We start from the raw sequence: 70,680 nt of genomic DNA, 5'->3' as shown, positions 1-70,680 counted from the left end.
AAAGAAGACGAAAACAATGAAGAATCGGACGTAAGAGTTGAGGTAAAATCCGACGAAGAAATATATCGCAATCTCCAACGCCAACAAATTCCTGTTGGATTCTGTCGGAGAGATCGAAATAATGGACGTGCTGAAGCGCGCCTTGCTCAAGTTCAAGCACGGCGTGTGCGTGCTGATAGATGACTTTTACATGCAGACGAAACCATAAAATTCCGGCAATTTCCGAACAGGAGTTCCAGTATCCATTAGAGCGCCGATTTCAACGGGCTGCAGTGCGACATGGTCAAATTCTCCTGCAAGCTGATCAACGACGTGAGCATGCCGAGAGAAGACGTGCGCAAGCATAAGAAAGACAGCGGGATGAGAGCCCATTACGGCAAGCTGATAGTCCAGTGGAGCATGCTAAGAGTTGTGGCCAGCAAAGGGGAGAGTCTAGTTCAGGAAGCGGAGAGTCTAGATGAGTTAACTAAGATTCTAGGCTATTAAGCCGAAATGGAAGCTCTAATGGTCTTTTATTATGTTGGGCTGGCGAGGACCATGGTCTTAGGCCTGGTGTCTCGTGGTTCAATAACTGCATTCCCAGCCCAACAAGCGGAGTGTCTAGCCCAGCAAGCGGAGAGTCCAGGCAACCAAGCCTGCTGGAAGCTCTACTTAGGCAAGAAATGCAACGAGAAGGAAATTACGATGGAACACGCAATCGATCTACACCGTCATTACCTACAATCCAATTAAATTTAAACATACCCTTTTTAACTCAGTTCTGTTGGAGTGTCCCATCTTTACAATGTAATAATTTATCAGAAGACATATTTATTACCGCCACAGAAAAATCTCCAGACGTTTGAGACTCACAAAAGTCACCTAACGAAATTGAAACTTGTTAACTAATAATGTAACTTCTTTATAACACGTGTAACTTTCTTGTATACTCATCCATCGCTGCGATAAAGATATTCGAATAAAACAAGATTGCTTAAAACAAAAAGGTAATAAGTCTTATGTTGAGAGTAAAGAACTTTTGATAAAAAGCTCGAGGTTTCTTGAGTATTTACTGACAAGAACGAATCAACATTGTTTTTTATTCAACGAATTCAGCGCACGTTCTTGATGAAGAAAACTTCCACCACCAGACTTGCCCACATTGTGGCTGGCTTCTTCCTGAACTCGAAAAAAAGCAGTCTCGTCCACTGATTCCCTGATACTCGTCGCTTACTGAATAAAAATACACACTACATTTATTCTAGTCATTGGCTTAATTGTTGACAATCAGAAATAGTTACAGTCTTATATGATGAAGTGTCGATTGCAGTTTGCACAAATTGCTATCATCACTGACCACAGTTTTCTTGTCCTTGTCCTTGTCCTTGTGCTAGTGGACCATATTGAAACTGACCTTAGCCCCCAAAATGGCCTCATTGGTTTCATCAGTAAGATAGCCAGGGAAACATTTGGAAAGGTAGTAAACCACAGGAAGTTTCATTTGCGTGTGTTAATAAATAAACTAGTGGGTGCAACAAAAATAAATTGAGAACTAAAACTAACCTGAGCCAACAAGAACAAACTTCCTAAACGATGTCAGGAGAGGAAGCCAGTGAAATATTAACAGAGTAGACTGTCCATTTTAAACGCCTTTGATGTAGGGTCTTCTATTAGAAACTGAACTGAGCTACGGCACATTTCTTTATCGAGAAATAGACGGCGAAGTTTTCACTTGTGTTTTTAACGATGGGGCTGCTGTCACGTCAAAGCGACGACTCAACACTTCCAGACACTTTTACTAAATAACAAAAGTTAAGGACAAGCAGTAGACTTGTTTTATAATTGATGTTTTCTTTGATTGAAAAATAAGAATAAGGTGTAACAATTTATGTTTTGTTTTATTTAAAAACCAGAAAAAGTAATCAGCAAACACAATTCTTAATTGTTTTGATTATTGTGAGATGTACGCAGGTCAACACTCATTGCTTTATTGGAGTAGTCAAGCATTTTATCATGATATCTTATTCCTCTTTCGCTGGCTGAGATGATATTTTTGAATTGATTGATCAACATTTTTTATATGGATATTGTATTCCAAAACGCTTCGACCATCTTTTCCATTTGTTCAATCGCGTTATTTAGATCGTACATTATTCGCTGTAAAAGTTGCTTTGCTTTAGTTGTGCGCAAATCAATTAGCTGGTGATGCATTTTTGCTACAAGAAATCTTGGCTTTTCTTCTTGCCTAACTAGAACGGCTGCCTTCGGCGATTCTTTGTTTATTCGCATCAGTTGCCACACATTGTACGTCGTGATTCTTGCAGATTTTTGGCCATCCACGTACTCTGAAATCATATCCATCTAATTTATATGTTTTTCATTAATACTTAAACTGTTGTACAAGTATAAACAAATAAATATTTTCTTACCTCTTCTTCAAATGGTGTTGGAATTTCCAGTCGGGAGTCGTTGCTTGAATCCATGCTGATGCTGTTATCTTCACTTGCGGTATCTTCATCACTTTCATTGCATTGGTTGATGACCAATTCTGCTTGTGGAATAAGATTTAAATCCAGCTCAGGCATTACGTTTTGAACGGGACCGGCTATTTCAGAAAATGGTTCCTCAATATTCAAGTGATCTCTTTCGATGTGAAGTGCTATAATAATTTGATCGAGATTATCAGAATGGTTCAGTACATTTTGGCCAGTTTAAACTCCATTGAGTTGCTCTACAATTATATTCATTCTGTTTAAATTAGAATCTTTCTCTTCGTAAATATTCAACGGAGACATTTTCAAATCAGTTTCCAAAAAGATGCGTACGCTTGATTGATAATCATGAATTATAGAGACGCACGCTGCTTATGCATTGGCTGACAGATCAAAATGTACAGTCCTATTTAAACGTTGACAATCCAAAGGTGAAGAATTTTTTTTTCCAAACGGTGTTATTTCATTATCGTTTTCTTCTTAAACGTTCTCTGTGGACTATCGTTGGTCATTGCTTTTGTTTTCTAGAATCATTATAGAATTTTTTTTTTTAGATCTACGGCTTGATTCGGTTCAATAACCCTTTCAAAGTTATGCGTATTTTAAATTAGTCTAAGTTCTCTAGTCGGGTTAGGGTTGGAATTTTCGGAGGTGGATTTCATTTTTTAACCCGAAAAAAAGCATCTAAGGAATAGGTTGGAAATAAAGTTTGCTGTTTGTAACCTAATGGATTTTTTATGTATAGAAAATGTTGGCTTCAGAAAAAAAATTTTGTTTCTTGCTAAAAGTCTCCCGTGACGTAAACGTCCAGATGCCTTCTTGTGTTGATCAGCTGGTGAAAGCAGGACTTTGGGGAAGGGAAGTTATTTTTTAAGAAGATGACAAACCAACAGTTAATTCGAAAATATTGAGGTAAAATGTTTTATTTCAAATTTCTAAAACAAATTATAGCTAAATGTGTTATAATTTAGTGTGATCCCAGAAATTGCGGTGGGGTTTAAAATTATGAAATAAAAAAAAAACGGGAAAACCTTTCACTTAATAGGAACTGGCCTATTGGTAGATGGGAGACAGTTGAAAGCGTTGCGTGCTCAGAATATTTTTTTCTCGCCTTTGAAGAAAAATATTGCAATAGTGGAGAAAGATCTCGAAAGCGAAGAAACGGATGGACAAGAAATGGATGAGTTGTATTTGGAATCCTGTGCTAAGTGTGGTGAGATCAGCATGAATATTGAGGTGATTGAAGAGCATACAAGGAAATTTGTAGGAAAACATTCTAATATCGAGACAGAAAAGGTTAATCATCAAGAACAATCGCCTGCTGTGTTGAACGCAAATGGTCTCAAGAAAATGCTTACACATAGATCCAAATTTTTCACTGCCATCGATGAAATGACCTTTGCAAATAGGAAGGAATTTGGTGAGACATTGACGATGCGATTCGTTTGTCGAAACTTCCTTTCTTTATGTAAGTTTTTTTGCTAATTTTCTCTTTGTGTGTTTTAGTAATTTGAAAATGTTATTTTCAGATTCAAAGTGAAAAGACCTCTCATCGTTTCTTTCAGTAGAGAAGTTGGGGTGGACGGTGGTGGTCTTAGAAAAGACTTCCTTTCGATGATCCTGGGTTATGGTGTTCGTGTCTTTGAAAAAATCGGTACGGAAGTTCGATTAGATACAGCAGATGTAGACGACATACATTTAATGCTTGGTGTTTTTCTAGGCAAGTTCTTAAAATTTTTATGCGTTAATATTTAACACATTTTTATTTTATAATTCAAGAGGGTATTTTCTCGAAGTACATCATTAGAGCATAGAACGTCTGCGGAGGCAATTCAAATCGTCATCATCCGTTTATTCGTGGCTTACAGATCCTCGAATTGGATAATGTCATATGAAAAATAATTTAGGTAAAAATTTCATGGTAATTTACTTAAGAAATCTTACAGCTATTTCTGAATCCTGATGTTTTGGCAGTTTTCATCTGTATTCCCGTAACCGTTGCAGTGATCGTTGAATCCTTGGATATGTCCAATATTTTATCTGCAAAAAAAACAGTAGCTAGCATTTTTCTTACTGAAATATGAAGGAAATAGTCCCATTTAATCTCCAATCGTAAAACTTAAAGGTAGGAGCGAAATATGTGGAAGTGAATACCTTTAACCGTTGTTGAGTTTTTTACGTTTTGTTCGCGGAGGATTTTTTTTTTTTTGTAGGCGTCTGATTTTATGCGCGACTTCATTTCCTAATGAGACATAAATCGCACATTCTTGGTATATTTGGTTTTATGGCTACGTCTGCTTGCTTGCAATGTGATTTCCCTCATCCTCCCGCATAATGGTCACTAGGAACCCTTTCCTCTTGGGCCTCTGTCTATTAGGCCATCACAACTATGTAACAAACCAATGTTGATTATTTAGTTAAATATGAAGATAAGTCGAAATAAAACATTGAATTACTTACAAATTTGATCTCCACGTTGCAGCATTGTTGTACCCATGTTTACTTGCCTGCAAAACTGATCGTAAATTTAGGACTTTTAAACCTTGACATAGCTTTGCTCTATTGAACTCATCAAGTAGTTCCTGTAGCTGATGAAGGAATATGATACTTTTCACTCTTTTAAGCTTTTTTTCGATTTTTTATTTTTCGAATTTTGATTTGATTTTGATTTGAAATTCCTTCTTTTAAGATATGATCAAATCCTAAATTATTGTCAAATCCAATACACTGACAATAACTTTAACGGGACCTTTTCTGTGAGTTATATGAATATCTTCACATTCAATATTTTCCACCTTTTCTAATAGGTCTATGCAGGTGCTCCCTTAGCCATCGCGTAAAAGTCAGGTATGAATTGAAGTTCAATTCTACTTATTTCTACTTTTTACGAAGATCAATCAGGTGTATGATTGTTTAACAATGCAAGAAAACATTACAGCTTACACAGTTCATTAACGGGAATTCACTTTAAATGTCAATCGTACAAGATTTCAGAAGAATAAAAAAAAATTTTAAACGAAATAGAATACATTTCTGCCCAAATTCATATAACATCTACTTTGCATGTACTAGGTACGTTGTACATCTACTCCTATTTACCTGTTAATGCCTACGTTAGATGAAGTTTACGGAAGAAATGCATTCTTTTTACGACGATTTAGCTGATTACATTCAAATCATTTTTAAGTATACTAAAGTTATCTTTGCACGTCAATTAACGTCGGATGTGAATGAAAAATGCCTACAAAGAAGACAGTTTTGGTGACATATAAATCTTTTATTTACCGAACATAGTAACAAAATGGATATGGTGAAAGGTGCTACAATTAAATAAAATGCATTGTAGCAAAACGAAAATTTGAAAATTCAAAATTATTCAGCTGCTCTTACAAAGATTGCACTCGCTGTGAAACGGACAGCAAAGGGAAAAGGAAAAAAATTTGGCGGGTGGGAGGCTCGGTGGAAAAAACTGGGGGGAGGGTAAAAGCGGGTTGTATGTGGGTTGAATTCTATTGAAAACCCCCTCCCCACTGTCCACATGCAATCACCTATCATGGTTAAGAAATGCTTTCGGCAAAACTTTGTCGCCAAAAATTAATTTCAAATCGCCCATATAATTTTCCGTCTATAATTACTATCCATTCGACTCGCATCACGAGTCGAATTCACTGAACGGAAAAATTCTTTACAGGTACTATTATAACCGGACGCTCTATGGACGTCCTATGGATTATGTGTGGAAGTAGGGTTCATCTATCAACATAATTATGGGTTCCACAATTGGTTCTAATGGAAGAGCAATTGGTTTTATCTGTGGACGGACGACAGGCAAGTCCAAAATAACCAAGTTAAAATGTTCTGATCCGCCTTCATTTTTGGCGTCTGGCATTACGTATATTATACCCGAAATTTGCTATTGGAGGGAGAAGGGTGGTTTAGAAACGAGAATAAAAATTTTAGATGTGTTTAATATGTATATTGTGGCTATGTTGCACAATCGGTTAGATTTGGTGAAATTGATAGATAAACTCACTTTTAGAATTATCCTTCTGGAAACACCCATTTCAGAGCAACCAGTGGACTTCTCTTTCCGGGGGATTTTTCTACCCACATACGAAGGGGAATATCATAATTGTAAAATAAAAAAACGGTGGGTGCCTAGAAAGTTTCAAAATCAATTAAAACATTGTTATTACTAAAATAAAAAAAATAACATACTGCTTCACAGCAAGGTAGTTATCTACTGAACTCTTGTTAACATCAAATTTGATTATCGAGCGACAAAATAAAATATCTTTTTAGTCTTGTTCAATTGGCTTAGTTTATGAACCATTTGCTGATCGTACGGAACGATCGTTCTCATGAAATTACTTGGAGGTTCTAAAAATGATAACATCCTCAGTATATCGTTCTTCAATAAATCATTTCTGTAAAATACTAAATTTACCCTCTTTAGGTGTTGGATCATATAGGGTAAATAAATCTCAAAGGGGTTTTTATTCGTTACATCCGCGATGCGTTCACATTTTGAAGTGGTGTAACTGGTGTCTCGAGAGCACGTTGAACAACACGTGCATTAAACTATGATTCTATATCATTTAACTATTAATTCTTTTTCCATTTTTGAAAAAATTAGCAGCACACTGTTGGATGAAAGATGATGTCCTTTAGTGACGGCTGACGAGGGAAGGTTGGCGAACGACGTGGTATTCTGACAAATAGATCAAAGATGTCCAGCAGATGAGACTCTGTCGGAAACTTAAATAATGATAAATTAAAATTAAATATTTTAGTTTTTCCCGAATTAATTCCCGTGAATTCCCAAAAGACGATACCTCCCCCCTTCATCTTGTTTAAAGTTTAAAGGTTGCCGCCGGTGTTACGGGAGTGATTCACCCTTTCTTTTACGCTCAGAGTGAATCATGGAAAAAAGCAAACCTCGAAGAAAATCAGGCATTCTACCGGTAAATAATGCCGATGCACTGCGGGAAACTGCGGGTTTTCTTGCTTGCAATTGAGCAAAGTTTTTAACTTTTAATATAAATTTGTTTTTCAGAAGTGTTAAATGCAGCTGCCAAAGCCTTCCTTGGATTTGCAGCTCGAAGTGTTGGAGCGAAAAATGCAAAATTAAAGTATTTTTAGGTAACACGATCGAAATCGAAAAGGGAAAAAGAAAACGTGACGACGAAGGGGCGGAAGGGCCCATATGTGATAAATGATGGAATGCTTTTATAAGTATAATTTCTTGACAAATTTTTTCTCTTTTTGTTTTGAGTAATTCAAACATTGGTAAAATTGAAACCTTTTTATTTCCTATATTTCTCTAGAGCCGATCGAATTTCTGTAATACCAGTTTCGTCTTGCACGTATTTTACTTGAAATTTCTTCCAAAAACTAGCAGCAATTCATTCTGGTATGATTTAATTTCCACATTCATATGATTTTTCCATGGATAATTCTATATGGAATACCACTTGAGAAAAATTTCAAACTGTTAATGATCTTTTAATTTTGTAACTACATTTCTCTATGGCAATGAAAGTAAATAGTGGTAAGGTTGGTTTTCAACAATTCCTTGCTTCACAAGCCATCTACGTAATTCAAATTTTAAGAATTGTGAAATCCTAATCTTTGAAACGGAATAAAAGAGTTTCTTTTTTCTCTTCCTTTTTTTCTCCATTTTCAATTTGATTTGAACAAATTGTAAAATGTCTGTTTTCAAATTTTTCGTGTGCAAAGGAAATAATTTGTGTATGTGGATTGCCCATCCCTTCTACGTTATGGAGTTTCCCCGGAATTGGCCAATTTTATAAATTAAAAGAAATGAAATGCTGATCCCACCGAACGACACGAAATTGTATTACCAAAGTTCAATTTGAAACTGTCTGGATTTCGGAATTGGTCTTGGCACATATTTGGATAACTGCGTGGCGTAGACCTATCGCTAGTGAATTTTCCATTTAGTGTCAACACATTAATATTTTAAGTTTGCAACATTTTTACAGCGAGTGATGATTTGTAGCATCGGACTTTTTTCAAAGTATAGTGTTGAATGTTAGTCGAATAATCCCCCTCTATTTTCTTCGCCCGAGACTTCTTCTATTTCACTAAACTCGTTTTGCACCATTTCCTGTGTTACTATTACAATCATGCACTATAACAACCAAGGCAGATAGTTAACAGAAGAACAATAAATAATTTTATTTCCAGGGATAGAGGAACGATGAGTTTTCAAAAAAAAATTGTAAATGGGATAAAAAAGAAAAATGCATACAAGAAAACTATTCAAAAAATTTCGGCTCTATTCGGCAAACGATTTTCAATTGGTTTTCAAGCAGACATTAATTATTTTTTGGCTAGATAAAGACCTAGTGGCCATTTTGGTCAACTGGACATTTGGAAGGGATTTTTGGACGACCACTCTTGTAATCGGTCAAGACGATGATGTAATTGGTGCTACTGCTGTGTTTATTTCATCGACGAAAGAGTTATGAGTGTTTTAGATGAAAGTTGAATTGGAGACTTGTTTGAATGGGGATGACAGATGTTCATTGGCGGATGATGAGAAAAAAGCCTAATTTGTTATGCGATTGGTTCCTTCGCATAATTAGCATCAACTCGGCATCAAGTTGCATCCTGAACAAGGTAATCTGTCATATCGTTAAAAGAAAAGCAAGACAAATGACTAAAAGAATTGATTTTGTATTATAAAGTCTTACTGAGGACCAGATATGTTGAAATCAAATGGACTATATTCATCCGGTATTCTGGAAGACGTTCATCGATGTTTTTCCTTTAAATTACTTCTCATCATGATAAGTGCATCATGATGATTTGTAATGGTGATGGCATCTTACTTATCCCTCAAAACTTTAGAAGCAGAAAAAGCTTTGGAAGGATATGTAATCGAGCTCAGTTCTGCTGTGACGACCTGAAACGGCCCAAGAAGTTGTAGGGCACCGGATAAGCATTTCCACTTCCATTCACAAAACATTAAGTCTTACCTATGGAATAGCAGCAAAGCCTCTTCAACTTGTGTTTTGCGATTTAAAAAAAAAGAAACACAATTTTTGCGGGAAGACCGAAACATGAACAAAGAAGAAGATTTATTCAAAGAATATATTACCTAAAAGAATCTATATCATTGCGTATATCGAATTCCATCTGAAATAATACAATTCCGCACCACCGACTGCCCCTTCTTGTACTTCCTCAACATCCACTGCCCCTTTTTGTACTGCAACACCATCCACTGCCCACTTCTTGTACTGCCTCACCATCCACTGCCCTGGTTCAACGTAAATGTTGTTTATATCAGAAATGATTCCAGCTTGGTACAGCTTCCATGACATTTCCAAATACACTTTCTTTCTGGCTTTTTTCTTTATTACTTCATAGCATTTCGCTGTGAAACCTAAAAAAAAAAAAAAAATTATTTCTAAAATTTACAAAAAATTAGAAGAAAACTTATCCAGATCCCAAAAACTTGAGATATGCGCTTAACACGCCATTTTCATCACTCTTAGTTAACTGGAGATATATTTGACTTATCTGACAACTTAAGCTCGAACATTATGTGTGCTGTAACCCTCCGTTTTGCTGTAGGTTCACACGGATGGGTAAGTTTCAATCCTTGGACCCGGTTCGTGGTTTAGCGTAATTGCTTCAATGCTGAGAAGGTAATCGAAATACAAGGTAGCACAATGAGGCTGGCTTGTATGGTTATTACCTCAGCAGTAATGCGAAACAAACTTGTCACCTAATTCTGAAAAATAATTAAGTTCATTTTATATTAAAACATTTTAAGACGCAAATTTTACCCGCAACACGAACAGGTGAATAATAATTTTGTGAAATGGAACATCCGGCTGCAATTTCGTCTTCGCCATACCACAACAAAAGATGTTAAGTTTTGCGGTAGCATGGGAACTTGAACGAAAAAACGTCACGGTGTTGCAGTATTTTTCGATAACGGCAGAGAACTGTACGTCACCGTGAATTGCTGCTTTGACGGTAATACTCAAGGTGTGAGCGAAACAATGTTTCAGCTTTAAAATTTATTTGGTGGCCTTAATAATGTGCGTTAGTTACAACTTCACAAACATACACGCTTTCGCTTCAGTGTAAAGCTCTGGCAAAATTTGTTTTGTAAGAGATCTGCTACTTCTTCACCATAAACGGTGAAAGTTTCATAGAAGAAATGCTCGCAACCAATTATAGGAACCAGTCTTTACTTTAGTTTATTCGCACTACCGTTGACATTTGGGCGGTTATTTCCCAATATGCACCGTGCAAAATATGGAAGTGAAATTCTAGCAACATTTGAACACAAAAACAGATACCTGTAAATACAAACTTGTGTGTCGAAAAATTGAGAAAAATTTTATATCGTCAAACATCCATCTACAATATGATGTTCAACAAGAAATACCAACTGATGCAATAATCGAAATCCGTGTTCAAAGTTTTAACACAAAACGTATCAGGTAGCACTAACTTATCGCTAGAAATCCGTTTAGTCCCTATAGTCGCTTATTGTGTACATGGGAGAAACGTTCAAAACGTTCGGTTGTGGCCGTCTTTATACGACAGGATGAGAAAACATATAAGTAGAATTTTGGTTGATTTCCTAAAAATGGTCTTATTCCATTACTGAAATGACGGCAGACAACACAAACAGTAAATATCCATAGAGACAACACTGAGCATGGATATAAATTTGAATTGTTTGACATTGGTGGCCTAAATGATATACTGGGACATCGAAAACGGGTGATGGAGTGGCGGGAACGAAAGGCGTATGTGAAAAATGAGACCATGGAAGTCTTTAAAAAATTGCGAGCCCGTCCTCGCTGTGTTAAGGTTCCTTTGATGAAGTCAATGATTCTTCTTGAAAAGTCACCTGCTTATTTTCTGGTAATGAGCCACAACCTAGCAATGGAACTGGTAAGTTCAATTTTACTTGACTATCTACAAAAAAGAGGTGAAACAATTTAGAAAAGAATTTGACTTTCCTTAGTGGTTTCAGACTTTAAGTGACTTTATCACCAATACTTTATCCTACCTAAAAGTTATACAATCAGGGTTTATATTTTTAATTACAACATGAGGCATTTCCCCTTTGGAACATGGTTTGTTCCACCTTGTTTCCACCTTGTCCATAGTTTGGAGCAATGGTAAAAAAAGAATTTAAAAAAGGCTGCAAAAAAGTGTGTGACACAAAGAAAAGCTAACCATTCACGGAAAAAAAAAAAATCAAGAAAAAATACAATCAAAGACTATTGCTCTACAAAATACAATTTTTTATCCAACTTTAACTGTGTATGCATCCCGAAATTCCAGTTTTTTGACAATCACAATCAAACTTCCGTCATCGGATTATGTAAAGTAAACTCTACCGCTTTATTAGGGGGTTGATTCGATTGAATCAAGATTGTTTTTCAATTCTTTTTTCAGGGAAATAATTTTCGGATGAAAAAACGATAATACGGAATTAGCGTTAGTCTTTTTGAAGATTCCTTATGGAATCTTCAACATTTTGACTGTTTCGCATTCGACATCGAAATTGATGTCAAACACGATTATGTACCAGGAATACGTTATTATGAACGTTAAATTTCATGGTCCACTGCAGACGAGACAAGTGAGATTTGACGTCAGACGCGCCTCCAGGGAGACGTATCAATGCACACTTTTTCTTGTTCGGTTACTAGATCACATCACGGTAAACCGTTATCAGCATCGGTTGGATTTTGTTGGCAATTTTTGCATGAAATTCGTCTCCGTCGTTGTAGATTGATTCAGGATCTGGATTAGAATATTTTGACAGAGAGTCAGTGCTGCCAAAACCACCAGCACAGAAGCTGTTTTAGTCGACAAAACCAGCTTCTGAAGATCGTTTCTTAGCAAGTGAGAAAATATTAAGTTAAAAAGAAATGAATATTAGAAAACCAAATGTACAAAACTAGTTACATTCATTCCAATAATTCAGGTGAGTCTCGATGAAAGAACTCTGGAAAACGGCTGGAAGGATTTGCTTACATTCGTAATTTAACTTGTGAATAGAAGTAGAAACTACGTCAGGGGTAATAGAGTCTAAGCATGTATAAGGGATCAGGTGGAAATAAATATCATTAGAATCAGTTTTTCATGTTGATTCTTATGGTATTTCAAATTTTTAAATTATTATTTCAAAGCGTAATCTCTCTTCAGAGTTGAGATAGTCTCCTCCCACATTAAAACGGACCCTCAGTCATTTTAATGGGAAATCGATCCATAAATGTCATTAATTTAGCAGACGATTTTGACCTAAACGTAATGTGGGAGGAGCCTATCTCAACTTTGAAGAGAGATTACGCTTCGAAATAATTGTTAGGAAAAGTGATGGGAACCTGTGCTTTACCATACTAAATAAAAGTTCAATGATACACCTTGATTTTTTTTATCAAAATTCTATTGGCGTTGATTTCAGTGATTTAAGGAGTGTTTATGGATTAAGTAAATATTGTGTGCAAGCATATCTCAAATGAAAAATCTCCTTTTTCTAGCCGTTTGAATTTCGCGCTTTTTTCTTGTCCTTTTAAGAACTTTGATTTCCTTGAATGAAAACCTCTTTCAAAAAATCTTTCCAAAAACAAAGATTTGTTTTCATCTGATAAGCCGCTAACCCAGCATTAGAGATTCCGTGCTACTCTAGGCCACAGCCAATTTGAATTTTAATTCATTTGTAACGCGCATTCAAAGAGTCACCAAATGAAGCAGATATGTACAGTTCAGAATAAGGGGTTTCAGAAAAAAGTTCTAGTACGGATATATCCCAGTTCACTAAATAGGAGTGAAAAGTGCTGAGCATAGGGGCATTTCTTACTGCAGTAAAGAGGGAATTATAAAGTGGGGGTAGCTCGAGGGAAAGCCCTTTTGACGTATTTGCAGTGATGTGAACGTCAACGAAATTTTACTGGCGTATTGAAATACGTATAAGTCATATGTAATTACAAATTTATACGTACTACTTAAAAAAGGCAACATAAGCCACTTTTGCATAAATGTCAAACGTCTAACGTTACGTCATCAACACCATGTTATTTATATTTTTTTACATTGATATTATACTCTTAAAGCTTTTTTTAAAGGAATAAAAATTTATAGAAAGTTATCAGATAATCCGTTCCGTCTAACTGTAAGTATGAGGGCAGCCTGACTAAAGAGGCGCTCCACAGGATGGTAGTATTGTGTTTAATAAAAATATTCTTGATTTACGGATACCTATTAAGCATCTCCATGCTAATATCTTAACATAATCTACCCCGTATGGCTTCAGTTTTTTATTACCTATCCTTCATTCTTGACAGTATTTTATCACGTACAAACCCAACATTAAAAAAGACTCTTTGATTCAACTGCTTCTTGAGCTTTGTAAGCAAAGACAAAACAACTTATATGCCTAGAAAACAGCCGTTGTCTCCTTGAAAAATATCTAAAATAGCAGCGGTATTTGATCGGCTTGGACGGTTTGGAGACAAGTAGGTTTTTCCGTCTGATCTGAGATCGTGACTAAGTGAATAAGATAAAAAAAGGTAGAAGAGGTAATGCGGGTCAAAGCCATTTAGGTCTTGGTAGGAGAGGCAGGCAACTTTGAATTCCGTTCGTTCTTATAAAGGTGGCCACATTGTATTTCAGGTGGTGGTGATACGGGATTGTGCTTGCGGATGTTAAAGATGGTGCAAGCAGCCGCGTTTTGTAGCGTTGCAGGTTTTTGTAGGAGATTCTTCAGGAGTCCGAGATAGAGATACTTAGAAATTGTCGAAACGAGAAAGAACAAGAGCATTGAAAACACATTTAACTATTGCAGGGTCGAAAAAGCGAGGTATCTTGTTTATTCTGCTGAGGTGGAAAGGACAGCCTTTATAGAGGTGCTTTGGAGGTATGACTCCATTCTAAGGTACGAGTCGATAACGACTCCCAGAATGTTTTTTTTTACAAGTTTTTTTTCTTCATTTTTTTTTACAAAGTTTTAAAGGTGTTCTGTTAGAAGGACCCTCGTATACCATTCCTATGCCCCATTTTATATCTCCGAAGATGAGTGCAGTTGCTGGCTAACTTGGACCACTGTCAAACCTTACCCGGAGATTGACGAAATCATAATGTTAGAATTAAAAGTGGATCCAACTAGAATTCATAATAACAAAGAAATCAAGACTGGGATTTCAGCCCATATCTAACATAAACTCTGGGCCGAACAGGTCTTCATCACTTATCAAGTAGCCTCAGAAAACCTTTTTGGAAACCATGGTTAAGCAAACACTTAATTCTCAACAACGTAATTTACCACAAACTTTCGTAAACTGGATTAGATAAGAAATACGGGACTTAGGACACGATCTTCAATCAAGAACAAGATCACGTTCTCCCAATCGACAACGTCCTCTAACATCACCAAATTATCCATCCAAAAACATCTTTCCAATCACATGATAAAGAGAAAATAAGTCCTTTCTCAACTCCTGATGCCTCAAAAATCCCCAACAACAAATACAGCAATTCATTCCTCCTTTGCAATGGAAAAATGGAATACCATAGGATAATCAACAAGCCCAAGTTAATTTTCAGCGATTCCCATACTGCAACTTCGTTACAAACGTTCATTTGACTTACAAACAAATTATCTTCAAACTTTCAAACTCGGTATCACCTTCACTTTCAGAAGATGTCACGCATTTTCAAATAAATTAACATCCCCTCTTTTTCTTTAAACCCACACTTTCCTTTACCAGAGAAATTGGCTTTCACACTTCATTAAAAATACTTGGACCCTCAAACACAAATCCTTGGTTCATGATGTTAATCCCTATCCCAACTCTTAACCCTGATAAAGTCCCATCTTCTCTGTTCAATAATGAAATAATTTCTGAATTGGAGAAACGAACACCCCACACTGAATCCATATCTTGAAGGCTGATAAAGGCTTTAACACTGTTATCTGTAATGTTGAAGTAAATGATAGGGAAGCCAAAAGACAGTTATCTGATCAATCAACGTATAGAGAACTCTCTCAAAAGGAATTCACTGAAAAATCAACAAACATAAAGCAAACAAGTTGTAGTATCTCTGAAAATTTATTCTTCCCTTCACCTCATTACCCCCCTTGAAGACGAATCCATCTGCGACCGTCACCCCAACGATTCCATGATCTTTTTTTTTACCAAAAATCCATAAAAACATGGAAGCGGCATTAAGAATTTTCCCGGTAGACCCAACGTGGCCACTTTCACATCCATTACTTACCTTTGGAATAAATATAAAACAGAATTAACAAGCCATCCTCTCAAACTAATCCCTGGCTCTCTTATAGACACTGAGAATTTTTTTCAACAACTGCCATCTATACCCTCACCGCTGCATTCCTTACGACGTAAATAGCATCTATTCCAATATCCCGTGAAAGCTAACATTGAACCTGCACATGCCAAGAAGATCCTTTCCAGCGCTGAATACACGTTCACTAGAAGCGCTGCTTGCACTGATGGCCAGGTATTCCCGTGCTATGAAGGAAAGACGAGGGTAGCAGGTCATGTGTGCTTTACAATATGACAGGTTGTCATAACTTGCATTTGAGGGCTCGCGAGGTCCAGCAAGGAAGTCCTCAAGTTCGTCTTCAAGGCGAGTTCGTTTCTTCACAGAATTTAGGTCAGAAAGGTAATCTTTTAGTTCTGTTTAGTTCTGTTTTCGGTGCCATGAGAAGTCGAAGATAGTCCACTGGTGATATTAAGCATATAGGAGAAGGGTTGTTTCTGTACTTTCCCCAGTATTTCTCCAGACTGAGTTGAAAAAAGTTATTAAAAATTATACTCGGAAATAATTGAAAATGTACAGCACTAAACCTACGCTGGCAGGACAAAGGTTTTAACCATGTCAATATCTGAAGAATCACTATCGCCAGCTTCCCATCTTAAGACTGTACTAAAGTATTCAACCTTCACACACGTAATACTGATCAAAAGGAGGAAATCAAAAGGACGATTTACCCCATTTACTGTAACCAAAGTAGTTTATGGAAGGCGGTAGTAAGCTATAATATGAAAGGGAAATTAGTTTCTTCTGAATGGCAGTCAGTATGAACATCTTTGGCGTCCACAATCTAGGAAAAAACCTGATTTCGAGCACGACAAACCTCTGGTCAAAAGATTTTGCATCGATTACTTGTCTCCCGATCGCGATAGTTCGTTTATCAGGAAGCCAAAAGTCACAAATCATTTTCTTTTTGTCAATTTTCTCTACGTCTAGGTACGAATAAGTGATTGGTTACCATAGGAGTAGGTACAAAACAGTCGCAAAAACGCAGTGTGAACACAGGGATAATTGGATGCTTCCCGATGTCACTTCTTCACAACGGCTCAATGTTGTTGTCTTTGTTAACTTCTAGTTGAAATTCAAAAGGGAATTTAAACTTTGTACAATTTTTTCACTACTATTGGTACTCTGAAATGAAAGAAATATGAAAACTAAATGTATTGTGTCGCTATGGCTCCCCCCATTTAGTGTAGAAATTAAATAATGCTAAAGGCAGCACGCAGTAAATCGGTAAGTCATGTGAACAAAATCATCCCCGAGTATTGATTGGAGGTAAAAACTGACGTAATAGGCGTCAGTGATGTATCGCTGACGTCAAGGACCAAAAACAGAGACAATTCGCTTTAAACTATTTGCGGTGATTTTATGTCCTGGAAGTTGAAGATATTTTTAAACGGATATTGTACAAAATCTTCAAACACATTATTAGCATGACGAACAAGACACAATCTTCACTTCTGCCTCGGCCTGCCTTTTTTCTGTCTACCTAATGCTGTTTAACAGCTTCCTTCTCTCTCATCTGTCATCCATTACCCGCGTGCAGTCGCTCCGTATCTGTCACTGAATTTTCCGATTCTCACTTTTCTTTTCAATTTGATTTTTCTTTCTTGATTGTTGCATTTTCAACTCTTTCATGCATTCTTCATTCATTTGCGATTTAATGTATTATTCATATTATGCAATTACAAATGTGTTATTCATGTTATTCCTCGAATTTCATATGAGAAGCCTCACCACACAATACAAAATCCTTGTTTCTCAACAATTCCGACGTTTAAGATTTTGTTGGAATGGCCTTGGATTGGATGGAGTCTTACGTCACTGGTCGCCTCCAAGCAGTCCTAATAGATGGTTATGTATCTTCCCATGTACTTCTGCGCTATGGTGTTTCCCAGGGTTCTGTACTTGGCCCAATTGTATTCACCCTTTACACCAGTCTACTACATGACCTAATCTGTACATTTGGTATCATTGCCATTTCTTCTCTGACGACACCCAACTCTACAAAATCTTCCGGTTTTCGCGTCGTCTAGTGTGTCACGGTAGTTCCCAGTAAGAAACATGTTGTCTTCTTGCGAGCTGCATTGCAGCCATTCAAGGCTGGACTGTAGAGAACAAGCTGTCCCTGAGTGGCGAAGACTGACTCACTGACTGTGTCTACGGAGAAGACTGCAGTTCCGGCATCAATGATTGACTTGGGTAGGAGGTTATCATCTCATCAACGTCAGTTAGAAATCTTGGGGTCATCTTTCATGCTAACCTCAAGATTTAAGTATAAATAATAAAAAAAACACCCACCTGAACAAGCAATATAAAAATACTAATTCTCTAAGTTCAATCTTGGAGTAACTTCATCGTTAACATGAACTTTAAGATTTCTATCTTCGTTACATCTCTTGATCCACAGTTCCATTGAACCACCTAACGTGTAGTTCTTGATATTTATTACAATGGCTCGTTCCAATCAAATGTGGTAAATGTGCTGTAGATCAGTCAGCGATCGGTGTCAAGCTGTGTAAGAGATGTATCAAATGCTCCTTGTTAAACATCTTCAGGTGATATATTCTTTCCTGTAAACCTCTTAGACGTAATAGTTAACGAAAACTATAAATGAAAATTAAAATTCTATTAATAATGTTTATGTATAGATTCAACGAGGCTTTACTGAGATAGCAAGACTTATAGGTGTAGTAGGGTGTGTCGATATCACTCACATAAAAGGACCTATCTTCATGAAGAGATCTATGTAAATATAAGAGGTCACCACTCTATTAATGTACAAGTGACATAAACAAAAAAAACTTTTTATTTGAACACTATACTGACACAGTCATTGTACAATTTTTAGGGGATTTTGGGACACAGATTACAATTTGTTAAGAGTAAGGGCCTCAAAGCCAGCAGTAGTCACGATCCGAATGTTTTTGCACATAGTGTGAAAGTATATGCTTAAAAAACAACGAATTCGGCCAATCGCTTCTCTTAGCTGATAGTGGGTATATTTGTACTCAGTTTCTTCAAAAGTCCTAAAGCCATATAGTTGTTAAAGTATTGATGTGAATCAGTACGGGGCTATGACAACAATCGTCTATGTGACGTATCGCCTTAATGGCGTAATAATAAATAATGAGACTTACCCGTAGATGATGGTGGACACTTAATATAATTAACAGACACACGAGAGAATTAATGTATGAAATTCTGGAAAGACTGTATTTCAGATCTCGACACGAGGTGAAGATGGATCGAGAAAAAGAATAGAGCAGACGATGGAAATTGACAGGGTAGAGAAGGGACGCTTAACAGCGTTGCAATGTTGGAAGAATTGTATCATGTTGTGCGTCTGCAATTTCCAACAATAGTGTAATATTTCTTTTTATGAATATATACCCTAGGCCTAATATAACTCTAAAAATTGCCTTGTTATGGTTGATGATATTTGAAACTTTTCTGACCTCTTATTTAAAGAACAAGTCTTGAATTTGAAGGATACGAAAATCATCTAGGTTACCAATTTCCAGAAAATAATAAGAAACAATTACAAATTGTAGCAAAGATGAAACACAAGTGTTTAATATTTTTTCTTAGTTGTTATAATGGTTACACGATATGTCTTTAGGATATAAACAGATTTCTTGGCAATTTATTTGGGACAGAAATGATCTCATTTGCTTTTTAAATGCTAATATAAAGAAAACAATATATTTTTGTTATATCCGCCATATAGCAATGGCTCTTACTCCTTTTCGCCAAAGTTCCTCAATTAAGATCATGACATTGAGAGTTAAATACCTTAATGTCTTTGGTTAGCAAATCTCGTTATTTTTATGTAAAAGGTTACGCAAACAACAACTTTAATGTTTTTCTTGTGTTTGCAGGCTGCGTAATGTAGCTAACTGCTGTTTCGTAAAGGCCACACTTCAAGCTCTGTTTTCGTTGACGGACGTTTGCTGCGACCTCTAACATTTTTTCCGCCATCAACAACGACCAACAACCAGTCATCAATAACAAATTCGTAAACAAAACCTCTTCAACGACGTGCACAGTTATGTAACATCTTTTTTATGTTTCCACGAGATCAGGGTTGAATTGAAAAAAAAACAAAAAAACAACAAAAAAAACAACCGGAGAAGCCAAGAAATTGAGTGCGTGAAATATAACGGAGGCAGCCAGAATCTCCTCCCCAAAAACTCCATTAAAGTAACTACTTTGACAGAGCTACCCGACTTCCGCTCTTTCGTGTGCTTCAACTTTAGTGTCTCTTTCCGCTCGACCAAACTTCGACTCATCTTGATTTAAAGACCGCCAGAAAAATCACACGCCGATTTCCTCGAAAAGTTTTCTTCTCCCCATGAGTTAATTCAAGTGGTATCATTTAAGTTAGTGGTAACTGCTGGCGCTTTCAACTTACATGTAGACGTACCTAGAGATAACTTCTCCAAAAGTTTCCTGGAAATCATCCACTCCGTGTGGTTTTCAACAACATGTCGACCAGCCTACATAGTGTTCTGACCCGCTCAAATCCGTCTTGAAAAAAAAACCCGGGAAAAACTGGAAATTTTTTTTTGTTCAATGGGTCGGAAATAATAATAATAATAATGTAATGAATATTTAACGTGCACTTCTACAAATATGAAAAATGAAATTTCCCCTGTCATATTGTCGTAACCCACCAACGAATGTTTTTTGGGCGGGGTAATACAAAGGAAGTATACGTTTTTTGTGTTTTCCAAACGGGTTGAATAAGGGGGGTTTATTTTGTATTGTTATTACACAACCTTCTTGGATCGCCAGAAGCTATGCTTGTCGCGGGAATTATATTAAACAAAGCTGCAAAGGGACCACAGACAATGACAGATAACCCGTGAAAAAAAACCCAAAGATAAAAATTTGATCATCCCCAAGAAGAATTTTTCTATACAAGAACAAGCGCGTTTGGTAAAATAGTGAACACATGAATATTTAACTGCTGAGAAATCGTTTCTCTTTTGCGTTTGTCTTTAAGTGAAAAACATGATTCAATTTTGGAAAGTTTAATAGTAATAATAGTGGTGAAAAATACTTTAAAATTCTCCAACTATTCAATTCTCCTTTCACTTCACAGCAGCGATGAACCAATAAGTCATACTTTTTTAAAAGTGCGGAAACTCAAGTACTGGCATTGGTTTTGGTAGAGGGGGAGACTCGTTAAAGGCTGAACCAATGATCGACCTACGGAGGAAAAAACGCAAAACAAGCACGGAAATTTGTCAATGTTTAACATTTACGATAGTTGTGAAGCGAAAACGACATTTTAAAAAATTAACTTTATTGTTAAGGCCAAGAGGATCATTTTCACTAAAAAATAAAAACGGAAATCGGCTAAGTAACATTTGAATAACGAGACAATAATATGTGAATTTCACTCTTATGGTTTGAGCTTCAGCAAAGTATATAAAGGGTGATTGTGTTAACGTAAAACAAGTTGACTGGTATAATTCAATATTCTGACCAATTCGCTCATTGAGATAACAGGTCAAAATTTTTTAAAACAAAGCTATTTATGGAGCTTTTAAAGTTGTATAGGGGCAATTGTTATTTATTATTCAGGGTATTAGTTGAGAGGAAAAAAATTTGGCAAACGCTAGGGGGGCATTTGTTAAATGAGGCAATCGTCGCCAGGGGCGGCAGTTTTGAAAGTGGGCAATCGTCGATATACCCGCATATATCGTCAGATATCATCGTTGTAATATAGGGATGCGGTCATTGAACACCATTCCCCAGGCCATACTCCACGCCAGCCCACCATGATACCAGATCCCCAACGTCATTAGACCCAAACTATTTTGAGTGGGGTCTACAATAATACTACAACTACAACTACAATACTACCGGCGTCAGAAGCCCCCAACAGAAAAAGAAGTCGGGGGCCTAAGTCGTTCTAGTGGCAGGACACCAGAACACCATAGCAAAATAGCGTGGAACCTATTGACACGATAATTTTTCTTGTCAATAACACAATTTTCCACTTTTGACACGATGTCCACTTGGCGTTGCTATTTGTTACGACTCATACAATTCAAAACAATTTCCAATATACTGTCTTGGCATTTTATTACTATTCGACAGGTTCACAGATGGCGTTTATAACATAAACAATAGCATGAAACACAAGCAAGCAAGCTAGAGTCTGGCAATAATTTAAGCAAACACGGAGTTAAATGCCATTTCATCATACTATTAGATACAGTGATTTAATTCGCTGTTCAACTTACTTTCATTCTCATCCATCTTCTACCCTTAACAGACCGAAGGGAATTCTTCTACTGCTCTTCATCAAAGCCCACTATTTAATTGTCAAGTAAACGTGATGTTGAAACGACTTAATAATCAAAATTTGATTCTTTTAAATGACGCATGCATCTGTATTTTATTATATGTGGATACCTGCACCCGTGTGCGCAAATATGACGTCACCTGGATCTACTTGTGTTTTCGAGTCTCCCTACTTCCCCGGTGACTGGGGGAATAATTAGGCTACAGATGATGAAAAGTATCTGTAAGAGAATCTTGTTGGAATTCAACGTATGGCTGGCAGGCAAATTACAACGCTATGTTACATTAATGTACCGTGTTACATTATGATCGATACAATGATCGAACACGCGACTCGCCTAACGGGACAGGGCTACGTTCTGATAGTCCCAATTCTTTTGGTGATAGCCACAGAGACAGAAGCTATGTGCACAAAGGATCTTTTACGCAACGGATACGGGATAAGGAGAGAGATAGAGACAATTGGTATCCTCGTGAAAGAGAGCGACCAAGAGACTCAGATAGACGAAATAACCACGATAGAGGATCCACAGAGAAAAAGCCTCAACGAGTCGGAGATTGGACAGAACATCAACAAGAGAAAAGGCAATAGAAAAAGATGACAGAAGAAAGAAGAAGAAAAGAAGAGAAAAAAGAAGAACGTGAAAAAACGTGAGAACGTGAGAAAAAGGTTAAAAAACGAAAAAACGTGGAAAAAGGAGAACGTGAAAAAAGGAGAACGAGAACGAAAAAAGAAGAACGAAAGAAGAAGAACGAGAAAAAAGGAATATGTGGCTCATTGTGACCGCCAGCAACAGCAACGGCGCACTCGGCGGCCAGCGGGTAAATAGAAGAAAGATCGCTGCTGCATCCATTTGAAATCCTCCTGGCTCAATTGGCCCATACTCGAGTAGCGTTGGCGAAGAAGCGACCCTGATCTGTCAATCGGATCACGCCAGCACTAAAACATAGGACAATGCCTGAAACAAGGGTGGTCATAAGACACTGCCATTTGAAGAAAAGACGATTTTTTTCTTTCGCAGAATCAACTACCAAGCACCAGAAGGAAATTCCTATCTTGAACAGCGTGGCTAGCCAGGATTTAATTGCCCTTGCTCTTCTTCCACCTGATACAATCTACGAAGGGTTTGAAGTATGTGAACTAATGTTATTATAATGGATGCAAAATAATAATAAACAATTTTATTACCTATTCCAGAACATACGGCTATCTCATGCACGTCTTTTGCTACGCCAATCAAGAGTTACGCCGCCGATGATTGGCAAACTTGACCGTTGTTGGATTGGCTATTGGTTGGGCGTGGTAACCCCTCTGTGATTTAGCTGCAACGGGAAACAAAATCGAACCAACAATTTTGTGGAATCGTGGCACAGATGGTTCAATAAGCGTCGTTTGCATTCCCACCTAAATTTTTGGAATCTTATAGGTATAATAAGATCTTTTCATTGTGTTTAATAAAAAATAAGTTAAGTAAGGGCGCCAAAGATTCGAAAAACCGTAACTTTGAGGCAGCTGAAGCTGGATTGCCAATTGGCCGAGGAACTAGAAGGCAACAGCGGCTAATTAATCGTAAGATAGCCAGATACAAAACAATGCTTGGAGAAGAACGCATCACCTTGAGGAAATTTTTAGAAGCCATTCGGAAATCATTCAATGTCGCACCACGTCAAGAGCTAAAAAAGAAGACGAAAACAATGAAGAATCGGACGTAAGAGTTGAGGTAAAATCCGACGAAGAAATATATCGCAATCTCCAACGCCAACAAATTCCTGTTGGATTCTGTCGGAGAGATCGAAATAATGGACGTGCTGAAGCGCGCCTTGCTCAAGTTCAAGCACGGCGTGTGCGTGCTGATAGATGACTTTTACATGCAGACGAAACCATAAAATTCCGGCAATTCCCGAACAGGAGTTCCAGTATCCATTAGAGCGCCGATTTCAACGGGCTGCAGTGCGACATGGTCAAATTCTCCTGCAAGCTGATCAACGACGTGAGCATGCCGAGAGAAGACGTGCGCAAGCATAAGAAAGACAGCGGGATGAGAGCCCATTACGGCAAGCTGATATTCCAGTGGAGCATGCTAAGAGTTGTGGCCAGCAAAGGGGAGAGTCTAGTTCAGGAAGCGGAGAGTCTAGATGAGTTAACTAAGATTCTAGGCTATTAAGCCGAAATGGAAGCTCTAATGGTCTTTTATTATGTTGGGCTGGCGAGGACCATGGTCTTAGGCCTGGTGTCTCGTGGTTCAATAACTGCATTCCCAGCCCAACAAGCGGAGTGTCCAGCCCAGCAAGCGGAGAGTCCAGGCAACCAAGCCTGCTGGAAGCTCTACTTAGGCAAGAAATGCAACGAGAAGGAAATTACGATGGAACACGCAATCGATCTACACCGTCATTACCTACAATCCAATTAAATTTAAACATACCCTTTTTAACTCAGTTCTGTTGGAGTGCCCCATCTTTACAATGTAATAATTTATCAGAAGACATATTTATTACCGCCACAGAAAAATCTCCAGACGTTTGAGACTCACAAAAGTCACCTAACGAAATTGAAACTTGTTAACTAATAATGTAACTTCTTTATAACACGTGTAACTTTCTTGTATACTCATCCATCGCTGCGATAAAGATATTCGAATAAAACAAGATTGCTTAAAACAAAAAGGTAATAAGTCTTATGTTGAGAGTAAAGAACTTTTGATAAAAAGCTCGAGGTTTCTTGAGTATTTACTGACAAGAACGAATCAACATTGTTTTTTATTCAACGAATTCAGCGCACGTTCTTGATGAAGAAAACTTCCACCACCAGACTTGCCCACATTGTGGCTGGCTTCTTCCTGAACTCGAAAAAAAGCAGTCTCGTCCGCTGATTCCCTGATACTCGTCGCTTACTGAATAAAAATACACACTACATTTATTCTAGTCATTGGCTTAATTGTTGACAATCAGAAATAGTTACAGTCTTATATGATGAAGTGTCGATTGCAGTTTGCACAAATTGCTATCATCACTGACCACAGTTTTCTTGTCCTTGTCCTTGTCCTTGTGCTAGTGGACCATATTGAAACTGACCTTAGCCCCCAAAATGGCCTCATTGGTTTCATCAGTAAGATAGCCAGGGAAACATTTGGAAAGGTAGTAAACCACAGGAAGTTTCATTTGCGTGTGTTAATAAATAAACTAGTGGGTGCAACAAAAATAAATTGAGAACTAAAACTAACCTGAGCCAACAAGAACAAACTTCCTAAACGATGTCAGGAGAGGAAGCCAGTGAAATATTAACAGAGTAGACTGTCCATTTTAAACGCCTTTGATGTAGGGTCTTCTATTAGAAACTGAACTGAGCTACGGCACATTTCTTTATCGAGAAATAGACGGCGAAGTTTTCACTTGTGTTTTTAACGATGGGGCTGCTGTCACGTCAAAGCGACGACTCAACACTTCCAGACACTTTTACTAAATAACAAAAGTTAAGGGCAAGCAGTAGACTTGTTTTATAATTGATGTTTTCTTTGATTGAAAAATAAGAATAAGGTGTAACAATTTATGTTTTGTTTTATTTAAAAACCAGAAAAAGTAATCAGCAAACACAATTCTTAATTGTTTTGATTATTGTGAGATATACGCAGGTCAACACTCATTGCTTTATTGGAGTAGTCAAGCATTTTATCATGATATCGTATTCCTCTTTCGCTGGCTGAGATGATATTTTTGAATTGATTGATCAACATTGTTGATATGGATATTGTATTCCAAAACGCTTCGACCATCTTTTCCATTTGTTCAATCGCGTTATTTAGATCGTACATTATTCGCTGTAAAAGTTGCTTTGCTTTAGTTGTGCGCAAATCAATTAGCTGGCGATGCATTTTTGCTACAATAAATCTTGGCTTTTCTTCTTGCCTAACTAGAACGGCTGCCTTCGGCGATTCTTTGTTTATTCGCATCAGTTGCCACACATTGTACGTCGTGATTCTTGCAGATTTTTGGCCATCCACGTACTCTGAAATCATATCCATCTAATTTATATGTTTTTCATTAATACTTAAACTGTTGTACAAGTATAAACAAATAAATATTTTCTTACCTCTTCTTCAAATGGTGTTGGAATTTCCAGTCGGGAGTCGTTGCTTGAATCCATGCTGATGCTGTTATCTTCACTTGCGGTATCTTCATCACTTTCATTGCATTGGTTGATGACCAATTCTGCTTGTGGAATAAGATTTAAATCCAGCTCAGGCATTACGTTTTGAACGGGACCGGCTATTTCAGAAAATGGTTCCTCAATATTCAAGTGATCTCTTTCGATGTGAAGTGCTATAATAATTTGATCGAGATTATCAGAATGGTTCAGTACATTTTGGCCAGTTTAAACTCCATTGAGTTGCTCTACAATTATATTCATTCTGTTTAAATTAGAATCTTTCTCTTCGTAAATATTCAACGGAGACATTTTCAAATCAGTTTCCAAAAAGATGCGTACGCTTGATTGATAATCATGAATTATAGAGACGCACGCTGCTTATGCATTGGCTGACAGATCAAAATGTACAGTCCTATTTAAACGTTGACAATCCAAAGGTGAAGAATTTTTTTTTCCAAACGGTGTTATTTCATTATCGTTTTCTTCTTAAACGTTCTCTGTGGACTATCGTTGGTCATTGCTTTTGTTTTCTAGAATCATTATAGAAATTTTTTTTTTAGATCTACGGCTTGATTCGGTTCAATAACCCTTTCAAAGTTATGCGTATTTTAAATTAGTCTAAGTTCTCTAGTCGGGTTAGGGTTGGAATTTTCGGGGGTGGATTTCATTTTTTAACCCGAAAAAAAGCATCTAAGGAATAGGTTGGAAATAAAGTTTGCTGTTTGTAACCTAATGGATTTTTTATGTATAGAAAATGTTGGCTTCAGAAAAAAAATTTTGTTTCTTGCTAAAAGTCTCCCGTGACGTAAACGTCCAGATGCCTTCTTGTGTTGATCAGCTGGTGAAAGCAGGACTTTGGGGAAGGGAAGTCATTTTTTAAGAAGATGACAAACCAACAGTTAATTCGAAAATATTGAGGTAAAATGTTTTATTTCAAATTTCTAAAACAAATTATAGCTAAATGTGTTATAATTTAGTGTGATCCCAGAAATTGTGGTGGGGTTTAAAATTATGAAATAAAAAAAAAACGGGAAAACCTTTCACTTAATAGGAACTGGCCTATTGGTAGATGGGAGACAGTTGAAAGCGTTGCGTGCTCAGAATATTTTTTTCTCGCCGTTGCAGAAAAATATTGCAATAGTGGAGAAAGATCTCGAAAGCGAAGAATCGGATGGACAAGAAATGGATGAGTTGTATTTGGAATCCTGTGCTAAGTGTGGTGAGATCAGCATGAATATTGAGGTGATTGAAGAGCATACAAGGAAATTTGTAGGAAAACATTCTAATATCGAGACAGAAAAGGTTAATCATCAAGAACAATTGCCTGCTGTGTTGAACGCAAATGGTCTCAAGAAAATGCTTACACATAGATCCAAATTTTTCACTGCCATCGATGAAATGACCTTTGCAAATAGGAAGGAATTTGGTGAGACATTGACGATGCGATTCGTTTGTCGAAACTTCCTTTCTTTATGTAAGTTTTTTTGCTAATTTTCTCTTTGTGTGTTTTAGTAATTTGAAAATGTTATTTTCAGATTCAAAGTGAAAAGACCTCTCATCGTTTCTTTCAGTAGAGAAGTTGGGGTGGACGGTGGTGGTCTTAGAAAAGACTTCCTTTCGATGATCCTGGGTTATGGTGTTCGTGTCTTTGAAAAAATCGGTACGGAAGTTCGATTAGATACAGCAGATGTAGACGACATACATTTAATGCTTGGTGTTTTTCTAGGCAAGTTCTTAAAATTTTTATGCGTTAATATTTAACACATTTTTATTTTATAATTCAAGAGGGTATTTTCTCGAAGTACATCATTAGAGCATAGAACGTCTGCGGAGGCAATTCAAATCGTCATCATCCGTTTATTCGTGGCTTGCAGATCCTCGAATTGGATAATGTCATATGAAAAATAATTTAGGTAAAAATTTCATGGTAATTTACTTAAGAAATCTTACAGCTATTTCTGAATCCTGATGTTTTGGCAGTTTTCATCTGTATTCCCGTAACCGTTGCAGTGATCGTTGAATCCTTGGATATGTCCAATATTTTATCTGCAAAAAAAACAGTAGCTACCATTTTTCTTACTGAAATATGAAGGAAATAGTCCCATTTAATCTCCAATCGTAAAACTTAAAGGTAGGAGCAAAATATGTGGAAGTGAATACCTTTAACCGTTGTTGAGTTTTTTACGTTTTGTTCGCGGAGGATTTTTTTTTTGTAGGAGTCTGATTTTATGCGCGACTTCATTTCCTAATGAGACATAAATCGCACATTCTTGGTATATTTGGTTTTATGGCTACGTCTGCTTGCTTGCAATGTGATTTCCCTCATCCTCCCGCATAATGGTCAATAGGAACCCTTTCCTCTTGGGCCTCTGTCTATTAGGCCATCACAACTATGTAACAAACCAATGTTGATTATTTAGTTAAATATGAAGATAAGTCGAAATAAAACATTGAATTACTTACAAATTTGATCTCCACGTTGCAGCATTGTTGTACCCATGTTTACTTGCCTGCAAAACTGATCGTAAATTTAGGACTTTTAAACCTTGACATAGCTTTGCTCTATTGAACTCATCAAGTAGTTCCTGTAGCTGATGAAGGAATATGATACTTTTCACTCTTTTAAGCTCAACGCCACAAATTGAAAATGTGGCTTCATGTTTTTCTAGGTCAATGTCGATACATTTTTGGATAAGCATCGTGTTTTATCATCCCTAGCTAATGAAAAAATTGAGTAGATGTTATTCAAACTAGTTTCTCGGTGCCATGTTGATGGAAAAATGAGTGACGCGGTATCAAGACGATCAACAACTTTGTTCTGAAAATAAATGGGCGAATTGGCTGTGTTATCAACCATCGCATCAGAATACGTCGTTTCTAATGAAGTCCTTGAATCTGCAGAATTCTAAATTTTAGGCTCACTCTGTTCCCAATACGATGCTGTGGGAAATGTTTGTGAAAATCCTTCGTTGTGGGTTCCCAGATAAATAGGTTCGAAATCTAGATGGATCGTTTGACTCGGAATCGGTCCATCGTGAACAACGTCAACATCAGCAACAGCCTCCCAATTTCCCATTTGAAAAGGCGATTCAACGTTGATGATGTTCAACGGATTCCAACGGAGAAAATTTTGCTTTTTTTGGCAGACGGCGCGCACTCTTGAAATATAACATAAAAGCGATAAAAGTAACTTGCATTTTCATAATTTTGTGTTGAAAAAAGGTTATTACGGGTGGTAAGAGTAATCTCATAGTCGTTACACGTACCATTTTCAAGATGCAGGGTATGGATGGCATCGGATTTTAATTTCCATCTCAATTTAGGAATGAATTCTTCAGAGCCGTCGGATTAACGTAAGATCTCGCCTTTAATTATGGCATCATCTTCGAAGTGAAGTTCTCAAACCTTACTTTTATCAGTTAGCACTGTGTCTGATCGAGAAATAACAGAATCCCACTTTACTCTTAATATTGCTTCTTTGGGAGCGAAAAAAAATCTTCTTTTCTCAATACATTTCTTAAGACCTGATTTACAGCCTGGAACGAAACAAACCGGGATTATTAAATTACTGCCCACAATAAATTACATAAAGAAATCTAATGTAGTCGGCTTAATAAAAGTCACTTTTATTCATAGCCGGAGGCAATTTTATTGGTTTTTAATAGGTATTGCGCTGATTAATACAATTACGAATTTCATAGATTTTAAAAAAAAATTTTGGCGCAAACCGCGTTGCCAGTATTGTTTGGTTTCATTAAGAGAAGCATCACAGTTTCAGTTCATACCCACCAGATAGCGAGGGATCTGGCGTTCGCTCTAAAGCCTTGAAAAAGGGGGTGTTTCTCATACAATTTTTTGGGCGTTTTTCGGCCAAGCGGACCGAGCATGGTTCCCCTGTCTAGGTATGGAGTGCCGACTCCTTTACTCCTTGGCCTAAACTAGACTGTCCGCGGTTGGCTCGGCCGGGGAAGAGGGGGAAGAGGGACATCTACTGGTCGGTTGGGGAAACCCACAAGACATGGGACAGGGAACACCTTTTCCATGATTTCATTTGAAATTTTTTGGATTTCTTGAATTTTTATTTGATTTTTATTTGAAATTCCTTTTTTTAAGATTTGATCAAATCCTAAATTATCGTCAAATCCAATACACTGACAATAACTTAAACGGGACCTTTTCTGTGAGTTCTATGAACATCTTTACATTCAATATTTTCCACCTTTTCTAAGAGGTCTAATGCAGGTGCTCCCTTAGCCATGGCGTAAAAGTCAGGTATGAATTGAATTGAATAAATTTTCGATTTTTTATTTTTCGAATTTTGATTTGATTTTGATTTGAAATTCCTTCTTTTAAGATATGATCAAATCCTAAATTATTGTCAAATCCAATACACTGACAATAACTTTAACGGGACCTTTTCTGTGAGTTATATGAATATCTTCACATTCAATATTTTCCACCTTTTCTAATAGGTCTATGCAGGTGCTCCCTTAGCCATCGCGTAAAAGTCAGGTATGAATTGAAGTTCAATTCTACTTATTTCTACTTTTTACGAAGATCAATCAGGTGTATGATTGTTTAACAATGCAAGAAAACATTACAGCTTACACAGTTCATTAACGGGAATTCACTTTAAATGTCAATCGTACAAGATTTCAGAAGAATAAAAAAAAATTTAAACGAAATAGAATACATTTCTGCCCAAATTCATATAACATCTACTTTGCATGTACTAGGTACGTTGTACATCTACTCCTATTTACCTGTTAATGCCTACGTTAGATGAAGTTTACGGAAGAAATGCATTCTTTTTACGACGATTTAGCTGATTACATTGAAATCATTTTTAAGTATACTAAAGTTATCTTTGCACGTCAATTAACGTCGGATGTGAATGAAAAATGCCTACAAAGAAGACAGTTTTGGACTTTTGGTGACATATAAATCTTTTATTTACCGAACATAGTAACAAAATGGATATGGTGAAAGGTGCTACAATTAAATAAAATGCATTGTAGCAAAACGAAAATTTAAAAAATTCAAAATTATTCAGCTGCTCTTACAAAGATTGCACTCGCTGTGAAACGGACAGCAAAGGGATAAGGAAAAAATTTTGGCGGGTGGGAGGCTCGGTGGAAAAAACTGGGGGGAGGGTAAAAGCGGGTTGTATGTGGGTTGAATTCTATTGAAAACCCCCTCCCCACTGTCCACATGCAATCACCTATCATGGTTAAGAAATGTTGTGTAAATCCGTTTAATATAGGACTGTTCGACATCTTTTTTAACATTTGTTGCCATCGTGGCAACGCAGCAACTCATGTATTTTCTGTCTGCTACGAGTGACTAGTGTAGTTTTGCGAAATATGAATGTTTTTGAAAAATAGTGATAGAAAAGGGTTGTTTAGAAGTTATAATGTGTTTTCTTTATATATTAGTTCGTTATAGTGTTAGTGTTTAACTATGTCACTGTCTAATTATGCCAGTGGACTTAGTATTGAGGCCAAAACACGTTATTTGTAAAAGTGAAAAATGTTTAACAGTGATTGTCCATATTGTTTTCCTTATTCTCTGTGGAAACACGGTTAAGGCTGTTGTCCAATTGTTTCAAAATTTGCTTCCTCAGATATCTTCATGAATCTAGTTGAAACAAAAAGCTATCAAAATCATCTGGAAGCCCTTGGCGCATGCAAGGGGCTGTCTTCTGAATAAAAAAAGGCTGTAAAAGATGATTGGGTTCAAGAGTTCATGGCCATTGCTCTCCCATCACGGGTAGTGTTGATGAAGGCAAAGGTGGATGTGTATCAGCCTTGTCAAAAGCAACATTGTTTCGTACTTGCTGATCACCAACTGTAATGACAAAATAGTTCATTCATTAAAACATATGAATGTTTTTTTACACATGAAATGAATGCTGCAATACCTAGAAATTGTTTCGTCTGATTTGATCCCAAATTTATAGAGGGTGCCCAATCAACATGTTTTTTGTGGAATTGCCCACTCGGCTTTCCTGTAAGCATGTCTCAAATTGTATGATAATAATCAATAATTGTTAGTATTACCGCCTAGATATACCTGTAAGAAAGTGATCCGAACACACATACAGATTTTTCAGGTTGATGTCGTTGATGAAATTCTTTCCCTCAAACCACAAGTCTCGCCTTGCACCCTCCTTTGGTAAACTATACAGTTTTACCCTTGCACTTTTCAGGTTACGAAAATTTGACACTTTGTACATTCTACTCACAGAACCTTTTTTAGTATTTATTACGCAGAATACCTTTCAATTAGATCATTTAAAATTTGGCGAATGTTTAAATCTGAATAGCCTACTCATTTTTTCATATTTCACAGAATAAACAAGTCACTCGTAGCAGACAGGAAATACATGAGTTGCTGCGTTGCCACGATGGCAACAAATGTTAAAAAAGATGTCGAACAGCCCTATACTGATTGACGGCACAATCACTAAATCACCAACGCAATCGGCAACGCCGAATAAAATGCCTGAAAAATGTGTCGAAATGGGGGTATCACGAAAATCGTGATATCTCGGACATCTTAAAGAATTATTAAAAATCCTTTTGGATTCGGAAAGAGGGATGAAAGGGCTACATTTTTTTACAATTCGTTTTTTGTAGAAACCGAATATACGGCTAAAAGCAATGTAGTCGGAGGGGGAGACTTTGGGTTTTTGTGATTTTTTACTATTTTTAATCCTGATTATCTCGTGAACGAAAAAAGATAAAAATCCTGACTTTAATCCGTTGGAATCGCCTTGCGATTCCGAACAGAATAGACCTAGTCCGGATTTTATGAGTCCTTTTCCGGATTACGATCCGAAAAGTACCTCCACCAGAAAGAGGTATTTCGGTCCGGTTGAGTGGGAGATCGCTTGTTAAAAAATCGTAACTCACGGGTGCCATAGAAGAAACGCAGATCTTTTTTTTAAGACCGTTTGCGTTTCTCTAGCTTTCCCAGTGAGTCACAATTTGAACCTAAAGTAGGCCCATTTACATATGGGCCTCTCTACTGTCCGGATACTTTTGCCTCGGACAAAAACCTATCCTTCCCATTATTTTAAAATTCAACAAAAAAATAGGGTTTTTCCTGGCACCCGAGAGAACCTACAGACAGATTTTCATGACAAATGAAAATTTGACCACTTTTTCGCCTTGCGAAAACAGCGGTTTCCCATAAGGTTCTCTCGGGTGTCCGGACACTTGTGGTGCCTTCTGTATATCCAGAAGTATGACTCCTTTAAGCGAATGGTATTTCTTAGAGAGTGGTTATTGGGATTTCGTCAATCAAAGAAAAGGGAGAAAAGGAGTGTATGAAAAGGGGGGACCCATACTTTCCTCTTCTCCCCTTTCTTCCCTCGGGCCAATTCTCTGTGGATTCGGTCGCGAAAAAAATAAACAACAGGGGAAAACATTTTTTTTTATACAAGGAATGTGATCTGGAGACATAAATTGCTACACATACTAACCAAGATACGTAGCAATTAACTGACACAAAATTTTTTTTTTAAATAACACATTGATTCACAAAATCCACTTTGTATTGAAAAAAAAACCACTTTCAGCCAATACAGACAACACAAAACAACGGCACAAAATGACGGACATCGAAACAATTGACTCGCGAAACCGCAAGGTGAATAGCCTCTATAGTTGACCTGTTGACCCTACTAGGAGGCATTTGTTAAAGGGGGCGATCGTTCACTCGCCGAACAACGGCAACTCAGCATCAGAGTGAAGTCGATTATAATTTTTATTCAAACACAAATAAAAACTAATTAAAAATCATTTTAACCGCAATTACAAATTAAAGCAATTTCAACAAAATAACGTGACAGAATCATAAATTCATTTATCATAAAATTAATCATCGAAAATCGTTAGGATGTCACGCCCGTAAACCTACTATGAAAAATCATTGGAAAAGAAATCATGGGGTGAAATCTGGAAGCAATTCATAAAATACAATTGATTTTTTATATTTTTTATAATTAATTACTTCATTCTAATTTCAAAATTGTATAAGAATTTTATAAAATTTTATATCGCCGTAATATGCTATCCTATTTCCCCCTGCAACAATAAATGTAATTTTAAGAAGGTGCGTGGTAAATACAGATTTTAGTAGATTATATCAAATCGTGATAATCAGAACTACAAAAATAAATTATTGTAACGAATTACAAAATCACCAATAACAAAAATCGACAAATTATGAAATAATGCTTATGAAAATATTTGCAAGAATCACAAGAATCTTTTAGAATTCTAAATAGTAGTATGAAGAAACACGTACTATTTTTTAGGAAAAAAAAATAATGAATCCAATTAAGTTTTCTGTTTCCCACACTAGATAATTATCGATTTTAGGGTATTATTGTTTAAACTTTTGGTATTTTCGTGATTGCTAAAGGCTTTCCCCATGGTATCACGTACGACATATGAGTTTGATTAATCAATAAACAGGCGGTGGCTGTATTATATCGATCCGTTATTTTCAGATCCAAAAATAAAACGAAGCCAAAAACATACCTGCTGTACATTTTAGTCGGATTTTTTTTTTAAGGAATTATTTTAAATTTCTCCAAGGAAAAATCGAAAAAAGTAAAAATAATCGCATTTTTTCTTATGTTTTAACTATCTGTATTTTCATATTTTCGCATTACCATTCTTTACATTTTCGCCTTCTAAAAAAGGCTCTGTTGCCCTGTAGTTACCCAACATCTCTACACTATCAATCTATAATAACTTTAGAAAATAATCAATTGCGAAAAACAATTGGAAAGTCCCCTATATATATTTCCTTGAGGACTTGGCTAAATAGCTATACATGACCACCAGCATTTATTTCGTTTTCTTTTCGACATTTGTTTCTTTTTAAGAATTTTCACTTTGGAGTTAAATTCCATTTAATAGCAATTTTTTGAATTTTTACAAAAAATTCTGAAAAATTTTGCCAGAGCCTCTTTCTGAGAAGCAAAGATAACAAAAAAAATTCTTGAAATTCGCGAGGCATTTTTTAAGGCTTATTATACCTACTTAAGAAAGTGGTAAAAAATTTTAAATGATTTAGATTTTTAAAAACGATTTAAATCACGATTTAAATCGATTTTTTAATGATTGATTGATTGAAATCATTTTCAAAAAATGATTTGATTTCATTTAAATCGTTTTTCGAATTGATTTTTGCAACACTGCTATATAGATATATGCAATGTAGCAACTTAGTTATTTTATTATTTAGTAGCTCACTTTTAATGCCTATACTTTTAGTACACGTTAAGTATTTCCCTCATAACTTTTATGTTTGAGTTGTAATTGAAAATCTGTCCGTACTTGTGTTCGCTTGTGTTGCTTCCTCATCTCCAATATTTTTTTGTCTATTTATTTTTTCTGCAATTATTGATTCCTCTATGCTTGTTGCGTTTTTATTTTTAAATAATAATTTCTGGTTGATATCCCCCGTCCCGTACGGTTTACCTACTGGCTACTGTCCCGCTTAACCCCACTCTCCCCTATTGATTATTGATTTCAAAGAGGAGAACTTTGACCTTTGAGTTTAAACTAAAAAATTCAATTAATTTATTTGTGGGCCATCATCAATGAGGATGCATGAATACCAAGGAGAGTCCAAAGTATTAAGACAACCTATTTTATATGTTGACAATGAATAATAAAAATAATAATGAAAATGACAAAATGTTTTTTTTTTTTTCCTAGTGCAAGTTGAGAACGGTATTCCGTCGTTTTTCGGCCTTTTTAACCATTTCGGCCTGGGGCCGAAAATGTACTAAACTGGGTCCAAAAATGGCAACTTTATTAAAATAAAATATGTTTAAAGAAAGAAAGAAGTTTTATGGTTTATTTTGCATTTTATATTATTATATGGCCATTATATTATTGTTTTGGTGACTTAATATATTGGCAAGTACATATTGGGCTTGTTGGGGCTCGTCATCAACTTGGTCATCAATCAACGTCCTAAATTTATCCCTTGTGCTTAGCGAAAAGAGCAGCGCGATGAAAATGTATGCAGTTTTGTTTTAATTTTTTGGATTAATTTTTTTTTTCACTCTTTCTAAATAAAATAATAGAAATAAACAATTAACGTTTTTTCTTTGATTTTCTTTTCTTTCGCCAAAATGTGTGTGCAAATAAACTGATGGAGTGTCGTTGGACTCTTTGATAAATGCTAATTATAATTTGATACCAAATATGAGAAAAATAAGTGTGAAGCCGTGCTGTGAAACGCTGAATATGAATAAACACATGATTTATTTCAAGGTTATATAAGATTTATTTTAAAATTGTCACCAAACAAAATATTTTGTGAAAAAATATTATCAGCTACGCTACACAATGTGTTTATATGTTGATACCAACGACAAAAATTCTGCTTTTATCCACGCGATGGGGATGGACACGGGGTGCGTGAAATAAGAGAGACGAATTTTTCAGGAAGTGCAAGTGATGTTTATTGGTGGAGAAATATTGAAATTTTTTTCTTTCCAGAAATAAAGGATGAAAATAATAATACCAAGACGCTATAGGCTATATACATAAAATGTAATTTTTTTAGAGAGAGGGTTGGAGTAACCGGCGACGTCGACCGTCAAGCCACACAAAAAAAAATAAAAATAAAGTCAGACAGCTCAAGTGTGTGCTGCCGTACAGGATCTATACACCCCGGGTTTCACTGTGTAATATGCCAGTCGATAGTCCGCGTCGACTGCGGTCAGACGTGTCCCTGGCCCATGTGCAACAACACTCTTTATTTTAGTAATAAAGTGTCGGTTGCCCTGCATATTGAGTGAAGTAGCATTAGTAATTATTTATTACATACTTGATTTATTTAGTTTAACTCTCGCGCTCAGTTGTTGATACCGTTGCGTTTTGTGTCGAGTGCATGAGTGAGTCAACTTGTAAATTCTCGGCAAAAATTAGATACACTCACTTGTAAGTTGAACTATCTAAATTTAGAAATCCACAGCAACCAATTTTAAATTCATGAATTCATCATGGGAGGTAAGCTAAATTGGAGAACTATTCTGGAAGTTTGGTATTCTCAAGCTATTCTATTCTAAATGTGTATAAGTTTTGATGATTGCGGTTAATTTCGCTACCATATGGAATTGTATAAATTCTAACCGGCTCGAATTAGTTCTAATTGACACGGATGAAAACTTGTAAGGTTTTAGTGAAGAACTAACCAATTGTATGTCATACGCGTCGACGTCGTGGTGATATGATGACGCAACGGGAACTAAAGAATCATCTGAGTTTAGGGAAGTTGTCAGAAAAGTCTGTCGATCGATAAACATAACCAGCCAACTCAAGACAACAGTGAATATTTTAACATTTCAGTTTCGTTTTCATAATGCAAGTGAAACTATTGGGTTGCTTTCTGCAACGCTTTCCCCGCATTCTGTCAAAAGATTGAACTTCAGAGAGACCACCTTTGGTTTCTATAATTCAACTCGTCAACTTACGACAGAGAAAAAAAAGAAGAATTTTTCTCTGTCAGTAGGGTACCAGGAGAACAATGCAGTTACTCTATAATGTATGGAAGAACATTCAACATTGACACATATGCATTACCTCCAGGAATCCCGTTGCAAATATTTTTCGCATTTTTTACGAATGATCATTATTTTTAGAAATATTCAGCTGTAGCAGATGCTGCAGAAAAACCTTATCTAATTGACAAGACATCCATCCACACGGTTGGTATCTTGGCAAAAAGTTCCGTGCATGAGCAAAGTGTGACAACATGTAGTAACTTATTATGTTTACTCCTCTAAGAATTGAAGCGAAAGGTTTCCGGAAAACATGCGAGTTGTTTTAAAAATGGCAATTTTTTAAATCTTCTGCTTTCATGTGTTCGGCTGAATAGTTATCGACCTCTCGTGTTCATAACCTTATCCCTCTGAAAATAGTTCAGGTTTGAATTACACAACTTCGGCCATAATCGATTACGGGGCGTCCCCAGATAGGCTGAAAGCTACAAAACATGCAGTCATAGATCTAGACATCTAGTTGATTTGGACTGATGTTGAATCCAGCCGTCTACAACAGTCACACAAGATTGAATAGCGCGTTATGCATTGAAGTTTTATCGATGTCCATTCCAGTCAAGCGGTATATAGGTCTTCTTTCTTTTCGACGACAGCCAAGCTGAATTCCATTCTGAATGTACAAGTTCGGCTAGACATAGACTCTGCTCGTATATGCGTTGACGGTTTGAATTTTTGCTTAAAAATACAAAAATCTAAAAAAGTGAAAAATAAATAAAAAAATCGATCTCAATTTCGATTTCACTGCGTAGTTAGTCTACAGTACATTTTGTTCTGCAATTATTAAACGTATGGACACTAAATAATGACGTTATACTGAGATGCAATATCTTAATATTGGTTGCAAGCTTACATTTAACCAGCAGCAACTATAATTGTCAAGCTATTTCTGGTTTCCTTCGACGCACGGCTGAGTGAGAAGTCCTTTTCGCAGGATTTGCAATGCTCACACGTGCCGGGTACGAGAACGCTTGGCGAGTCCTTCCGCAGTCTAAGTTTTCAGTCCGAATGCTGTCGTTGCTGAACCCTACAATTCTTGTCATTTGCGCTTGCGCATTTTACACGGATATATATATCCCGTCATTTTTCGTGTACGAAAAGAGCGGCGGCTAAGCGATCGTGGGAGTTTCCTATATCTAGATTGCCTTAAGGCTGCTAAATATTGTCGCATAACCGACGACCATTTTTTATTTTATTTTTTTCTTGCTTGCACCCCCTTATCGTTCTATCAAACTCATCTCATCTTTTTTACTCTTCTCCGAGTCTTTCCTGTGTATTGCTTTGAACTTGTAATGCACCGTGATTGTGTTGCTCCGGTACTCGTCTTTGCCTCCTTCTTGCCTCAGCACTTTGGCCAGAAACCCGGGCGATCGATACGCCTCAAATAAATCGATGGGCACTGGGCATTGTTCCTTCTTGTTTCTACTTATTTTTCGTTACTTTTTTCTTCTTTGTTGTGTAGTCAAACGATTCGTTCGCGTTACTGAGTGGATAACGATAAGTTACATCTAACCCATATACCATGTTTATTCTTTGATATGTCGTACCCCGTCGTACCCCGTCTGGTCCCGTCAATAAAATGGATGCCATGCATTCAGTTCTGAAAATAGGCTATCCTGTATATCTGTCTGACATTTGAGACAGCATCAATTGAAGCATATAAACGATGGTCGAAATCTAAAAAAAAATAATCTGGAAATGCTTCTGTCCAGAATCGCATTAAAAGAGAGCTAGGTCGATCGTACCAGCACCAGCACGGATATAGCAACCGTAAGAAGCTTTACGGCAAAGGATTTCATGTTGAACAAGACAAATCTTTGTTTCGAACACGAGGAGAGAAACAATGTATAATATGTATCCATTTTGGAATAAAGCAATTTCATACTCATACACACAGCATAATATACCTTATAAAGTATATAGACGAACAAGAATGTTGGAGTAAAGAAGATTAACATCCTTGTGTCCAACATCTATATTTATTGCCGCCGTTACACTGCTAGGTGGCCAAGAAGAAGTAACGATGAAAGAAACACGCGACTACAAGACGAATGGGCTTCTCCCCCCCCCCCCCCATGTTACGTACCATCATGACACATGGAACCACACAGTACCAGACTGTTCTTAACGAATTAATCACTGAGGGGAAATACTAATGGGATTACTGATTTCTTCCACCCTTTGGTGATTGGTGTCAATTTGTGTTGTTCATGTTCACCTCTCGTTCTTCTTTCGTGTGGAACGATCAGGTCAATCGTGACGGCCACTTTTGCGTGATCGAGTACAAGAAACAAAAACAAAAAGCGTCTGGGGACTCGACAAGTTTAAAAGTGAAAATTCAGTTAATCGATATCAAATGCGAGTTAATAAAGCAATGTTCTGATGCACGAATTATTGAACATAAATAATTTCACGTTAATAAACGATATTTGATTTCTTGTCTCAGAACCGGAAGCCGGAAGTCGCCGTCGCCAGCGCCTAAGCCAATCGCTATCGGCTCTCGAACTGTCCATGGTCGAGTTTGAAAATGACGAAAATCACGCCGCCAGAAAACCGGTCGCCCATTTAGATGCGACGTTGCCATCGGAAAAACCGGCTTTGCACGTGCTCGGCGATCTCTCGAGCTCGTTGTCACCTTCAGTTCGCACGCTCCAGTCAGTGGGCCAACAGTCGACCAGCGCTCGCAAATCGTCACCTATTCGAGCGTTCCTCACACCTCCCCTCATGAGGAAACGCAAAGTACCCAGCAGCAAGCATCTCCATCACGATGACGACAACGGGAGCGATTCACGTCTGTCGCCTCATCACACCAACACAGCCGGCAATGTGTTGCCCAGCAGTCGCAGCAAGTCTTTCGGGTTTCTCAGTCTTCTCAAGGTAAATCCCCGCGCCAGACGTCCATGGGTTTCCCTTTTTTGTGTGTTCGTCTTTGCCTTTCACTCGTTCCGTTTCTGTTCGAATATTTGCTTACCGTGACCCATTTTGTTTTTTTCAATGCCATCTAAATTGGCTGTTTCCTTTGGTTGTGTGAACAGTTCAAGTTTTCTGATCGAAGTGGTCGTAGCAAGCAGCAGCCAGTCTTTCAGTCCAGCTCGTCTGTCTTGGCTGGGGAAGAAACGATCTCGGACAATTTGAGCTCTGCGACGACTTTTCCATCCTTGTGTGTCGATCAACCCTTCGCACTGTCACCCACGTTTCAGTGAGCCATTTTTGTTTTTGCTTCTTTTTTTTGTGGAATTTGATTTTATCCCAGCGCCCTCTCGTTCGCCATTTTTTAATTTGTTGACACAGAGAACGTGAACGATGCGAGCAGCAGCGTAACACGAAAGCCCCCCTTGCCGATCAGGAAGATTGTGATGATATCCATCCACAATTGTGTGCCTCTGCTGGCTTGTCTTTCGTTGCAGTGGCTGCCGCCTCTACAGTTATTCCCAGATTGGCCATGCCCAAAAAAGTGTCCATTAGTTCCAAACACACTTTCACGCCACACTCGTCATTGGATCACCCGTCATCAGCAGACTTTAAACATGGGGTAAGTTATTGCCTTTTTTTTTTAAACTCGTGTCATGTCAGCTGCTTTAGTTTGAAAAATATCGATTTTTACTTTTGCTTCCCGTCCATAGTCAACTTAACTTTGACTTTGTATTTGTATTGATTTAATCAAGATAAATCATTTGACTATTATGGCAAGTTCTTTTGTCCTGGTTTACAATTGGGTGGCCTTTAACGCTTGGGGCGGGGGGTTTTATCGGATGTGCTGTTTTTGGTCTTATCGCCTCGGGAATCCCATGCTGTTTTGCTTTCTCTTCAGAAAAACGTGCGAACATTGTCGTCGTTCGAGCTCCATTCATGCAATTAACAGTTGTTGTGTCCCGGGGTGCCTTACAGACTGTGTGGAGCTGATTTATTTCATTTTCCGCGCAGTAGCAATTAAATGTATTTTTTTTTATTTTGGTTCTTTACATCTAATGGCAATTGTTTAGCAATGAAACGTGATGTTCGCCATTGTGCACTTGATGATGTGAAACATCCATTGTCCCTCGAAAGACGTAGTCGTACAGTGACAAGAGTTGTAGTTGTGTCATTCCCGACCGTCAATCAGCAGTGGCGCAAGTGTGTGTTACAGATAGTTTCCGAAACAAATAAAAGCGAGAGCTCACAGCCAGGTGTCTACACAATTGCAATAATATACAACATGTAGTAGACTATAGAGATCCGATATATATACAAGGAAAGGCGAACAAAAAAAATGTGGTGCACAGATGTGAAGAGAAATGGCGTCCCGCCTTTCATCTTCGGTCATGTAGTTTGAGGTGCCGCCATTCGCGAGTAATAGATTTTCAGCTTCAATGCGACTAACACAGTCGTTGGATCAGAAATTCAATTTGAGGACCTGCGCTCGTGTTAGCGGTAAGATATTTACTAATCTCTTTGTGAAGTGTCCCTCGAGCGAGTCGTCGTGTGTATATATATGCAAGGCGTGACGAGAGCTAGAAAACTATTACCACTTCTTTATTCATCGTTTCCTTTTTTTGATTCCGGGATACCCAAGTAGACATCACACAGGCTATGTATACAGTGCTGCTAAACTCAGTGAGACTGAGTGACTTGGTTTGCACATAACATTATCTCAATTAGGACTTAGTATACGCTGGATCGACTGTCGACTCGCATTTTGTCCCAAGTTCAACCGAAAACGCAAAGCTTAATTTTATGAAAATGAGTCTGCTCTTAGCTCTGTGCATTATTGATTTTGGCCGTCGTCGGGAGCGGGAAAACCATTCTTACCCCTGCCATAAAAAAAGTATATTCACAAAAACCGCTCATCAGAAAAAACGCGAAAACCAAATCGTTTATTATTTATTTCTTCTGGGCCGGCGGCAAAGTTCACCAGCAAAAGCCTGAAAGCTCATGTCGTTTGTGACTTGATGTATACGTTGTCCGACCGAAAGAAGGATCGCATTTTGGCGCAATGGGCGCAAAGCCTTTCCTTGTTTTGTTGTTGTTGTGTCTGGAAATGGAGGATTTTTATCAAACGTTAATACTTCTTTTCCTCCCTTTCAAGATGGTGTCGACAATGCCTGCAACGTCCGTATCATCCTTACCGCCCTTGACGTCGATGCTGCAACCCGGATCGATCCAGCTTGTCGGTCCTTTTCGTCTCCATGTCGTCCTTAAGCAGGGGCGCGACTTGGCCGCCAAAGATTCATGCGGTAGGGCAAATGTCGTGCCAGCGAAACACTGAGAGCCGTCTAAGACAGATAACAAAAAATATTGCATTGATTATTGAAATTCAGGTACGAGCGATCCTTACGTCAAGTTCAAGTTGGGTAACAAAGTGATTTATCGCTCGAAAACCATCCACCGTGACTTGAATCCGATCTGGGAAGAAGATTTCGATATCTACTTGGATGATCTCAATACTCCTTTGCACATACGAGTAATGATTTAATGCTATTCCTATTTCAACATTTACAATAATTAAAAACACATCGTCTCATATTTGAATGGCCAAAAAGGTGTTTGACTACGATTGGGGAGTGCAGGACGATTTTCTGGGAGCAGCTACTTTTGATTTGAACCAATTAGAACTAAACAAGTGAGTTATCTTTAAAATGGACTTGATACAATAACAGAGAATGAAGTCTTGCTCACGTCCAATAGAATCAATTTATACTCGTTGGATCTTTTCACTGACGAAATGGACGGACGTCAGGGTATCATCGACTTGTCAATAGCCCTCTATCCGAAACTGTCCGAGGATGACAGTGATCAGGTATATATGTCACTTCCTTCACATGTCAGATCATGCAGTTGTTATACTTGACTCTAACTTGATTTTTTATGCCACAGAGACATCCTTCAAAGATTGCTGATCAAGCTAAGAGACTCAAAGTTCAAATCTGGTCATCGATCGTCAACATTCTCATCATAGAAGGGCGACATTTAACCGACAAAGATGGCGAGCCTTTGAGTAAACCTTATCTCCGCTTGCGGTTAGTCTGCGTGTGCTGTGTGTTGGATAAAAATCGGACATCAATAATTTTGTGTTGCGCTTCTCCCAACCAACAGGTTGGCCAACGAAAAGTACAAGACGAAATCAGTGACGCGTAACTCCTCCAACACGAGCGTCACTTGGCTGGAGCAGTTTGATTTCCACCTCTACGAGGACCAGTCACATATTCTTGAAATCAATTTGCACGAGAAGGAGTGGAAAGGTTCTCTAGGGAGGGATGAGTCTGTCGCAAGGTAAATCGATGGAAATAATTGGATTTTTTCGCTCCTCGATTTTCAATGTTATCGACCCGTGTGTGTCTGAATTTTAGAGCCGTCCTGGATCTGGCAGGCGTGGAAGGGGAGCGGACGCATTCATTGAACTGTGAATTTCAACAAGGAGGTTCTGGATCTCTTTCGCTACTCATCACCATCAGCGGAACCACTGCCTCAGAAACAATATCGGATTTGTCCAGCCATCAATCTGACACACATGCCAAGGAAGTGGAAGTCATGAAACAGCGTTATGTAAATAATCCTACATCATGCCTATGATGGATGGGTTTTTTTTTTGCTAATTCACACATTTTCTTAATGTTGCGTGTCTAATGTAGAGTCTATGGAGAACGCTTAACAACTTACGAGACGTGGGACACTTGAGCGTGAAAGTTTTCCGTGCAACTGGGTTAGCGTCGGCCGATATTGGTGGCAAATCTGATCCGTTTTGCGTACTTCAACTAGTCAATTCACGATTACAAACTCAAACAGAGTACAAAACATTAAACCCGTCTTGGAACAAGATATTTACTTTGTAAGTTCCTTTTTTTATTGTTGTTTTTAAATTATGTCTTAGACTGAGAGCGTTGGAAATATTTTTTATTTTTTTTTAGTAACGTTAAGGACATCAATTCAGTTTTGCAAGTCACTGTTTACGACGAAGACCGAGACCACCGATTTGAATTTTTGGGTGCTGTTTCCATACCTTTATTGCGCATTGGCAACGGTCAAAAAAGGTGGTACGCCCTTAAAGATCGCAAATTGCGCTTCAGAGCAAAAGGCAGTAATCCGCAAGTTTTACTCGAGCTTAACGTCGTCTGGAATGAAGTATTAATCTTACCGAACAAATATTAGTTTTGTTGAAATGACAAATTAATTTATTCTAAATTTGGTTATTCGTAGTTTCGTGCCACCATACAAACTTTGCAACCGAAGGAGAAAAAGTACATCGAGCCGGAATTGAAATTCAGTAGACACACCTTTGTCCGCAACGTGATGCGAGTCAAAGCCGTTGTCATGGATTTGATCGAGATTGGCAAATATATCGAGTCCGTTCATTCCCAATACTTTCCGTTTTTGCGAATCGAGATTTGCTTACCATGGGGGTGTGCAGATCGTTCACTTTCCATATTTCATCTAAAATTTTCTCTGTTTTCCTTATCTTTCATCAAATGCAGGAGCATCTGGGAATGGGAATCTACCACGCGCAGCTGCATAGGCTTTGCCGTGTTTTTAGTCGTCACATGGCATTTTGAACCTTACGTTATTCCTTTAATGTTACTTCTATTTTTTCTTCGGAATTTTTTGGTTAGTTTTTTTTCTATCATTTGTTATTTTGGATTGAATTAATTTCTTTTTTTATTCGTTCAGATCCGATCATTTACTCACGGCTATGTTAGCGAATATCAAGAGAGTGATAACGCGTCTGGCGATGACGACGATGAAGAAGCTGACGATAAGAATAAGGTAAATTAATTTCTGAATTAATTTTCAGGATCACTTATTATTGCAATATAATGTGTGTGTGTGTGTATTTCAGGAAGAACGAAAGAGTTTGAAAGAGCGGCTTCACACAATCCAGGAAGCGACTCTAACCGTCCAGAATTCCATTGGCTACTTGGCTTCGTTATTTGAAAGCGTGAGAAAGTATGTCGCCGAATTTTAAATTGCAAAAAAATTAACAGACATTTAATTATTTAAAAAAAAAACTTTCTTTTTTTTAGCACCTTCAACTTTAGTGTACCTTTTCTTTCCTACTTGGCCATAATTTTATTGATTGCGTCATGCATTTTACTATACACCGTTCCATTACGATTCCTCATTCTTGGCTGGGGTGTCAACAAGTTTACGCGCAAGCTTTTCAGACCCCACAGCATTCCTAATAACGAAGCTCTCGATTTCCTTAGCAGGGTTCCCGATAACGAGCAACTGGTAAACATTTTACTGACTTTGTTTTATGGAAATGTTTGGTCACACAATTGTATTTTTAACGCAGGCGGATTATCGTGAACTGCGGTTGGATCTGCCAACGGACCACAGTGATAAATCAAACCGCAAAATCACAAAGAAAAAATAAGCTTTCACGTCGTTCCATGTTTTTTCCCTCCTTTCAATTTCGACGTTCCAAATCTTCATACCATTTCATTCTGTTTCCCTGTCACGTTCTTTTATCCAGTTGGTTGTTTTAAAATGTTTCTTTATGCATGTTCAATTCTGTCTATAAAGTGGCCTTAAGACGGAATAAATTACAAGTTTCCCATTTAAGCAAAAGCTTATTACAGAATAAGTTTATTGACCTCGATCATGGGCCAAAAAGAGCGTGAATTGCCATTTTTAATTGCGAAGTAAAAGAAAAAGCTTAAGAAATGCATTATTAATATAAAAAGGAATAACGGAAGATAATTAAACACATCATACAATTTTAGTAGGCGTCCCCCTTGAGTGCAACTGTTAAAGTTTGCCCATTCTGTCCAACATCCAATACAACGCGCCCAGAGTGCGAACCGCTTGTTGTTGGATGGAACTCTATGGGTAAACGAGTGAAGTAACCTCTTGGGACTGCGTTGCGAGCATGGTTCATGACAAAAGGCCCACTGATGGTCTTCACTCGAACCTTTGGGAAAAAAGAACAACAAATAAACAAAAAATGTTAATACTACGATGCGTAATACAAGTGCCCTGAAAAATAAACATTTCAAATGAACGAAATTCAAATACCTCTTGTTTGTCTCCACTCCAATTCTGAAGCGGAATCTTTTGTGAGGATACGGCTCCAACTTTGGTGGAAGGAAACGCCACCTCAGTAACGGCTGCAGAGACAACCACGTCAGATGGGCATTTCCCACTAGGAGAAAGACGAGAATAATTAACTAACAGAATAGCACCATTATTTTTTTTAAGTATAAAAACCTGGCAGCAGTAGTTTGACGTCTCTGCGGGACATGCTGCGGGAGCTTTGCGTCGCTTAGAATCGATGGTTCAAGGACCGTGGCAGGCTCTGCGGCTAGTGTTACAAAACGTGAGTCTTTCTCGTGTTCTGGGATAATTACATTGATCTCCTCCGCCGTTGCATTGTTAAAGAACAATGCCATATCCCCTTCACAGACAGCAGGTTTCAAGGGGTTGTCGTTGGCCTCCAGCTGTAACAATCTAGTCCAGTCGATTTCATTGATCTCAGTAGTAGGGATCACGGGAGCTCCATCGGCGATGCATCTAGTTGGAAGAAATAAATAACGAATAAAAAATAATGAAACATACATTTCTTTAGGCGATTGTTCATTACCTAATCCAGCGAGCACGCAGTGGCTCGTCGCCCCACACGAGTCGTAATTTAAACGAGGTTACCTTCCTATTTTCTGACGGATGAATAAAAATTTGCATGCTTTTAATGTCTCCGACACCCACAGAGCAACACTGGGGCATGACAATGCATTGATAAGGGTCTAGAACTTTCCCGTTTTCTGTTGAATAATTTAAAATAATTAATTTCAAGGAGTTACTTTTTAAATAAGTTCTAATTACCTTGCAACGGTTGAATGAAAGCGAATCCTGCAACATTTCCCCGATTTTCCAAGACAAGTTGGCAGTTCCAGACAGATCCCTTGGATTTAGGCACTAGTGTATTTTCTGGTTCAGCAGTATTATCTGCCAATCGTCGAATGTGGCTTGATCCGCCGTATCCGAAGAGATCTACAGTATACTTCATTTTTTTGGCCGATTCGCAACGTGGATAAAGATTTAGCTTCGTGGTTAGTGGGCCAAGACTATTCGGTTGAAACACAAGATCAAGGCAACACTCTTGACGAGGTTCTAATTGGAGTTTACGACGGGACACCAAACTACGATTTTCATCCAGCATATGAAAATCGTCTGAATCCTTGATACGCAAATCGAGCTCTAATCCCTGTTTGAAAATAAAAAATTAATTTTATTTTATAATTCACTAATGAATAACTAATCTTGAAACATACCTGTTTGAAGGACGAATTAAGGACAACAACATTTTGGATCTGAGTGAGTCGAACTCTGGCCCCTCCAAAATAAACTTGCGATTTATTCACTTTGACTAACGGCTCATGAAGGGAATGGGCTGATTCGATTAAATTCGTTTTGACCTGAGCGACGCCAACAGAAGATTTTGGGACATCGGGGGTAGCATTCTTCTTGATAACTGTCGATGTGATGCGACAGAAATCTTTGTCGTTGAATTCGCTTATTTTTTCAACGGGAGTCTGAGGTTCACGATTCACGGAGCTACGTGTGGGTACAGCAGCCAATGTGTGTCGATTCTTCATAAGTTTCCCATCGATATCAGCAGGTGTTGGAGGTACAGGAAGAGGGAACACGGGTTGCTGATTCAATTCTGTCGGATTAAATTTCCCAGACGAAGTTCTAGAAGAAATATCATTATTGTTGAGTAAGGATCGACGAGCAAAGTTGTTGGTGCTTTTGTTAGACGAGGGAAGTCCGTAAGCGCTATCAGCTCGACTTTCGGTTATTTCAAAACCACTTCCGCCGATGCCGCTCGATTCCGAAGGTAAAAGTCCTGAGCTCATGCCACGACCATTTAGGCGAAGAACGTGCTCCTTGATTTTGTTCATCAGCAATGGTGTTGACAGCAAAGAAGTGTCGGAAAATACAGCTAACCAGGATTCTGGGCTGAATCCATTTGCTTCATGTAGTGTCAATTCGCGTTCAATTCGTTCCCATTCCAGATCCAAATTTCGTGATGTTGTTTCTACATTAGAAGCTTTGTTCACTCGAGAAGTCACTGACTGAACCTCTGGCTCGTGCTCACAGGTGATGTTTCTATGTTGACTTAGATTTGCCAGAATGCGCATCACATGTTCGGACGCTTTAGCTGCAGGTGTCATTGCCGTGGAACACAGATTGGGTTTGCAAGATACTTCTAGAAGCGATCCCAGTTGCAGGTTTTGTGCCGGCATTGATATGTGACTAATTTCTGCACGTTGGGGATCCGGCAAGAAATGCACGCGCCTTTCACACGAGCTTTGATCTATGAAATCGTCAGTAATTTCACGGGTTGAACTCAACTGTGGTTCTGAAATCAGCGAATCACACCGAGGGAAATCGGTGTTCTCCCGGATCGTACTAGCTGGCGACGAAGAACTCTGACTGGATGCGGCAATTTCACTTGGTCGTCGACTGCTATCGGATCCCAGCGACAGCGATTCAACGTGTCCAGCAACATAAGAACTAAAATGGCTTATTGCTCCGGGATCGAGCACTGATTCAATATGAGACTGCCCCACATCGATATGTGATTCGTCTTGTGGTTTCCAATAAAGAGAAGGAAGTTCACTGGTTTCTCCAATTTCTTGCAGTGTCAAACAGGGGGCAGGTTGTTTAAATTCGACTGGTGTGACATTTTTTTCCTCGACATGTTGAATACTGGGTTCTTTCTCACGAAGGCTCACACTCGATTTTTCATTGTTATCTACCAAACTGCCTATTTGGCTTACGGACTTGTTATTGCCAATCAACCAGTTTTCACTGCTATCAGGACTCTTGGATGGCAATTCTAGATTTTCAGAACTGGAGAGAGAACTCAAAGATTTCTTTTTCATCCATGAAGGCTCTTGGCTAAAGTCTGGATTAAACTCTACTATGCCTGGTTCACTTTTTTCACTGCTTGATGACTGAAGACTCTTCTCTTGAAAACTGAAATAAGGCTACAAATTGAAATAAATTTAAGCTTACAAAGCTTGAGCTAGAAGTGTAAAGCTTTTCAAATACTCGTTCTCTAAATGACGCAGAATCTCCCAACTCTGGACCCATAGGCTCTGATTTGTATGCCAAATATTGACTCATGGTAAGTTTCTGATGAATGAGATCACTATCACCACTGTCGACCATGAATGACCTATTAAAACATCTTTTCGAAATAAGAACACTAAATTAAACTACTTAATAAATACCTTAGTGTTATTCCTGAAACCATTGCATTGCTTTTCTCTGTTTGGTGACTTTGATCTGACTTGACAGATGAAGCTGATTGATACATTTTTTCTTCTTTGTCAAAAAAAGCCTTTAATTCTTCTCCTAGAATAAAAAACAAACATTGAATGAAGTTAATTGTATGAAAGTAAACATCTTTAGTGCTTACCAACAAATTGTTCGCTACTTTCTAAATTACAAGGACCAATACTTCCACTGAGACCAAACGGGTTTTCCCAGCTGAAAACCAAGAACAAATTTAAGATAAATGGCGAAATTAATGAAATAGTTCTTATGAATTCTAAAATTTTGATTACATTAGAAGTTGAAATTTATAAAAAAATACAAGTGAATTCACACCTCGAATTGGACAGCGACTGACTGTGATTATCCATAATCCTTTCGGAACCGGCGATTTGAAAATTACTGATTAGTCGTAGCAATTAATTTGACAGTTAAATAAATTTAATCGACAAAGATGTCAAATTCAAAGAAGCAATTGACTACTCAAATTTGAACTGCACTTCAATTTTATTGAATCTCAAATCGGTACAGTTAGACAAGTGAACTAAAAAAACGTTGCCAGATGAAATTTTGGGAATTCCGTTCATTAATAAAAAATAATAATATCTGAAATTCCGAATATGTTCAGAATTTATTCACATCAAATTTAATATAACTTAATCCTCCAATCAATATTTATATTTCCTAAACAATGGAGTAGATATTAGATGCTAGATGGAAAACAGGCAAACAGCAAATTTTTACGACTTACGAGTTATGACTTATGACTTATGACACAGTAGCAGACGAATACGCACGTGAAATTCAACCGGAAAATAAAATAATAAATAAAATGGCATTAATGCAGAAAATTTTACCATGTTTTCACATTTCAAGTACTCATATTCTAAGATCCTCATTAGAAAATTTTTGTCTCTTAACATTTTTCTCTCTTTAGGTTTGTACAGAACATCTATGTTTCCTCTTTTAACAGTGAGGCACTTTACAAACTTCAATGCCAGTCTTCAACAGGAGGATGATCAAGTAAATTTCCAATGATGTCATTGTTGTTATTTAAAATAAGATTATTGAGAGAAATTTTTCTTACTTAGCCTGCTCAAAATCTCAGCAATCCCTACCAAAAGGAGAAACGGTGTTGTATCTTGTGCAAATATGATGTAAATGTTGACTATAAGAATGCACGCCTGCTATCTCAGTTTTTGTCTCCCTTTACAGGAAAAGTTTATGAAAGAAATATTACAGGTAAAATTATTCATTACATTTAAAATCATTTAATTTAAAACCTTTTGTTTTGAAGGTTTGTGCAAATCAAAGCAAAAAATAGTTGAAAGTGAAATTATTAAAGCACAAAATGCAGGCTACTTGGCTATTATGTTGAAAAAAGTAGAATACTTTAAGGATCCTAAGCTTTGTGATCCAGACAGACCAGTCAGACCACACCGTTACTAAAAAAGTGTAATTTGAATTATTATTAGCATTATTAATACAACTTTGAACTATACATTTTTGAGGGGTTATAAATTCATTCTCAGGATTTTTTTCAGAGTGAAAATTGTGCATAATTATTGTTAAGCATTATTTATAGGCTACTTTGTAGTTGTAAAGCTATCCTATCCTTGTCAGTTGCCACACATATCCTCACTATCCTATGCTTGTCCAACACCTGCTGTTGCGCTTCGTGCATTGTCTTACCTCACTTCAGTTCCGCAGCGAATCCTTGGGATTCCTTTCGAACGTTTATTTAAGAAAAAAAAACTTAAGATTTCACTTCCGTGTATCTTCAGCGACGTTTCTTCTCATCTTCGTTGTTAAGCTGCAGTGAAAGCCTGATGACTGAACTTCCTTGATGGACATCTAAGCAGGCCCGGTAGTTAGCGAGATCCGTCTCAAGTCTCAATTGCTTCAATGACTTGATCTGAGTCTGAACGAAAAAGTTCCTCCTTCATTAATGCTTCTCTCTCGTGCTCTCTATCAGCCGGATAGCGATGCTACCGCTGATCAGCTGAAGGTAGCAATCGCCTCGCTTCCAGAGTCTGTTGTTGCGCAAACGTGCGATGCAATCATTCAACGTCGTGGTAAGATTGACAACGAAATGCGTATTCTGGCTGTAAAATTACAAGAAACTGTGATCGAGGACGAGCGCAAAGAAACTGTCGTCAAACCAGTTCCAGTCGCAGCTCTTCTATCCCTAACCTCAGCCTCCGAGTTGCTAGCAGGTAGCTCCAGTGATTCAATGTGATTTTGTTCTTTTAAATCCTTTAAAAAATATTTAATTATTATAGATCAAAGTTTTAACCAGTGACTAACATTAACGAGTTTCCTTATTTCGATAAAGCTAAGGTGTTGACACCAGCTTCGGCCGCTGATGACCGATTGACTTCAGCTGATGTCGCCGCCTTGGAAAACGCACTCGAAAGCATCGGTGTACAGCGCAAGCGGCTCTTAAATGAGAAAGAAGGTCTGACAGAGCTCAAAGAAGAAATAGCTGAATACAAAGAATAAGATATTGAGGAATCGAAGGACTTCTTGGAGTCTTCTGCTACCCAACAAGCACCAGAACGTAAACGCTTAGTCCAGCCCAATGCCTTTTTCTCTCTGTTAACCGCATGATCCATCAACTGGACGGTCCATTTGATCGCCTAGAAGGACGAGAAGAGCGAGAAAAAGTGACTGAAGTTGAAGAGATTGTCTTCATAGGAGAATTAATTGCTTCAATCCGAAGACAGCAGGCTGTGGAGAATTCGAAGAAGCTTCAAAATTGTCCAACTCCTTGGGCAGATTGATCAAGTTTGTGATAGAGTCGTCAAAGTTGATGATCTCGTGAAGGTATTTGATTGACAGTTTGTATATATTTTCTTTTTAAAAACTAAACAACATGCTTGTCAAGGTGATTGAATTACTGAATGATGAAAAGATCCAAATGACCTCGAAGCAAATGACAGAAATCCTAAATTTGGTCAGCAAAGAAGAATTTTTCTTGAAATTCATATGGAGAGAAAAGTCGAAAAGGCTCTCGATGAAGCAAAAGTAGCGACAGATGAATTATCGCACTTAGCAGCATCCACAAAAGCCAAACCAAAAGACTGTCAAATAAGCCAAGCCATAACGTTACCTGCAGGTAATAATTTTTTTCCCACTTTATGATCCGAATTTATCAACACATTTGCATTTATGTAAAACGTTAAATGTAAAATGTAAAAGGAACCTCATGGAGTCGTCACTAACGATGGAAATTCAATGGATCGTCAAGTTTATCCCTCAATTCTACGCTTCTTCGAATATCGACAGATCGAGAAAAATCTATCGGACTTTAACTTGATCGTCTGGTTTCGTTGGGAAGGGATTTACTTTCCCGTCTGCCTGGACGTGGGGTCAAAAGGAGCTAGGAGTTGGCCAGCTTGGACTATCAGATTGCGTCTCAGGTGAATCCCCCCAATCTGTACGTCCTTTACTTGACAATGACATACGAATATGCAAAGTGGTTTGCGGCTCACAGCTTTCATTGGCGCTCACGTTGGATGGACGTGTACTTGCGTGTGGAGTTACTAGTACAAGTCGAGCCACACTGAAGTATCCTTATCTTTCTCTAGTCTCTACTACCATCATCTGAGCACCAATATTTCTAATAGAAGTGTTTTCATACAACGTGGGGAAATTAATTATGGATACTTGTTTCTTAAACTAGTTACTGATCAGGTGGTATTTCAAAAGTTTTTCTTCACACAAAACGAAATCGACATCATCGACGACACGTCTCTAAGAAGTAGAAAAACAAAAGGAAAATGTTGCAAAACGAATCTTTTGAAATTGCATTCCACAGAATTGCATAAATACAGCACAAGAGCACAACAAATATCTCAATAATAAACCCACGACCAAAAAATTGTATTTAATTTTCCTGAAACAAATACGCACGGCGGTTTAGGGGGGAATATTGCGAGCTAAATCTCGTCTAAGGGGTCTACTGTACTAGATTCATCAGAGTCTGAATTGATTGAAACATGGAGTAAATTGCCACGGTAATACGTTGAAAAATCCCACCGTTCACGAGATGATGTGGCTTTCTCTTTTAGATCCTTTTCTAAAGCTCGTATCATTCGTGGTTTCAGTAACTGAGATGAGCTCGGAGTGGAAGTCCCAATTACTAAATCCGACGAGAAATCCTCCTGGCAATGATTGTTCTTCTGAGCCTTTTTCAATAGCTTTGCCCTGCCTTTTATTGTTCTATGCAGAAGTTTGGCTCGCCGAAACCTATTGCGACAAAAATTTAACGGAAGGAACAGGAAATTATTTAAACTTTAGTTTAGTACTTACTCGGAAGCATTTTCGAGTATAGGGGATCCTCTCATCAAGCTATCCTCTCGTCCTGAAATCTCGGCATCTATCTCATGAAGGGATCCAATAGGTGACACAGCTGACGACATCGGACTTGATTCCCTTTCTGATAGTGTCCTCATGCTTAAATTATCATTACACTCAAAATCATCATTCAATAATTCAGCAGCCTGTGTGTACAGTTAAAACATGCCATGAATGTAACAGTTTAACAAATGTGACAAAAACCATAACTTAATTATACTTCGCTCAGTAACTTCTTAGCTGTTCGACTTGGCGAATTTTGGAAGAAAGCTGCAGTACTAGCAGCTTCGTCTTCAAATACCTCGCAATCTTTTGAACGATTCAAAAAACTCAACAGCTGCTGGGTTTCTTTTACGGTACGAGGTTGACGCTGATTAGATAATCTACAACAGAGATCAGTATTTTCTTGATTTAATTTCGCCTTTTGTCTTGCATTTCTTTTAATGTCGGGATGTTTTTTGCGTTTAGGATCTGCACTTTTTTTTTTTGGAGTTTCAGCTAACTTCTCGCATTTCTTCTCTGTGAGTGACAATATTTGTTCAGGTAAAAGTCGGACCATGACAACAACCGGTTGAAATTCAGGACCAAATATATCAATTTCAAATTCATCCTGTTAAACAAAAAGGTAAAATTTGGCATAACTACAACAAAAAACAGATTAAAAAGGTTTCATCTTTAACATACTTCGTTTCGTTGAGAACGTTGCTTTCTTAAGGTTTTACGTGGAGACGGAGTTTTAGTTTTAGTAACCAGAACCTTTTTTCTTTGATTTCCTTTTGTTGTAAGAGGCATTGTTTTAAATGATGGAACAGTGCTCAACAAATTGCATTTTTCAGAGATCCTCATTGAATTCCTTTTGGTTGGTGTTTTATTGCGATCTGCATTATTTCTCTCTAATATTTTTCCTGGTTTAACTATAATCGACAGTGAATTTAGAACTTGACAAAATGTTTTACACTTGTCAGTTGTCACACCTTTTGGCTGTCCACCTTTTAAGTTTATAGGGTGTAATTGTTTTGCTGAATCATATTCACTGAAAGATTTTGCCATTTTCCTTTGTTTCATTTCTTGACTTCTAACTAAAACCTAAATAGAAAAGTAGGTATGAGATAGTTACATTCTTAGAACTTACACAAATGAAATTACTTGGGAAAGGTTAAAAGAAGGTTCCATCCTCAAAAATGCACGTTCAGACTTGAATGTTGAAGTGAAATCTGGTTTACCTTCGGTAACTTCCACATGACCTTGGTTACTTACAGTAACCTTCTCTCCTATTAATTAAAGTGTTAGAACCCAATTGACATATAATTATCACTGAATAAATGAACCTGTCCAGGTTTTAAGTCTTGGAATCAGTAGCCGTCCACTACGAGACCTACTGAAATCATGTTGCCCTTTCACTGTTACTTGATCCATTTCCAAAATACACCTGAAATAAAAATAAAAAATTGAAATGTAAGGCATTCCTAAAGAAATACTTTCTGTATTTCTTACGAAAAGGAATTCACAAATACGTTTGAAATGTTACTGGCACACAATCACATAGCGCGTCTTAAAGTTATGAAATTGCAACTTAAAAAAGTAAATTTATACAGTATTAGTTTACTCACACGATTGTGTGAAATGAACGTACAGAGTTCTCTCCCAAGTTTTCTATATAAAATATGGTTATAGTTTATAAAACGCTTTGGGTTGCGAGCAGTTTTAGTGAAATATTAACACTTCATAAAACGATTGCGAACGTCGAACCACGTCATCTCATTTCTCATTACTCTGAGTCTGGAATCAACGAATACTCGACGGTTAAATCAAATAACAAAACAATTCCCTTTACCAAACAAAAAGGGCCTACTACTCATTGCACTCGCTAGCAATTCAACAAAATCCCACCAGAGTTCCCCAATGACCAGTTTACGTTTCTTTGAGCTCCTTTATTTTATGCCCTCTTTCGCCATTTTCAAATAGTTTGTATATTTAAATATTATAGGACGAAAACATTTCCTAGTAGCTTAAATGTTAAATGTAGGTTTTAAATTAATGCAATACATTTATGCTTTTCCCAATTTTCTTAGGAAAAGGATGGGATTTCCACATTTCATGAGATTCACGTCAAGAAATGCTGAGTTGCCAGGCATGGAAAAGATCGAAAATCTTGATTGTGGTAAAAGATCCCAAAATTAGCACAGACTTCTTATGGAGACCAATTTTCAATAAAATAATAATCTATCAAATAAGTAGTTTTTCACATTTTTATGTTTTCTTCTAACAAGTAATTCTGGGAAGCTCCCAGTTTATTTTCATTCCATAATAATAATAATAATACAAAATTTCGGTATCATAAGAATCCAGAAAAAGATCTGGATTCTGGACCATCCTGACGTCCACCTGGTAGCGCCGTTTGTGCAGGCTGATCCACAGGAGCCGGACCAGACGGCTGATCCACACAAGCAGAACCGCGCACCCCAGTCCAGTTTTTCAGGAGGGTGTCAACGGGGTCGTCCTCCTTACTTCAGCAGTTTGTCCAAAAACTACTGGCTCAGCATTTTGTCCAAAAACTACTGGCTTAGCATTTAGCACTTGATTTGGATAGATTAAAACATTGCAAAATGTATTTTTTGGCAATGGCATGGCTGTTTATTAAAGAAAAAGAAAATGTTTGCAATTGCCATCTTTCTCGGCATTTGGTACTACTGAGAAGATCCCGGGAATGAGCGCAAACATGTAGTGAGACATGCAATTACGAAGATAGGCCTACAACCAGAGATAAGGAGATTGGCCACTCTGTGTAAAGTCCAGCAGTCGACATTTTGCCCCTTTCCCCTCCTCTAACTGGTGGGTGGTGATGGTTGGTGGTGGGAGTGGGTGGTGGGCGAGAGGTGGGAATGAATATTAGGCGAGGGGAGGTGGGTGATGAGGTAGAAAGGAAGAGTTAGAGTTAGGGTGACTATTCGGTACTCGAGCCTTTTTTTTCCCCCGATACAACGACTTAAGTACCCAAATAGTTCTTTTAGTAGATTTGAACAAGCCAGTACCCGTTTTTAAGTAGCAAACCGCCACTGTGAGACTCTCTGCTGAAAATATCTTCGGCTTGGTCAAATGCGAGTAATCGCTCTCGTCAAGAGGTTCACATTCGGCCGACGAGGTTGGGTTTTTATTTTTTTTAAAATACTTATGAGTTGCTCAGCTAGCTGCTTATTGAAGCAATACTTTTACTTGCCGGATACTCGCAAACCTATTTATGACAGAAAAACAATATTAAAAGGAATTTCTGGTTGGTTTAGATCGGATGATAACTCCATCTGCTGTAGTGCTGATGGTTGCATCAATTTTGCGGCATCGAGATTAGAAAAAACTCGCGAGCGGTGAAGTTCACCATTGTTTAGCAGTTCGCAGTGCAAGAGCAGCTACCTCTGAAGTAGCTTACACATGGTTGGCCGGTACACAGCCATGGTTTGAAACAATGGTAGAAGTTTGTCTTTAAATTATAATATTATAAGTACCAGAGCGTGGGCGTTAAACTTGGCGCAAAGATACACGTTTAGTGTCATAAAAATGTCTGCCAGTGTGTAAGCCTTATCGGAGGTGATCCAATAGCGCCAAAGTCGAGTGAGATACAACTGTGTCGCTTCCAAACCTATTTATATTCACACAGATAACAAAAAAGGTTGAACTTACTCTTAAAGAATTCGTCTTCATAGTTATTACCTTCAACATGTTGAAGCAGTTGGGAAACACAGGGATGACATAATCTCTCTGCCGATCTGATCGTATTATCTTATCATCTTATCCTGTGCGTTGAGATCCTCAGGTTTTAGCAGATGTCGACCATTCTCATTTTGATTCATGAGGTTTTTGCAAGTGAACGGAAGAAGCAATGTAATTACCAATCGCTAAAAATTTTCCCGTTGTAATTAATCTCATTCGCTTTTTCGCCACTGGAATAATTGAAGTTTCTTATTATTACTTCTTTACTATTAATAAACCATTTGATTGCTTTATACCTAAATGAACGGGATCGTGGACTGATATGCCACATCCAATCCTAATAACAGCAAAATAGAAATATGTCTTCAATAGAAGAGAATAGAGCGTTTCCTGGCCAACAGGAAAACCTTTACAAACGATTTTTTTAAATGAAACAATTAGAAGACGAACTTAAATCGAGAAAAACAGAAAATGCATACTTTTTGGAACTGGTAGACTCTTCCGTCTCATGCATAAATTTCATTTCGTGGTCATCTCCGTCTCTGGAACAAACTGGAGCAAGAATACCTTCCGCTGCTAACGTGCATGGTTATAATGGAATGCATCCGAGCTTTTACGTCCTCCGCCGTGAATTTGTTGTCCGTAAAAGAAAGAATGTGGATTGGTGGAATGCCGTTGATTAGGGTTTGTGCCATAACTACAAGCACCAGCATTGCTCGAGAGAACTCTTCAAACACGCCAATAATTGATTTAGGCCTAATATCTGTGACTACTTCGCCTTTATGATTTCTTAGTCCGTTCGTTTCCATTGGCAAACTAACACCCATCACGGAATTAGAGGCGGTGTCATATAACACAATTGCGGTGCACTCTTGACTAACAGATACAATGAGAGGCAAATTGTTTTGAATGAGAAAATCATTGAAGTACTTGACGTTTACTACGCCTTCCGGCACGGATCCATCGTATCGAGAGAGCCTTGATTTGATTGGACGTTGACAAGGTACGGCACCGTGAAAATTGGTATACAGAACTTCACATGAGTTTTTACCCGCCATACGATAAAAGTATACACAAAAGGGGACAAGTGCTTTATTTGTGAAGTTCTCATTCGACTGCAGGCAGGTACGAACCGATCACATCACTTCTTTACCGTAGGCCTATAGTTTATGTTTTTCGTGAAAACAAATTAATTTACTTGGCCATGCTACACCTTCGCTGCTTCCTTTTGTACCACAAGTGTTTAGTAAGGATTGTTTGAGTAGCATTCGTGAAACATAGGTAATAAATAGCAACGTTTACTTCTTTAGGCAGCTTTCTTAAAATATGTTGCATCTTACGGTGTCGAAGTCATCGTTTTCCAAGGTCATTTTTCCGGACTAAGGGCTGCAATTGAAAACACTTCGAGATGTGCGTCAGATAACCACCAAGGAGTTGCTGTTTGTCATCTGTTCCAAAATTCCGCTGTACCAGGACGCAAAGAGACTGTCTGGTATCCTTCACTCTATAATGGAGCAGTTTGAAGAAAGGGAAAACGACGCTATAGCAGCCGTAAGGGGGGAAAATCTAGTAAACAAATGTTATTGAACAAAAGTTACCGGGTCAATATTAGTATTTACTTTATTTTAAAAGAAAGTTTATTTCCTTACAGTTTTACTTTGTATTGCATATTAAGTTACCATTTGACATGAACTGACCGTTTTATTGTTTGATTACTGTGATGATGTGAATGGGCTCACCGTATGGTGACAAACTTTTCAACAAGTATTTGGGAATATTGCCTTTTACTTTAGTGGTATGAGATCTTCTTGGTAGTACCAAATTCAACCAAACCTGAGAAAGATGGCAATTGTAACCATTTATTTTCCTTTTATAAAGAACAATGCCATTGTGAACAAAGATCTGAAAATGTTTTTATCTATCCCATACTCTGTATGTACTAACTGAACGAGAGGAACGTAAAATAAAACACTTATTCTGTTTCTTGTAAATAACAAAATCCATGACGAACGAATAGGAACCAAGGGACATGTGAAAAGATAAAGTTGCTTGGCTGTAAAAAGTTTTTTTTATTTCACCAGATTCGCAGTGGATTTGATGAAATTTGGGCAATCACTCCTCGCTAACGATATTCCCATATTCCCATATTCCATTCTTCACAAACCAAAAATAACCTAAAACAAATGACAAACGAATCTGCCCACAACATTAACAAACAAACACAAATAAAAACTTCAAGAAGAAACACTTCACCATGAAAAATAGCTTAAACAATATTTTTTAAGATGGAGAAACAAATAAAAAAAAATTCTTAAAAAATAAAAACCCTCAACACAGGAGATCCCCAGCAACTTTATTGCATGATCACAGCCTGACTTACATGATGAAAATTAGAATTTTTTTTAAAGAGTCACATTGTGATGACATCCTGAAAAGATAATATAGAAACATTTCAATCTAAAATGTTGAGGGTTTTTAAAACTTTGTTGTTGGTGACGGCTTTAAGTTTACATGGTTTCGCTTCCTCGTCGAAGGTGCTATTAAAATGGTGCAGTAGTTAAAGTTTTCGCTCTGTATCATGAAATATAATGGTTCAAGTTGTCACTTGACTGAAAAATAGAGTTTCAATAATTTTCATCTATTTGACTGAGGATTTTTTATCCAAGAAGAATTTTTCCGTCCGGATTTCAGTTGTAAATTCATCAAATCGCTGCGAAAAGCGTTTCAAATGAATACGAAAGTCCGATGTCTGATGACGATTCTGCATCTGCACACAACACTATAATTTCAAAATAAATTGTTTAAAGAGTATAGACATAATTTTTAAAGCTTGCTACTAGACATACCGATAGTTCTATTTCGCTATGAGCAGCATTAAGCACGACCAATTCTTCCGGAATGAGAATGGGCAATATAAGCTGGGAGTCGACGATTTTTTTAAGTGACCCATGTTATCTTTCATAACAGACTTAATAGTCAAACCTTCTTCGCTCATGTCATGAATACCACCTAAAATGGCCTCTAAAAGTCACAGTAGTTTTGGGGGGAATCATTTACGTATTACACTAATCTCTCCGTTCTTCTATGACCAAGAAATAAAAAAACTGGCGTCATGAATGAATATTGTCTGACAAAATAAAGAAATATCTGGTTGAGCGTTGTTCATGTTTGAAAATCTTTTATGTGGAACAATAGGTGATATGACGTTTGAATAAGCAAACAAATACCCCCACATCAGTAAATTAATCTGCATTTTTTTTCGGTAATAATTATGTCTTCCAATTGGCATTTAGCTATGACGAATTGGCCTGCTTCACGTCATAATATATTTTTGTTACCTTTACCTTGTCAAATCAGTTTGACGTTGGGGGTTGCCTGCGCCCATCACTGCAATTACTTTTAAGTTCGTAAAAAATAAAGGTTAAAATCAAACAAAAATCTATTTATCGAAAGGATAATAAGTTAAGATTTAATATAAGTTACTATTTTTTGTAAGATCTAGAATAAATTTAATCGCTATTTTCGTCCTCTAAAAAATTCACAAGTTAAGATACGCCTGTTTTCCCTTCATCATCATTGAGTTGGAAAGCTAGACGTTTTTGCCATAATGGTGTGTTTCCTTGATCTCCTGTGAATTGAACTTGAGCCACTTCCATCTGAGTTAATGCTTCGGTAAACAGCAATAAATATAAATAGGATTACAACTAAGTATGAACATAGCAATACAATTAATTAACAGCACCGGCTTGGGTTTCTACAACGGTTGGAATTCTACAAAGAGTTATTCGTAGAAGCAACGCTTTTTAAGCTAATATCTACCAATTCCATGGCTCCAAGCCATTCACGCTGAAGCCAGGTGGGGAATAAAAAAAATATTGAATGCCCTGGCCCATCTAGGTTTCTGGTAATTTAAAAGCATAAATTTTCACGCCTCCGTCAAAACCAGGTTCGGTTGTAAGAACCATACGATACAGTAAGGGTTGTTGTAGCCCATTGAAAGGAAGGCCAATACTTTAGTAGGTTCCATACCAGTTTGGATGGCACTTACAATTCTCGCTTTGCTGCGTAAGACTACATATAAGGATGCAGCTTTTCAGGCAAGGACAACCTTAAAATTGTGTTTAGCCTACTTGTTCGTCACTGTGGGAATAAGCCCCACTCTTTCTGCTGTTAAAGGACATTTTTTTCAGCTCCGACGTATAACGTTATAGTAACAAATGAAAGAAAAACCTAACGTGAAGCGAATTAAAAAGTTTCAAAGACATGTAACAGGACAACACGAAGACATGTAAACTTACAATTTTTTAAAAATTTCATAACACATTTCAATCAACTTGACTTAATGAAATAATTGCAATGGAATATGTCTTATTTTAATTACATCAGTTAGTGATCTCAAGAAATGTGATTGAAGGTTGAAGGGTGATACAGAGTGATGAACAAAAACAAATGAAAAAAAAGTAGAAGGCTTTAAGCAGAAACTATTAATCCCATTCCAATAAAAATTAGGGCTACCTACAAATAATTAAAGCTCCATCTTCAATTATTACTAATGATGAAATCTCTAAAATTAGCTTTTCAGCGTAGTTATAAATAACGAAAGGATGAGAACAAATAACAAAGCTTAACTTAACACCTCACTTGGAAATACCATTTTTACTAGTTTACTCGTTTAAACCAACACGAACGGTAGCTGTACCGCGAGTGGTAGGTGGGTAATAGTAGGATGCCGCTTTTACAATAACGACAACGATGCCAAAATTTCATTCAAAAACTGAAACTGTAAATAAAACCACCAAACAGCGACCAGCGACTTATAACAACTAGTTTTCGAAACTGTTAATACTTTTACTTGTACAATTTAGATGACGTTGGTTATAGCCGAGTTGGCGTTTTGTTTCCCGGCTCGTCATCACCGAGAATTCTCCCACTTCTTCATATCATCACAAAACAATTGTACTAAAAATAATGGGCCTTTAAATTCCATTTCCGGGAAACGTAGGCATTGATACACAGTTGTGTGCATATATTTGTGTTAACAACGGTGCTATAAATTACATATTTCTTTGCTATTTTGGCTAAAAATACGTTATAAAAAAGATGCTGACTGACGATGAAATTTAAAGTTCTTTACAGATTGCAACCAACGTACCCAAAACCTTGCATAACAAAGCTTAGGGAGTTATCGAAGGTTGTAAACGAGGCGTTCCAAAACCAGTATGAGAAAATCTTCAAAATGTACACCACTCTCATCGCAAAATTTAACTTGAGACCGATCGAAAACTTACCCCTACCGTTTCAAAGTGATCTGGTAATTTACTATTTGACGTCAATATGACGTTATATATAAAGAGATGGTATGAATTAATTGAATGTTCAGTATTTATATATTATACTTTTTCTAGACAGAAATAATTGTCAAAGATATAAATCTGCAATTAATTCATCGTGATTTGATCCTGATCATACTGGTTTTGCTACATTTATTTCTGGTTCTGCAAACATATTATAGTATTGAGTACGAATTCTATAAATTTTTTAGAAGACTTCTATAGAATATATTAAAATCACGTTAGTTAAAATAGATTGACTGGTGGTTCTTAATAAACTTTTTTGTCAAAACAGAATCATACAAATTGCCAAGGAGATGTGTCATTTTTTATTCCTGAACAAGAACTGGTAGGGTAAAATTGTGACCCGATGGTTGGTGACGTTCAATCAAATGGTATTGAAAATTATGAACTGAACAAAACAGAATATGTGTTTTTGATAACAAAAACGGATACAATTCATCGAAAGATAATAATAAAGACAACGCACACGGCCAAATGCCTTTAATTAGGCTCTTGAGCCATTTTGCAGTCTACAGAAAGCAGGAGAAAGAACACTTTACCTATCTTCTTAAATACTTAAGGTCTACGATCCTAGCTATCCCACAATATTCATTGTTACCCAGCACAGGGAAATAAATAATGCAAATTGATGGATGTGATTGGTCCACTTTACATAATAGTCTAACATTAAGGAAATCGAAAGCTCCTGTATCAATTAAAGACGGCAAATACGTTCATTTTTGTTTAGAGGATGCTTATGTGGAAACTCTGCTGGGCTTATCCATTGCCATTCAGATTTACTCCGGTTTGTTAAAATATATAATACCAATCCTGATATTATGTCAAAAGAATTTTTGGAAAGAGTAACATTGGATTTGACTAGCATTTATAATAAATAATTTCCTCAATTGTTTCATAGATTGAAGGATTAGACGTAAACTCAACATTAGAAAAAGCAAAGGCTATTTTCCAAGAAAAAAAGTCCAATGCGCTGAAAAAACATCGGGTGGAATAAAACTCCATTTCGCCCTAGATATCAACATTGACGATACCAAGCTACAAGCTACAAGCAACAAGCGAACAGCACTCTGCGCCAGTTGTAGTCACGTCTTTGATAAAAATGGAGTGCCCACGGTTGTTGTTGGAGTTATCGCTTTTCTTTATTTTCACATTTCAACTCCATGCTGAGAATCAGCTGACATCCGACACTCGGTCACTAGCTCTTGACACGATCAGATGTAAATTTCATTTAAAATTGCAATATCTGTTTAAAGCATGTCGTTGCCTAACAAATTTTGTTGCTAACCGTTCCTAATTTGACGTATAAAAATCCAACATTAATTATTTAGTTGGCTCCATTATAACGCTAGCAATATTATTCTAATCTTATATTCAATTTGTTGCTATTCGATAAACTGATTATTTTTATATCATTTGTCCATTTACTATAGGATTTGAAAAAAAGCGCACGCTGTCAGCCTTTCTGTAACTCAGTGTAAGCCCCTTTCGATGATGAATAAGTAATGATGTTGGTTAAGTACTGGGTTGATAAGATTATAATAAAGTATTGAATTGATAAAACCTTAAAAAACGAGTAGTCAGATCTATTTTCTTAAAAATTTCGAAAACTATAAGGATATTTAGCCAGAAAATTTAGCTTAAGTTTGTTTAGATGAGGGATTTTACATTGGTCACATGCTTTGTGTTATTCATTCCGATGGAAGTTTCTGCTTTTATCCGTGATGATGAAAAACCGAATTTTTTTTTTGCCGAATGCTGAAGTTAGTTAATGCGGAACACGATTAGGTCATATCAAACCAAATAATGCTAAATAAGCCACCACTTTGAATTTTACTGTTTGAGGAAACCACTAGACAATTGGATTCGAACAGTAACATAAACATTTTACATGTTGATACTACTAACCAATACTAGCAATATGAAAAGCTCATACAGCTCCAAAATACGTATGGAATATTACGAAAGATAAATTTTCAACTTCTGGATAACCTTAACAACCTGGTCAATGTTATGTATGTGTTCAAGGAGTGTATCACTTAAATAGAATAAGTTAATTCATTTTTCTTGATTTAGGTAATGACGAAGGATGTTGGCTCGTTTCTAAGATGAACAAAAGTACATCAGCCTCGTTTTTATACTTGACGTTATCAGATTTTGTTGTTGGTATGATATTTTGTTAATCGTTTGACTGCCACTCGTTTTTTTTCTCGTGTTTGCTCCTTAGCACGGGAACTCTTAGCATTGGAATACTTTGTCAAAAAACTTTGAAAAAAAATTGTCGAAATAGGGGTCATAAAGAATTCAAATATCATGAACCACAAAGGAACTATTTATTTGGAGTGTATATTCATAAAAAAGAATGTTGCACTTTTCCACTTTCACGTATAAGAATTTTTTTTTGATTACATACCGCAACATTTTTTAAAAATCTCGTCTTAATGATTTTGTTTGAAACATAATTCAGTGCTTGGGAGCCTCCATGGTAGCAAGTTGTAGAGCGTTGTGTGATTCAAATAAGAAGTTAATTAAAAAGAAGTTAAAAGGCGTCACTGTCATTGTCACAATGCAAAATATTCTTTGAACCGTAGAAATATCTTGACCCGGATTCTCCTGGGTGGTTCAAGAGAGATCTTTGTACGGGGCTCCTGGAGGCAGTAGTCTGTCCCGGCCCAGAATGGACGGCTTCCAGCCCTCCGTCAACATTCATTTATTTTCTTCGCCAATTCGGCCTTTGTTCATGGGCTAATCTATTGAGAAAGACGTGTTTTTTCATCCGACGATGGAGAGTGGACGGAGCTGTATTTCAGGTAGAGACTCGACTACTTACTCGTCCCGGTCTAGGGCGGACGGCTTTTAGCCCTCCATCCTCATTCATTTTTTTCTTCGCCAAATCGGCTATTGCACACAAGTTGGTATAGTGAAAATAGCGACTTTTTTTCGTCGGTCGACGGAGAGTGAACGGAGACCAAATTCAGGCGGGGTGTCGACTACTGGCTTGTCCCGACCCTGGGCGGACGGCTTCCAGCCCTCCATCCTCATTCATTTTTTTCTTCGCCAATTCGGCTATTGCACACGGTTGGTATAGTGATAAAGGCGACTATTTTTTCATCCGTAAATAACGTCCCCCCAAAAAAAACTTTTCAGGAATAATTTTTTTGTTCTCAACTTTACGCCAATATTACCACTATAACAAAAGAAAAAAAAGAAATTTTTTTTTCATACATAGTTCATTTCTCCACCAATTTCTTCAAAACTCACATTTCAATCACAATACTGACATGTCCAATCACCACAAACTTCGTCTTCCAAAAAATGCGTCATGCAACCAACAATGGTGAGTCTGCACGGCACCAGAGACAAATACCATACCATCATGGATTGCAGACTCACGGAAGGCTTCTGGCAACTGCAGACAAGTGTTCAAAAAATAATTAAAACAAAAAATAATTTAAACACATGTAAAACAAAGAAACCGCATTACGTTGTAGCAATCAAACGGGGATGCCACGGCTTTCAAAACCATCAACAACAGCAACAGCGCCACGAAGGTCGAAACATAAAAGACTGCAAACAAGAAACATTAAAAAAAAATTCCACTAAAAACATGGGAAAAAAATACACTTTTACGTGTCTTACAACTATTAATTTGCAATCGAATTAGTTAGATGGAGCAAACATTGGCCCTCTTACCCATTTACATAGAGTCACCCAAAATGATAACAACAAAAAAACACAACTAATTCACGACAATAATTTTCATATGCAGAACATATATATCTATTTAATAAGAAAGAAAAAAAAATTGTTTCACACGCAAACAGACACACAAAACCACGTGTTTGCTAGCAACTCAAACGAAGGGGAAAAAAACATTAAAAAAATAAACACGTGAACGTACGGCCTCGCAGGCAAAAAAAAAAACAATTACCACCAGTGACAAACTTATTTGATAAAAAAAATTAGAGAAATAAAAGTAAAACGACCATTGTTTTCGTGAGATGACTGAAACAAAATATGCAACCCCTCCAGCGTGGCGAGTGCTGTCATCACAGAAAACACAAGAAAATAAAATCACTTGTTCACATAGCAAACAGTTGACAAACTCCAAAAAAATAAAAACCGGAGCACGTTGACGAATCACAAATGCACCGAAACTTAAAAATAAAGAAAAAAAAATTGTTCAATTGTTCCACCGTGCCCTGTCTACATGGCTCTCGCCCGCTTCTCATCATCACTGTTCCGTAAAAAAAGGAGATATGCGCCCGCAGAGTACTCGTCCCACAGAAGGCTCCAAACACTTTGGTCGTTGAATAGTCTAATAACTCCATCGCTGCATCTGCATTGACAGACATAGTGATCTAATCAACCAAAAAAAATTTAAAAAAAATTAAAACCCAAGGCAATCAAACAAACCTTAAAAACAAACCTAGAAAAAACCTTATTAATCATCAGTTTCACTTCACCCTTTGACCCAACAGATGCCCCCCTTTTAAAAAAATCCCCAAAAAATTAAAAACAATTACAAGGAACTATGTACCAGATTCCATCGTTTCGCCAAGATGAGTCACGACGGCTCACAGAACGTAGTCTTGATCAGAATCCTTTTCCCTCTCGACGGGTTGCCACATTTCTGGAAAGCAAATGGGAGCCTCATATTTCTCGCGGTTAGAAAACCGTTGGAGGCAAACAATCAGCACACTAAAATACAACAGAAAAAACAACACACACAGAAAAAAAATACCAATTACATTCCCGTATGCAGACGCTGACGCGGCCAGCCAAAAAAAAAACAAAAAACAAAACACTATTACCGGGGCCAAACCACAACAGTCTTCTTCATCACGGCTTCTCTATGGGAACAGCACAGACATTCCCGATCCTTAATCTCTTCATCCGTCAAGAACTCTGACATGCAGTCACCGATGGTGAAGCTACTCCGAGTCAGAGGCACCCGCATCTGCAGCTCACATCATGAATGGAAACAGCAACAACATCGCAGTCTTTTAACTAGGCCGTAACTAGTAATAAACGTAAAAAAATTCAATCCAGAAAAAAATCCATGCAATCAGAAAACTGCAATTGGAAAAAAAACAGCGCCACAACAATCTGGCTGTCACTCAGAGTAACCATAAAAAACTTACAATCTGCAAACCAGTGTTTGGCGAACGGCGCCCTCAAAGTGTTGGTGCAAAATGGGTTCAACCACGTTCGGCAGACCATCGGAAAAATAATTCAAGAGTCCGAGAAAAAATTCACTAGCGTCCTGCTGCCTCCTCAGGAGGCGGTCCCCTCTCTCTCTCTTTTTCTCTTTTTCTCTGTCTCACTCTCACTTTCCCTCACTCCTGCTCCCTCTCTGTCGCTCACTTACTGTGCGGGAGTTTGGAAGTCTAAAAATTTCAACTAATTGCAACGTTTCCCTTGTCACTGCGTCGTATGCCTAGACTTCTTCCGGGCCAACCATCATGACCGCCATGCCTTCGGTAAGTGCAACTTCGAACACCAACGTACAAGACAAGATGTTCCTTTTTTAAAAATGTGGTTGTTATTTAATCATGGTACGTTTTCGCGGTAGGATATGCCGACCGAGCCGCCAGCGGCTCAACCGAAGAGATCTATACGCGCTCTACTATATTGACGGTTGAAGCTGGTCAAGTACACGCCTTTTGGAACTTATTACAAGATTCGCTCTGAAGACTATGAGTTGGATCATCGGGGCCAAACTATATTGGACTACAACTTCCAATCTGTAGAGGCGAGTTGGAAGGTACAGCGGTTGATCCGTTTGGTTTTTTTTATTCTTTTTGTTTTTCTCCTTTTCTCCTGGGTTTCACACTATACTTCGCATGTCAATGTTGAGGCTTCCTAAACCGGTGGACATTAAAGAATTCTTGAATACCATACTCGAACGATCCAATCTGTACCCATTACTATGTTTATCAGACTCTTTCAAATTCCCATGTCTTTCCATTTCATTTTGGGGAGAATTGGGTTTTTTTCCCTTCCCTTGTGGCAGTGAGTTTAGATATAGAGCCGTCAACACACTATAGCTCACAGTCCACGACGCACTGTTCGCCTCTAAATGTTTCTTCTTTCATTGCACCACCACTTAACAGAGTCTCCCAAGCGAGGCGCAGGAAAAATACCGAGAGTGGATGAGGCTAGAGAACGAATTGGTGGACATTGAGAAACGGAAGATAGACAAGGAAATCATTGCCCTCCGCCCAGGCAAGCGAGCGTACACCGGTTACACGATTTCTCGCATAGTTTCTCAAAAGGATAGTTCAGATTTGGATCAAATAGCCTTCAATCCCGTCGAATGATTTTCCACTTCTCTGATTCGCCTTCCGTTTAGGTATCACCAGTACATGCTTGCTCAGTTAGTCGGCACACCCCGCGAACGGAGCTGGGTTGCCAATTACCAGGCTCACCTAGCCGAGGCCTATCGAAATTGGCCATTGCTGCCCGACTAGCAGAAACAAATCTATATACATCGGGCCAAAATGGAATATCGTAACTCTAACAAATGTAAGAAACCAATGTTGGCTGTGGGGTGCCGCAACACTCGCTCTCCTCGTTCCGCTCTACTGCAAGACTTTGCAACCACAACGAAATTTCATTCCTTATTCTTTCCCGGTTGAACACATTTTTTGCGTTGTGTCAAAGGAGTAAAAAAAGGTGGATTTGCTACACTTGACGTATTTTCGGCAGCCGGTGCTGCGTCTCACTTTGCATTGCGTTTCGAACGGCAATTACCTTTTGCTCACCTAAATATCATCAACGTATTTCCCCCCCCCCCGCTTCCCCCAAAAAATACCCACACCATTTCCTTCGCCTCGTTAATTGCTTCTACAACATGTCTATGATCTAATGAACGTTGTCCCGACAAGGCCAAAACTCCCTTTGATTTGCCGCTAACTGCTTTGTACGTACTGTTCTTTGCCAGGCAGGAGTCGGGGAGGCGAGATTGTCGACGCCGTGCTGGCAAAGGGCCTTGGCAAAACACCAGGCTGACGCGTCTTGAACCCGACTCTTAAAGGAGTACCTCAGCGACGACGAGAACGGTGACTACGAAATTGATATTGAAGACCACTGAAGGAAAAAATTTTTCACCATGCAACACGTGGTCTAAATGATTGTTGT

The 70,680-nt window shown here is 37.7% G+C and overlaps 5 protein-coding genes and 1 long non-coding RNA gene across 10 annotated transcripts; 3 read left to right on the top strand and 3 right to left on the bottom strand.

Annotated features, from left to right (window-relative positions):
* Positions 1-31,666: 31,666 nt before the first annotated feature.
* On the bottom strand, positions 31,667-32,736 carry LOC124348559. Of its 2 annotated transcripts, none has more exons than XM_046798786.1 (3): positions 32,353-32,736; positions 32,201-32,299; positions 31,667-32,127 (listed from the first exon to the last, which is right to left on the bottom strand). In XM_046798786.1, the coding sequence occupies exons 1-3, from the start codon at positions 32,513-32,515 to the stop codon at positions 32,024-32,026; spliced, it is 366 nt and encodes a 121-aa protein (XP_046654742.1). In that variant the 5' UTR covers positions 32,516-32,736; the 3' UTR covers positions 31,667-32,023. The 2 variants fall into 2 exon arrangements, with proteins under 2 accessions (XP_046654742.1, XP_046654743.1); XM_046798787.1 differs by having other exon boundaries at positions 32,201-32,287.
* A 4,289-nt stretch (positions 32,737-37,025) lies between these two features.
* On the top strand, positions 37,026-46,287 carry LOC124351008 (multiple C2 and transmembrane domain-containing protein-like). The gene is made up of 19 exons (XM_046801755.1): positions 37,026-37,322; positions 40,317-40,747; positions 40,906-41,069; positions 41,162-41,402; positions 42,936-43,083; positions 43,168-43,310; positions 43,390-43,469; positions 43,535-43,646; positions 43,724-43,866; positions 43,943-44,119; positions 44,197-44,392; positions 44,479-44,675; positions 44,755-44,968; positions 45,044-45,189; positions 45,319-45,448; positions 45,512-45,607; positions 45,681-45,787; positions 45,865-46,072; positions 46,137-46,287. The coding sequence occupies exons 1-19, from the start codon at positions 37,316-37,318 to the stop codon at positions 46,215-46,217; spliced, it is 3,021 nt and encodes a 1,006-aa protein (XP_046657711.1). The 5' UTR covers positions 37,026-37,315; the 3' UTR covers positions 46,218-46,287.
* A 125-nt stretch (positions 46,288-46,412) lies between these two features.
* LOC124351006 lies at positions 46,413-50,643 on the bottom strand. Of its 2 annotated transcripts, none has more exons than XM_046801753.1 (10): positions 50,459-50,643; positions 50,268-50,338; positions 50,080-50,203; positions 49,898-50,024; positions 48,112-49,833; positions 47,663-48,044; positions 47,424-47,601; positions 47,051-47,353; positions 46,859-46,985; positions 46,413-46,754 (listed from the first exon to the last, which is right to left on the bottom strand). In XM_046801753.1, exons 1-10 carry the CDS (start codon positions 50,491-50,493, stop codon positions 46,563-46,565), a joined length of 3,261 nt encoding a protein of 1,086 aa, XP_046657709.1. In that variant the 5' UTR covers positions 50,494-50,643; the 3' UTR covers positions 46,413-46,562. The 2 variants fall into 2 exon arrangements, with proteins under 2 accessions (XP_046657709.1, XP_046657710.1); XM_046801754.1 differs by having other exon boundaries at positions 49,898-50,006.
* A 193-nt stretch (positions 50,644-50,836) lies between these two features.
* LOC124351125 (28S ribosomal protein S18c, mitochondrial-like) lies at positions 50,837-51,623 on the top strand. Its single transcript, XM_046801886.1, has 4 exons — positions 50,837-50,997; positions 51,060-51,145; positions 51,214-51,364; positions 51,420-51,623. The coding sequence occupies exons 1-4, from the start codon at positions 50,886-50,888 to the stop codon at positions 51,569-51,571; spliced, it is 501 nt and encodes a 166-aa protein (XP_046657842.1). The 5' UTR covers positions 50,837-50,885; the 3' UTR covers positions 51,572-51,623.
* Positions 51,624-52,468: 845 nt separating this feature from the next.
* On the top strand, positions 52,469-53,801 carry LOC124348445. The gene is made up of 3 exons (XR_006919989.1): positions 52,469-52,948; positions 53,010-53,240; positions 53,324-53,801. It is a non-coding gene; the product is annotated as an uncharacterized LOC124348445 (long non-coding RNA).
* A 104-nt stretch (positions 53,802-53,905) lies between these two features.
* On the bottom strand, positions 53,906-56,336 carry LOC124348443. 3 transcript variants are annotated; one of them, XM_046798662.1, is made up of 8 exons: positions 55,976-56,336; positions 55,810-55,910; positions 55,628-55,752; positions 55,456-55,567; positions 55,166-55,395; positions 54,702-55,091; positions 54,437-54,627; positions 53,906-54,373 (listed from the first exon to the last, which is right to left on the bottom strand). In XM_046798662.1, the coding sequence occupies exons 2-8, from the start codon at positions 55,895-55,897 to the stop codon at positions 54,064-54,066; spliced, it is 1,446 nt and encodes a 481-aa protein (XP_046654618.1). In that variant the 5' UTR covers positions 55,898-55,910; positions 55,976-56,336; the 3' UTR covers positions 53,906-54,063. The 3 variants fall into 3 exon arrangements, with proteins under 3 accessions (XP_046654618.1, XP_046654619.1, XP_046654617.1); XM_046798663.1 differs by having other exon boundaries at positions 56,115-56,336; XM_046798661.1 differs by having other exon boundaries at positions 56,092-56,335.
* Positions 56,337-70,680: the final 14,344 nt, after the last annotated feature.

Source organism: Daphnia pulicaria, chromosome 7, assembly GCF_021234035.1.
Source record: "Daphnia pulicaria isolate SC F1-1A chromosome 7, SC_F0-13Bv2, whole genome shotgun sequence".
NCBI classification, from domain to species: Eukaryota; Metazoa; Arthropoda; class Branchiopoda; order Diplostraca; family Daphniidae; genus Daphnia; species Daphnia pulicaria.
This window is presented reverse-complemented; position numbering and strand designations above follow the sequence as displayed.

What these genes read in the sequence shown, in the direction of transcription:
- LOC124351006 (XM_046801753.1), bottom strand. Translation starts at nt 50,493, where the DNA reads ATGGATAATCACAGTCAGTCGCTGTCCAATTCGAG. An exon ending in AAGTAGCGAACAATTTGTTG is followed by an intron (nt 50,204 to 50,267) that starts GTAAGCACTAAA and finishes TTTTTATTCTAG; the next exon opens with GAGAAGAATTAAAGGCTTTT. An exon ending in CTGCGTGCTCGCTGGATTAG is followed by an intron (nt 47,354 to 47,423) that starts GTAATGAACAAT and finishes TCTTCCAACTAG; the next exon opens with ATGCATCGCCGATGGAGCTC.
- LOC124348559 (XM_046798786.1), bottom strand. Translation starts at nt 32,515, where the DNA reads ATGTACAAAGTGTCAAATTTTCGTAACCTGAAAAGTGCAAGGGTAAAA. An exon ending in TTCGGATCACTTTCTTACAG is followed by an intron (nt 32,300 to 32,352) that starts GTATATCTAGGC and finishes ATACAATTTGAG; the next exon opens with ACATGCTTACAGGAAAGCCG. An exon ending in TCAGACGAAACAATTTCTAG is followed by an intron (nt 32,128 to 32,200) that starts GTATTGCAGCAT and finishes TTGTCATTACAG; the next exon opens with TTGGTGATCAGCAAGTACGA.
- LOC124351008 (XM_046801755.1), top strand. An exon ending in GGTTTCTCAGTCTTCTCAAG is followed by an intron (nt 40,748 to 40,905) that starts GTAAATCCCCGC and finishes TTGTGTGAACAG; the next exon opens with TTCAAGTTTTCTGATCGAAG. An exon ending in CAGCAGACTTTAAACATGGG is followed by an intron (nt 41,403 to 42,935) that starts GTAAGTTATTGC and finishes CTCCCTTTCAAG; the next exon opens with ATGGTGTCGACAATGCCTGC.
- LOC124348443 (XM_046798662.1), bottom strand. Translation starts at nt 55,897, where the DNA reads ATGGATCAAGTAACAGTGAAAGGGCAACATGATTTCAGTAGGTCTCGT. An exon ending in AAAAGGTGGACAGCCAAAAG is followed by an intron (nt 55,396 to 55,455) that starts GTGTGACAACTG and finishes TGTCGATTATAG; the next exon opens with TTAAACCAGGAAAAATATTA. An exon ending in ATACTCGAAAATGCTTCCGA is followed by an intron (nt 54,374 to 54,436) that starts GTAAGTACTAAA and finishes TTGTCGCAATAG; the next exon opens with GTTTCGGCGAGCCAAACTTC.
- LOC124351125 (XM_046801886.1), top strand. Translation starts at nt 50,886, where the DNA reads ATGACTTATGACACAGTAGCAGACGAATACGCACGTGAAATTCAACCG. An exon ending in ACCATGTTTTCACATTTCAA is followed by an intron (nt 50,998 to 51,059) that starts GTACTCATATTC and finishes TTCTCTCTTTAG; the next exon opens with GTTTGTACAGAACATCTATG. An exon ending in TTCAACAGGAGGATGATCAA is followed by an intron (nt 51,146 to 51,213) that starts GTAAATTTCCAA and finishes TTTCTTACTTAG; the next exon opens with CCTGCTCAAAATCTCAGCAA.